Source organism: Arachis ipaensis, chromosome B5 (genome assembly GCF_059453495.1).
Source record: "Arachis ipaensis isolate K30076 ecotype BB chromosome B5, ASM5945349v1, whole genome shotgun sequence".
Lineage (NCBI taxonomy): Eukaryota > Viridiplantae > Streptophyta > Magnoliopsida > Fabales > Fabaceae > Arachis > Arachis ipaensis.
This window is the reverse complement of record NC_142440.1, coordinates 132,985,190-133,057,278: the sequence shown is the minus strand read 5'-3', so window position 1 is coordinate 133,057,278 and position 72,089 is coordinate 132,985,190. Positions and strand designations below refer to the sequence as shown.

At 35.4% G+C, this 72,089-nt stretch overlaps 3 protein-coding genes, 1 non-coding gene and 2 pseudogenes across 5 annotated transcripts in view; 2 read left to right on the top strand and 4 right to left on the bottom strand.

Moving 5' to 3' along the window:
* Positions 1-257, bottom strand: part of LOC107641015 (uncharacterized) — a 1,821-nt gene extending 1,564 nt beyond the window's left edge. Inside the window, exon 1 of the mRNA XM_016344524.2 lies at positions 1-257. This exon is cut by the window's left edge and continues 1,564 nt beyond it. Coding sequence (XP_016200010.2) covers positions 1-257 — 257 coding nt within the window.
* Positions 258-30,598: 30,341 nt separating this feature from the next.
* LOC148565836 (small nucleolar RNA R71) lies at positions 30,599-30,706 on the top strand. Its single transcript, XR_015885154.1, has one exon. It is a non-coding gene; the product is annotated as a small nucleolar RNA R71 (small nucleolar RNA).
* A 15,019-nt stretch (positions 30,707-45,725) lies between these two features.
* Positions 45,726-46,851, top strand: LOC107642038 (uncharacterized). The gene is made up of 3 exons (XM_016345368.3): positions 45,726-45,879; positions 46,002-46,054; positions 46,465-46,851. Exons 1-3 carry the CDS (start codon positions 45,792-45,794, stop codon positions 46,630-46,632), a joined length of 309 nt encoding a protein of 102 aa, XP_016200854.2. The 5' UTR covers positions 45,726-45,791; the 3' UTR covers positions 46,633-46,851.
* A 5,710-nt stretch (positions 46,852-52,561) lies between these two features.
* On the bottom strand, positions 52,562-61,718 carry LOC107643993 (ribonucleases P/MRP protein subunit POP1-like; annotated as a pseudogene). The gene is made up of 9 exons (XR_015883652.1): positions 61,582-61,718; positions 57,465-57,921; positions 57,198-57,294; positions 55,389-55,507; positions 54,817-55,312; positions 54,496-54,604; positions 53,826-54,380; positions 53,516-53,683; positions 52,562-52,938 (listed from the first exon to the last, which is right to left on the bottom strand). The product of XR_015883652.1 is annotated as a ribonucleases P/MRP protein subunit POP1-like (transcript).
* On the bottom strand, positions 60,403-61,712 carry LOC107643994 (dolichyl-diphosphooligosaccharide--protein glycosyltransferase subunit 4C). Its single transcript, XM_016347758.3, has 2 exons — positions 61,582-61,712; positions 60,403-60,709 (listed from the first exon to the last, which is right to left on the bottom strand). The coding sequence occupies exon 2, from the start codon at positions 60,707-60,709 to the stop codon at positions 60,596-60,598; it is 114 nt and encodes a 37-aa protein (XP_016203244.1). The 5' UTR covers positions 61,582-61,712; the 3' UTR covers positions 60,403-60,595.
* Positions 61,719-64,729: 3,011 nt separating the features above from the next.
* Positions 64,730-71,013, bottom strand: LOC148565835 (uncharacterized; annotated as a pseudogene).
* Positions 71,014-72,089: the final 1,076 nt, after the last annotated feature.

The window sequence follows — 72,089 nt, the reverse complement described above, 5'->3', positions numbered from 1 at the left end:
GCCATACACGTGTGCGGACCGTTGTACCTCCTAACCTCCCATGTGCTCTTCCTTTTCCGCATGACTATCCGAATCAACCACGTGCACCCGTTACCAAACTCCTTGCATCTCCCTTGGTATTTAAGGTTGTCGGACTCCATAACCTTGTACTCAACTCCACGCCGAATACTGTAATCCTTCACACTCAACACGGCTTCCTCTTTACTCTGGAAGGATTGGCCAATCTGAAATTCAAACATAGATGTCCCATCATGCATCCCCTGCCCATCGAATGTTGCATCAGCATTCTGCTGTTGGCCGATGGCTTCCAAGTTCAAAGAAGAGAGGTGGGGGGTACTCCTGTGTTGCAGGACCGGAACATCCATGGGCTGAACGTCCACCTCTTGGAATATCATCATCACTGTCCCCACCAATATCGACAGGCTCTTCATCTGAATCATCGTCAAACAGTGCATTCTCAACCCGATCCGGTCCGGCATCGCATTCAAAATCAGGAACAACAGGACCAACATATGCATGAACAGCCCCAGCACGTTCGGGCTCCGGGTTCGGAACTGCCACTGCTACCACAGGCATCGATGTTGAGGCACCACCGGCTGGGGTCGACTGAGGATTAGGGGCCGATTCCCCTGAGCTATCCACACCATCTTCCAACTTCGCAAACAGCTCAGTTACCCTCACCTCCAGAAAACTACGCCTGCAATGAAACAAGACCTGCAAGTCTTCATCCGACCCGATCACGAAGGTCTCATATCTCACACCAGTTGAGACAACATCAATGGGAATCTTGTAAAATAATTTTTTTACCCACTTCGTCCCACACACACCGAACTTCCGTAATATGCTTTGCTTAATCTCCGCCAACGTATTCGAAGATCGGATAAAAACACTAAGCGGTTCTCTATCTGTGAATTTTACACCATGCCTTTTGCTCTTTTGAATTTTTCCAGAGCAGTGAACCAGAGCCACAAAATTATCCTCCCCCTCCATTTGTGAATAACACTCTACTTCTCCACATTTGGCCCCTCTATGGTTTATATAGGCAGCCCCATTCAGCCCCACACACGTAAACCGCTACTGGCTGTAGCGGTTTACACACACGCACACACACACGTAAACCGCTACTGGCAGTAGCGGTTTACACTCACACACACACACGTAAACCGCTACTGCCAGTAGCGGTTTACACTCACACAAACTCACACATAAACCGCATCAGGTAGTAGCGGTTTATGCACACCTATAAACCGCTACTGCCAGTAGCGGTTTACATAAAATAGTGAAACAATGCATTTGCGTATTGAAAACTGAAACAATGTATTTGCGTAATATTGGGGATCAAACAATTTACATGCGTAAATTGCCCAAAATTGTATGAAAAAATATTTTTTTAGGGAAGATTATTAAAAAATATATAAAAATAACCTATTTATATAAATCTCATCTTAATGGCTTCGGTAAAGAGGTAGTTTTCTTTTTTTTAAAAAAATGTAATTGACATAATTAAGATGGTAAAAAAGGCGTGATATTGGAAGTTAAACAAGCTAAGTAAGTTACATAGAGACGGATTCAGATAGGGATAATTTGTTAAGACTTGAATTTGTTGGTCAAAGATTTGGTCACCCTCTTTGAAGGAGGAGTAACAATAGTCTTTTAAAAATATGAGTAAGTATTTAAATTAGTCTCTAAAAATTTTAAAAGTGAATATTTTAATCTCAAAAAAATTTAATATATAGATCAATTTTTAGCATTTTTTTCCGTCAAATATAACAGTTCTCAGTCTATTTTTTAACATAATTCACTAAGAAAAATGCTCAATTAGCAAATAAACTCGCACATGTGGCAATTAACCTAATCCAAGAATTTTCGTCACTTAATCCAACGCAAAATCCGGTCGAACTTTTTCAACAATAATTGTGCCAATATTGAGCACATTTCTGGTAGTGTGAAGTAGTTGGGTTATGTTAAAAATAGAGAAACAAAAAATAACATAAAAAAATTGTAAAATTTGTTAAAATAAGGTGTAGGCGGGATATATTGTCGGCTACTGGTGCCCCTCACTTAAGAAGGGTCCCCAAATCCTTGTGTGTGTGTGCACGTGCTTGCGTGCGCGCATGCGTGCATTTGTGTGTGTATATTACAAGAAAAACATTAACTACTATCGGATTTATTGATAGAAAAATGAAAATAAACCACCTGTAATAAGATTATTGTTGAATTTTTTGTTGAATTAAAGCTGATAGTATAAACTTTGCCAGTAAAAATTTAGTGTCGAATTATTCAATACGCCGATAACTTGCGGTAGATTTAGCAGCAAAATTTTATGGTTCAGTGACATGCATCATTTACCTTTCTTATTGAAGAAGCAAGGAAAATATTGTAGTCACATGAGGGAGGGGCTTAACCAGCATTATTTGGGAATAAACATTTGAATATTAGTCATTTAGACCTAAAAAAAAAAGAGAATTAATATGACTAGTGTCTATCTTGCCTCATTATCTCTAAGCCGCAACCACAATTACGAATGCACATATATAGGTATTGGTCTAATTAAATTCATCAAATTCTTCCATATATTCTTTAATTTCGTGTAATATAAAGTGATCGATAATTCACCTTATTTAGAACTAAATTGATCTTCTTCTAATTCGGCAATTCTGAACAAGTTTTTTTCATAAAATCTATGCTTCAAGTCCTTCCATAACTTGTAGGCATTATTGCACCAAAGAACACTTTGCAAAATCTCTGGACTCAATGAGCCATGTAGCCATGAGAAAACAAATATATTGCATCGATCCCACATTTTGAATGTGACATCATTCTTCTCTAATTTGATTAATGTGTCATCTATGAATCTAAGTTTGTTCCTTGATTATAGGAAGATCCACACGTATTTGGACCTATAAAGATCATTTAGTGTTGTCAACAATGTTTCTATGAGAGAAATTCTAAGTATCTAACTAATAAGATGAAGGAAAAAATAACACGACTTAGGCTGTCTTTGGTTTTGAGAATAAGATAAGACAAGACAGTGAGAACAAGACATAAAAAACAGAGATACAAAAATTAGTGTTCTTAAATTTTGTTTGGTGATAAAATAAAACAAATTATGAAAATCCAATTTATTCTCATTTTTTTATTTAAAAATTTGAAAAAAATATAATAATAAAAAATTAACAAGAATAGTGAAAAGAAAAATAAAACATAAGTGGTGTCTTTTGTTAGTGTCTTTGTGTCTTTCTAGTCAGAATGAACACAAAATATACTAATTTAGTATCTTTAGACACAATATCTCTATCTATATCTCATCTATCAAATATGATTTTGTGTTTCTGTGTTTCTATCTCAATGTCCCGTACTTATAAACAAACGTAGCTAAGTGACAACCAAATTGACTTAGTCATTGATTGGCCTAAGAAAGCTACTCACACAAAATCCATGTGAATGACACACTTCTTATCGTGAAAGAGCTTACATGTTTTATTGTCAGGGATAAATAAAAAAATAAAACAAAAATTTGTAGAATTTTGTAAAAAAATAAAACACAAATTTATAAAGGTGGATACAGAAATTTATAAAGTTAAACACAAAATAATTACATATATAAAATAAAAAGTACATAAACTTTTGATAGTCAAGCACAATATTTTTGCTACACAAAGACAGAAAAAGGAGGAAAAAATATAGAATTTGTGTTATTGCCTATATATTTCTCTTTTTTCGTTCAAAAGTTTTTTGTGTTTTTATTTTATTTATACTACAACAAAAGCAGCACTTAGCGGCAGTTTCTGGAGCCGTTTAGCGGCGATTTAATGAAACACCAAAAGATGGGGTGTGGGTAAACGGATAGCAGCGGTTTTAGCTAACCGCTAGAATAACCGCCGCTAAACCTCTATCAATTTTGCGGCGGTTGTTTTGCAGCGGTTCTAAACCGCCGCCAAATTTTAGTATTTCTGTTCATAGTTATTAGAATCAGACCGGACCGTCCGGTGGTCCAACTGACTCAATCATTAAACCCGCACTTCCACCAATAGACCCATAACGTGTGGATCACTATAGAATATCAACTATGTAAAGCCTTCCACAAATGAAGAAGGTAGGGCTTGAACCTGGAAGAAAGAAAAGCTTTAACAGTGTCATGTTACCACCAAGCCAAATGTCTCTTCAATGTATATAGCGCTAATAATTATATATATCATATGAACACAATTGATTGCAACACAATTTTTTGTTGTATACTTTATATCTGATCATAGTTATTATAGGCACCTTATATATTGGGTAAAATGCACAATTAAATCAAATGGAGGACCAAATTACACAATTCTACCAAATTGAAAAATATTACCAGGATATCCCAAAAGCACATTCTTATGTAATTCGAATCAGTCTCATTCGAATTAGACAAACCAACACTAATTCGAATTAGTAGTACTGCTTGTAATTCGAATTTGTCCAATTTGAATTATGCTTGCATGTAGTCTTAGGGTAGTTCAAATCAAGGGTGATTCGAATTATGTACGCTAAGACGTCCCTAGTAATTCAAATGTGTTTGCTTCGAATTAATTTTGGACCATAGTAGATCGAATTAATTTACATCTATTTATATATGATCCAAGCGTATATAAAGAGTACAATAAAGAGTACATTTAATAATATCCATAATGAATTCAATAAAGAGTACATTTAATCATAGATAAAAAAAATAATAATTATAAATATTTTTTATAAATTATTAAAAATCAAATATTTTCTAAAAATATTTATTAAGATTTAGAATTTAGTCTTTAATATTTAAAATTAGTTAAATATTTGCCAAAAATATTATATTTTGTTGGTTAGTTAGCATTATTGAATCTATTAACCACGATAATATGCAAATGATTGGTTTTCATATAAAAATATTTTTATTCAATTTAGTATTTAATTTTGATAAAACATTAATTAATTTTAAATTTAGTTATTATGAATTCTATTATCTAAGAATACAAGTTAAGATTGTTATTAAAAAAAATTAAATTTTTTATTTTAATAAATGTTCAACAAATTATTAAAATAAAAAAATTATAATTTAAAATTATAATTTTGGTAAAATTATAAAATTTTGAATTTTTAATGACTTGTAGAAAATATTTTTAATTATTATTTTTAATATTTTATAGAAAATATTTATAATTATTATTTTTAGAAAATATTTGATTTTTAATTAGTTCAGAGTATGATTTTATTTTCTTCTTTTATATCCATGTTTGAATGCAAATTTAAATGCCAATAAAGTAAATAAGAAAATCTTATTGGTAAATTTGTTCACATGAGTTAACATATATAGCTTATTTAACTTGTGAATTTTTTTTACGTAAAACGAATGTAGAAAAAGTGTTACGAGTTTAAGTAACAATGATTTAAACATATGTAGCTTAACATAGTAGTGTTTACTTAACTAGATTATACCCAGATAGTTATTACTAAAGAAAACATTGCAATATGTGGTAATACGCATTTTGCGGCGATTTAAACAAAACCGCCGCAAAATGTAAAACAATAACTCACCCGACGGTACATATAGCGGCAATTTTTTAAAAGACGCCGCTAAATGCAAGCCTGATTGAAATATAGCGGCGGTTCGAGAAAATCGCCGCTAAATATTGTCCTATTGCAGCGCCAACTAATAACCGCCGCTATATGTGCCGCAAGTTGCTATTTTGTGGTGGTTTTATAAAATCGCCGCAAAATTTCCGCCGCTATCTGCTGGAATTGTTATAGTATATTTATTTATTTTTTGTTCTTGTTCTTTTTTGAAAGGAAAAAACAAAAAAGAGAAATAGAAAAAAAATAATGATATAAAAGAAGAGGAAGAAGGAAGAAAAGAAGAAAAAAAGAAAGAAGAGGAGAATGGAAAAAAAAACAACGCAAACAAAGAAAGAAAAGATGTAGAAGAAAAATGTGAATCGATGCGTGTGCATAAAATAGAATTTGATTGAAATAAACGTAGAAGAACAACACATAATAAAAAAACATGTGCGTAAAATAAAATTTAATTGAAATTAATTATAAAAAAACCTTTGATCGTCTAATATTTATGTATATTAAATTCAAAAAATGTTAAGAGATTAATTTTTTTTATTAATATTAATTAATATTTTGGAGTAAAATCTTATTTTTATGTTATTAATATTTAACATTTAGAATTTAAAATTTAAAATTTAAAATTAATAAAAAATAATAAATTTTGTTAGTCTTATAATATTATTGATTAAATTCACTTTAAATATGATTATTAATGATTTTAATTCGATCAGATATCGTTGGACACCTTTCAAAGTATTAAAATCTTTGAAATATATTATGAAGTTTTGACTTTTATATAAAATAAAACATAGTTAATAACTTAAAAAGGTATTTATAGCTTATATTTTGTAGGGCTGCACACGGATCAGATTGGATATAGCCTAAAATTTTATCCGATTCGTACTGCACTTATCGGATCGGATCGGATACGATATCCGCATTTTTTTAGGTCATATCCGATCCGATCCGCATACTTGCGGATCGGATCGAATATCGGGTATATCCGCATAATTCAAAAAAAACTATTTTAAGATTTTATTTGACTATTTTTACAAAAAATATCCATAAAATTCATTTTTCACCCTGTTTAAGCCTATTTACTCCTAAAATATTATCAATAAAAGTTCTCTTGAATAAAAAAAAAATAATAATAACACAAGATTTAAGTTTAATTATTCTAAGTTCAAGTACAACATAAAAAATTAAAAACAAAATATCATAAAATTCATAAAACAACACACTAAAATTCATATCACATTAGGATTTACTTTATTAAACTATGCTATTTATATGAGACGTGCGAATATGCGAATTTACGGATCGGATCCGCGGATATCACTGCTAAATCCGCAATCCAATCTTACCATAGTGCGGATCGGATCTGATCCGATCCGATGGCTCTGCGGATTGGATAATATCCACAAAATTTGGATTGGATACAGATAATTATCGTGAATATGCGGATATTATCCGATCCATGTATAACCTTAATATTTTGTATTTCTTTAGCCCTCTTACATTTCGTTCTTTCACCGCAACCGCAATAATCATGTTTCTTTTCCAAGCCAATGCCTACCACTTACATGATCTATGCTAAGTTATTGGAAGATCTTTCAAGATTCAGTTATGGAAAGCGCCAGATTCATACCCCCGCCGGAAAAAAATTAGTGGGCTTGCCATCAATCAACAAAAGAAGGTCAACATCTAACTAATCAATTGCCTTAATTTCATAGTCAGCACCCCTAACCATTGGAACCAGAGCTTATCCATACATAATTTTTTTTGGTAACTATCCATACATCAATTATCACTTGAAATTTCTCTGATGTTTGTTTGTTTGTTTTTTTTTTTTTTTTAAAGGTTCTAAAGATTCCAACAATGAATGCTACTTATGCAAGAAAGTTGTGTTACGCAAGTACAAGAGTGGAAATTTAGTTATTTTTATAGGGAGTGGATAGTTGATAATGGTTTGACGATATTAAATAATTTAACAGTTATGAATTATTAATTTTATATAAAAGATAATTGTATTGGAACTTTCACTAAATACAAAAGTTGTAGATTGCATTTTTTTTAAGGAAATATTAAGTTTTATTTTAATATATCTTGTCTATAAGATAATGTTTGTTCTGAGGTATTAAAACTGAGACTCAGTATTATATTTATCAATAATGCTCCACATCCATATAAAAAACCTAACTAAATCATTCAAGCACTTTTTTGTTAACGCGCCTCTCCCTTTCCCCCAAGTTACGTGAAATACACGTGCGCCTCCTCTTCCTCCTATATATTAACGTAACAGAATTACGTAAACCTCTTCTTTAACGTTAACGATTTGGATATGCAATCTCTGCTGCTCATTGTTCTTCTTCTTTTTTCTTCTCTTCTGCTCGTTGTTCTTCTCTGCTGCTCATCATTCTTCTTCCTATTCTTCTTCATTTTCTTCTTCGATTTGTGGATTTATCTTCTTCGTTTTCAGATTTCAATATTCTATCAAAACAATGAATGATTCAACTTCAAATCAGTTGAATGAGAGCGATTTGGATTATTCTTCTGAAATGAATCAAGTGGACGAGGTTTGGATTATTTTTTAATCGAATTGAATGGAATACAATTGCTAAATTGAATTGAATTGAATTGAATGTACGCAGGAGTTCTGAATTGAATTGAATTTGATTGAATTAATAATATCTAAATTGTAGACACAGGTGTTTTGAATTTGAATTTATATAATGGATAATATTCCGTTCATTTAGCACTATACAGTTGATTCACCTTAACAACGTCCTGGGTTCATTTTGCAGAAAAAGCTGTTTGAATTTGATTTTATATAATGGATAATATTTCGTTCATTTAGTACTATACAATTGTTTCACCATAATGACGTGTTCGGTTCATTATGCAGAAAGCTATTTTGAATTTGATTTTATATAATGGATAATATTTCGTTCATTTAGTACTATATAATTGTTTCACCTTAATAATATGTTTGGTTCATTCTACAGACTAGGTGTGTTGTGGATGAACATACAATTTTTCCCAAAATGGTTTTATTAGTAAAAGAAAATAAAATAAAATAATAAAAACGCGAGAAATGTAATTTTATTGGTAACACAACAACAAGGCGTTAAGGAGTAAGTATAGTGAAAGCTGAATATAAACTAATTACAACAGAAATAAAATTACAAAGTAAAGACACAAAACAAACGTATGCATGTTAAAGCCGCTAAAAATAAAATCCTCAAACTTATGCAGTTGTTGCTAATATTAATAATATGCAAATATTGTACAATTTCTTCTGAATTTCATTAGCTCAGCAACACATCTCGCAGATCCAGTAGTAGCAGACAGCAAAAAAGTTGCATCAATCATAATAGTTGCATATGAAATTAACTATTTTTTTATTTTTTATTTTTTTTTTTGCAATTTCATTACAACATAGACTTTATTCGAATAAAAGGCGATAAATATATTTAATGCATACATATGCTTACGTTATAGCGCGGCTTCTCCTTCTTTGTCACCATTGTCTTATTCATTTTTACTGTAAGGACAAAAAAATTTGGTCAATAATTCACTCAATACATTGACAAGCACAAGCATGCACATTTTAATCAAGTGAATCAAAACGAGCAACTCCACTGAACCAAATAACATTCATGTGCTAAATAAAATGTGATAAACATTTAATCATCAATAAAAATATTTCTGCATGCACAAGGACTCAACTGAATACACTAACAATCAAGTGAATCAAAATGAGCAACTCCACTAAACCGAACAACATTCATGTGTTGAATAAAACATGATAAACATTCAATCATCAAGAAAAATATTTCTGCATCCAAAAGAACTCAATTGAACACACTAACAATCAAGTGAATCAAAATGACCAACTCCACTGAACCGAACTCCATTCATGTTTTGAATAAAACGTGATAAACATTCAATCAGCAAAAAAAATATTTCTACATCCAAAAGAACTCTACTGAACACACTAACAATCAAGTGAATCAAAATGACCAATACCAATGAACCGATCAATATATCACAAAAAGAAAATAACAACACATTTTCTATTCGTATGCCCTAGTTACGCAATAAAAATGGATTCAGAATAAGCCGATCTACTAAATGAAGCAACTCAATTCACTAAACCTTAAATCGAACTAGGAGAAATGCGAGTCTTGAGAGAAATTAAATGAATATAATAACGACAGTTTTTCTCATACCTTGCGGAGTCTCTGTTCTTGTTTTTGTTTGTTTTTTCTTCTTCCTTTCGAAAGCTTGACGCGATTCTGGAGTAAGAGCAATTTTCGCAGAGAACACGATGGAGTTTTGAGAGATTTTGAGAGAGATTTAAACTTCTCCAATGGCAGTTTCGAGGTTGAAGAAGGAACGTTGTTTCATAATGAAGGGAGCGAATGAATGTTAAACGTTTTGGGGATTTGTGCGCGTGAATACATGCTCATTTTATGGGATTGGATTTTTTTGGTGTTAGGCCAGTTTGGATGGACTTGGATGAAAAATTATATGGATGTGTAGCCCAACTGTATATTTATTAGCCTAAGATTTTTTTAGAGACAGAAAATAAAATTTAACTAATAATTTTTTTTTCAAAAATACCCTTATTCCAAATTTAGAATTTCAAGTTTACCTTTTGTGTCTAATTAGGGACTCTTTAGTTCTTCTCACCTGCTTCTCTTCTCCAACGCAGGGCCACCATTGAAGAGAACTTGCTATCACTCGCTGTCCTATTGCCACTGCAAGGACCACCACCTCCTTGTTGTCGTCATAGCCACTGTGACCAAAGTTAATCGTGGTCGCATCTTCGTCTTCTAGCCACTGTGTTTGCATTTGTTGATAAGTTGTTTTTTCAATTCACTTTCTCCTCTTCCATTTTGCTTTTCTTCTCTTCTCTTTTCTGCTCGCTTTTGTTGTCGTTAATGGAATATCTTCTCTTCAGGTTTATGGGTGCTTTTTTTTTCTCATACTCTATATTTGTATGAAGCTTGTATTCTCTGAATTTTTTTGTTTTTGTTGCTAAATTTTTTGTACATGAAGTTGTATAGATTTGTATTTACAGAATTTGTCTTCTCTATTGGCGTTTTTGTTGTCGTTAATTCTTACTATCAATGTGGTTAATTTCTTGCATTAAGATTGTCTTCTTTGTATTCAATTTTTTATGATTAATTCTATATACCAATGTGTTATTCATTATAAATTTGTTATAACTTTAATTTGTTATCAATTTGTTACAACCAAGTAAGATGTAGTGATAAACACTAGTCATGGATAGGGAGAGAGACATGGAGAAAGAGAGAGAAGGATAGAGGCCAACAGTGACAGAAAGTAAGAGAGATTGGCAGAGAGCAATGGAGAACGCGAGAGATAGGATGAGAGTAGGGGTGTGCATGGCTCGGCCCCGAACACTTTAGGGGCTATTTTGGTTTGATTTCACCGGGTCTAGGGTCGGGTAAGAGTCTCAAAAATAGACCCGGTCATTATTGTGGGTCAGGTCCGGGCCATGACTCGGGTCACCCGAAGTCGGCCCGGTGGCCCGGTCATCATACACAATTAATATTTTGTGTTATTAGTGATGAATGATGGCTATTCTTATGTGAAATTTAAGTATTGTAAACCTTAATATTTTATGTTATTAGTTATTATAGGACTATAAGTTAATGTTTTATGTTTAAAATGCATAAGATTTTAGACTAATGTATAATATTGTATTATTTATATTGATTTAAATATTTCGTGTTATTAGACAATATTAGTATTGATTATGGTTATGCTTTAATTTTAGAGAAGAGTTGGTTCTTGTTATATTTTTCTAAGTGAATTTTACCATGTCAAATAATGGTTGGAGTCTTGGAAATTTGGATATTTTCACATGCTAGCTTATAAGAAGGTATCAAGGTAATATAGTGTTAACGGCCCGGTTTTTACCCGGTATAATCGTGGCCCGAAAGTGTATAGGTTTCATCGGGTCTAGGGTCGGGTTTGGGTCTAATAAATAGGCCCGGTATATATTTCGAGTCGGATCTGGATCACATCAAACCCGGTTTCACCCGCCCATGCACACCCTAGATGAGAGTACTGTATTTGTATAAACGAATAAATAATGAAAAGACTTCCTTGCCCGAGACAAACTTGACGCCGAGAAGGGGAGTGATGCCAGCGAAATGGGGTTGTCTGACTTTGGAGCTCTGGAATTGACAAATGAGAAAGGAAATGGGGATGGCAACAATATAGGGTTAGGATTTTCTTTGTGTTTTTTCATTTCAAATAGTAAGGATAATTTAGTTATTTTATTTATTTTAGTCTCTGTTTTTATTTTGAACTAAATAAAATATTGAGACATAATTCAATTTTGTACATCACACACCAAACACAATACAGTGATTTAATTAAATTTTAATCTTTCAGTTTCTATCTTTTAATTTTTATCTTTTAGTTTGAATCTCTCTTTTAAATGTAGCCTAATTGACTAGTTCTTTTAATACTTGTAACATAGTCTTAAAAAAATTTTAAAAATAAGTAATGATCTAATTTAATTTTTGTCATTTTTACAAAGAATAACGTGACCTCTTATAAAAAAAAAAAGAACACTTTAGTTTTTCAATATTATTATTTTGAGATAATATGAACTTCCGTTAAAAAATTTGTTAAACAGTAATGAAAACTAATTTTTTGAGAGAGGTAGTATTTATAATTTGTGAATTTTTTAAATTCCCACGAACTAAACTATTAATTAACTTATTTTTAAAAATTTCTTTATCGATAGTGTTTAAGTAGAGAAGAATAATTATTAAAAATGATATCGGATTTAAAGAAGAAAAGATAATGTCAGTCTAAATATCTTTTAAAAGAGAAAAATATTATCACATAAGAAATGTGAGAAGGAAATGATAATATTGATGGTGTTAGTATTAATGATAGTAGAAAAGATAATGATAATAATAAAATATAATTATATAATAAAAATAGTAAAAATAGAAATTATAATAATGAAGATGAGTAATGTAGTGATAATAATGATGGCAGTTGGTCATGTGTTTAAACCCTTTCTTATATATTATAAATAAAAACTTCACATAATTAACTTTTATTATTAATTATTTAATAAATCTTTAACGAAAGATTCATATTTTCTCAAAATAATGTGTAGAATCAAAAAATTTTTTATTAGTAAATGATCATGTTCTCTATCATAAAAATGAACATAATACCACTCTCATATTGGGTTTTTATTTTTATCCTTTAAAAATCATTAGCGAAAAATACTCCATGTCTCTTTCAAGTTTAATTTCAAATTTTTCTATTATAATACCATTTTTTTCAAAAGATTAAGTTTACAGGAGAATGTAATATAATGAGGGAAGTTTTATGGTGCTGAAATTCAAATTTATCATCACCTACTGAAGTAAGGTGTCATTCTCTTTGTGTTACGCGTGTCTTATAAAAGTACCTATTCCAATAAAATAATCACAGTTGATCTCAGTATAAATATAAGCGGGACCCACAGAAGATAGTATTTGTCCTTCGATATACTTAGCGATAAACTTAAAATTAGCCATAAACACATTAATGATTCATTAAAAGAAATATATTTGATAATGCTTTATATTATTTTAGTTTATCTCTTTATGGACCTGACTTTGGATTATGATGAAACTTTCATGCAATTTAAAAATGGACTGTGTACAGTAAAATTGTTAATCAATTTAGCTTGGATTTGAGCAATAAATAAATAATAGACCTCTATTACTAATAGGAAAAAAAAGAGTTTATGGCCAGTAAAAAAAATCCAAAGAAAAAAGTTTATGACTAAGAAATTTTTTTGATCATGTCATAAACTCATAATACTTAAACAAAAATGTTGCCTTCCTTAAAAAATTAAATTAGAAGTTACACTAAATATCTGGTTATAGGGAAATATATATACTCACACATGTATCATGGTTTAGTATATCACTATCATTTTTATTAATTGTGTTTTGTAAAAGTTACATCTTTTACTTTCAAATAACACAAAAAAAAATTTGAATGAATCATTAGTATACTTATGTCGATGTTGATTTTTTTGTGACTTTATGTCGATGTTGATTATTTCTCTTACTCTTAAATATATTTTTGATATAAAATCGTCAAAGTTTCTTAATTCAAAATATAAAAATGGATTTTGGGGATAATATTTCTATCTATTTATAAAATAAATTCGACATAATTAGTTAAAATTTATAATCAAATTGGTTCGATATTATTAGAGAATAGTATAGATTTAATGTTAACATGATAAATAAGATTGATTTATATAATAACTAATTAGACTAATTATTTTTATAATTTTAAAGATAAAAATTATTTATATATGTTCTTTTAAAATAAACTATTTTGACTATAAATCTGGTAATTAAATTAAATTACATCACTGTCTTTTGAAAAATGATAAAACAAAAATATTGACTAAAAAATAAAAGGTCAAAAGATTAATTATAAGAACAATTGCATAATGATAACCTAGCTACTATATACATTTCACTGTATTAATAGATACTCACACTTGGATACCTAATAAGTGATGCTTCTAATAGTGACCTTTAGTGTATTGTGATATGTGGAGTTTAAGATTGTTCATAATTTTATTAATAATAACAAAACATGAGAAATATTTTTTTTCTTATGGTGTTTGATATAGAATTTTAAAATTTGATATTTAATTAATAAAAAAGTTTAAATAGTTAATATTTAATTTAAAATATAGAAATAAATAAATTTTAAATATTATAAAAGAAAATTCAATATCAAATAATAGACACTAGAAAATTGATTTTTTTTTATTATTTGGTCTTGTAATTTAATATGTGTTTATGATCCGTTTTAAGTTTATAGCTAAGTAATTTGAGGGACAAATACTGTGATTTGTGGATCCCGATTCTAATTGTATTGGAATCAGCTGTGACAACTGCAATGAGACCGTCACTTCCATGGAACACGCGTAACCATAAAAAAGAAGTCACGTTACTTCATTAGGTGAAGATAAAATTGAGTTTCAGCACCATAGAATCTCCCAATATAATGATTATATCGTTATACAAAAATACTATTTATAAAAATTAATTATTGTTTTGTCCGGTCCAGTTGGTCTAATGCTTCGGTCCAGCCGGCAGACTCGACAGGTACGCAAAATCCGAGCCAGAAGAAAATCCGAGACACCTCCTCTCCTTCCACGAGGTATGTGATAGCTGGAGAAGGAAGTTTTTTGGAAGGTGGGTCTGCTCCCGTGGGATCCATCCTAAGTGCAGACTATATAAGGGGAGGGCCCTACGCCTCCCCCAAGGTACATCAGCTAACCCTCACCTTTTCTGCCACCTTGTATAGATTCTGACTTGAGCGTCGGAGTCCTTTTTGCAGGTGCTCCCCCTCTCATCACTCCATCAACCCGGGAGGTTATGAAGCTCCTTTCCTCTCCCTCCAACGCTTGCCCGAGAGGTCCAGTCACGCACGAGCAACCCGCATCCAGGTCCCATAATTGTATACCCAGCATCTCCGACCCGTTCAGGAACCAACCGACTAACCGAACATTGGCGCCGTTTGTGGGGACCTGGCCTGAATGGATTTTCTATTGGGCCCAGTGGAAGGACAAGAGGGAGGCGAGTCGCGCGTAGAGGAGAACGCTCACCGAACCAGTAGGGTGGCCTCCTTGGCTTCTTCCCGTGAATGCACGAGATCCCCCTCTCGCGGGGATGAGCTTCCCTCCCGTTCCAGGGAAAGGCGCCCTTTCGGAGGAACGGAAAGCGACAGCGCAAGGATAATGTAGGAGTTTCACCACAGGGTGCAAAACCTTGAGAGGGAGCTGGCGACCAGGGAGCGCTACCAGCCGGACTCGAGTCAACCTCGTTCCCGGTCTCCCCAAAGAAGAGGGGAAGTCCGAGGAAGAAGCCCCCGGAGGAACCACGCCAGACGGACACCGGGATCCCGGTCCCCACCGACCCGCGCGGAGTTGGAGGCCCAAGGGAAAAGCAGGAAAATACCGAGGAGACGACAAGACCTTATAATCTACACCCAGCCCTTGGCGACACACGCTGAGGAGGAAGACCGAGAAGAGAGCAAGGAGAGACCAAGGAGGTGACGAAACCCCAAAATCATGAGAGCAACCCCTTTTCACCACTCCATTCTCGAGGTCTGGCTTCCAAAACATTTTGACAAGTCAACGGACATGAGATACGACGGAACCCAGGACCCCCAGGAACACCTAACGGCCTTTGAGGCCAGGATGAACCTGGAGGGTGTGGGCGACGAGGTGAGATGTCACACTTTTCCTGTGACTCTGGCAGGACCGGCAATCCGGTGGTTCAATGCTCTCCCTCAAGGGTCTGTGACGACTTTTGCGGACATAACCTGTGGTTTTCTAGCATAATTTACCACGCGCATTGCCAAAGCCAAGCGCCCGATCAACCTTCTAGGGGTGACCCAAAGAAGCGGAGAACTGACCAGGAGGTATCTTGATAGGTTCAATGACAAATGCCTAGAGATTGACGGCCTGACCGATTCAGTGGCCATCCTGTGTCTGACAAGGCTGCGAAGGTGTTAAGGAGGGAGGCAGCCAAGTATGTAATAGTACAGGGCCAGCTATTTAAGAGAAGACTGAGCCAACCCCTGTTGAAGTGCCTACGCCCCGATCAAATGGACTACGTGTTAAGGGAAGTCTGATGAGTCCATATTTGATGAGATATTTTGGCTTGATTTGAATGGATTTAATCACATAAACTCACACTTAAGCACCAATATAGCATACTTTTGTGTTATCTCCCCAATTTGGACCTAAATATGAAAACATGCATTTTTTAGTGATTTTTAATTCCACTTTCATGCCATTCGATGCCGTGATATGTTTTGAGTGATTTCAGGTCATTTAGGCAAGAATGGGTTGGTAAAAGTGGAAGAAAGCATGTACAAGAGAGAACACATGAAGAAAACAAGGAAAAACACACACAGTCAAGTGTGCGTACGCACAAGCAAGCGTGCGTACGCACAAGAAGGAATTAGCATGTGTGCATGCGCACAACCCTCTGTATGTACGCACAGATGAACATTCAGCAAAGTGTGCGTACGCACACACCTGTGCGTACGCACAGGTCCCTGCACATGGTTTCAATAATGAAACACGTGATCCGTGATTTTTGGGGGGCTCTTGGCCCAATTTTGAGTGTGCTGAAGCCAAATTGAAGGGAGTATCAACACATATGAAGGCATTAATTAGTATTAGGTTTTGTTTTAGTTTTTCCTTAGTAGAAAGCATCCTTAGGAGTAGGAGTACTGTAGATAGCAAATGCTCTCCTAGGGTTTTGAATGTAGCATTTTATAGCAAGTTTGATCTTGGATTTTGCTTCTTTAATTGTAAGTACTCTTAATTTTCTCTTTAATTATAGCATCTTTGTTTTCATTTTTCCTTTTAGTTCAAGCACTTTGTTAACATTTGCAATTTTGAGTTCTTGAAGTTTTGCTTGATGAATTTAGTATTTTATGCTTTCTTTATGTTTGATTAAATGTCAATTGTTGATATTGTGAATAGTTTGGATATAGTTTCCATTTTCCTATGTTTTGGTTTTATGACCACTAAGTGTTTGTAAAAATGCCACTTGATAATTCTGAGTAGATTTTCACACCTTGGCTTGGGGGTTTGAGTTCCTAGAATACTAGAGTCATGATGTCCGACATTTAGTGGTAATTCTTGGGTAGTTAGTTGACTCTTGTTTCCATTGAAGCTAACTTTTTACCAATTAATTTGGTAAGTTAGCTAGGACTTATGGATTAAGGTCAATTATGCTTGCTTGACCTACTCCTCGATGTTAGGGGTTAACTAGGCGAGATTGACTCATCATAATTACCATAGTTGTGGTTATGGCGGTGATAGGATTCCTTGGGATTTTCATTTCCAAGTCAAGGTTTTCTATGCATTAATAGCATTTTCACTAAGTTTTGACCTTGCTTCCCTTTTGACTTGCATTTATATCAATTTTGATCATTTCTTAGTTCTTTTATTTCTTACTTCTTTTAATCTTTCATTTCTTGATTTCAAAACCCCTTTGTCCTCACAACCGAAAGTGTAACACTTCAATTGCATTCCTAGGGAGAACGACCCGAGATTTCATTACTCTCGGTTTATATGTTTTGTATTTGAAAGATCTAAACTTTGATTGTGGGAGTTAGTTGTTGATTTGGCCTATACTTGCAACGAGACTCTATTTTGTGAAATTCTAGATCAACACTAATTCTCTCTATCAAAGTCCATGAGGGGTGTTGCAGCCACCATATCGAGGGAAAAGCTTTGGCCCGGAAGCTCGTAAGGGCCGGTTACTTTTGGCCCTTGATGATGTCGGACTCCCAAGAATTCGTCAAGAGATGCAATAACTGCCAGGAGAACGCTAACTTTCATAAGACCTCGGCAACCGAGTTAAGTTTGCTAATGGCCTCCCGACCTTTCAGCCAATGGGGCATTGACCTTCTGGGACCTTTCCCGGTAGGCCCTGAACAGGTTAAATACCTTATCGTGGCCATTGATTACTACACAAAGTGGGTCGAAGCGGAGCCACTGGCCAGCATTTCATCAGCAAATTGCCATAAGTTCATGTGGAGACAGGTAATTTTCAGATTCAGAATCCCAGAGTCCATGATATTGGACAATGGGACGCAGTTCATGGACAAGAAGTTTAGGGAGTTTCTTACGGGCCTAGGGATAAAATAGAGGTTCTCGTCAATGGAGAATCCACAGAGCAATGGCCAAGTTGAAGCCATAAATAAAGTCATCCTCCAAGGACTCAAGAAATGACTCGACCAGAAGAAGGGGGTGTGGGCAGACGAACTCGCGTCAGTCCTATGGTCCTATAGAACAACACATCAATCCTCCACCGAGAAAACTCCTTCCTGACTTACCTACGGGGTTGACGCAGTGATCTCCGTAGAGGTCTGGGAGCCGAGTCCACGGCTACTCCTGGGTGCAGTCGAGGAAGCTGTAGAAAAGGACCTGGTCAACGAAACCAGGGAAATGGTGCACTTGTCGGAGACGGAACTAAAGCAAAGAATAGCCCTTCGTTACAACGCCAGAGTGCTAAGGAGGAGTTTTGAGCCAAATGACCTAGTCCTACGACGCAACGACATAGGCCTCCCAACCTCCGGGGAAGGGAAGCTGGCGGCTAATTGAGAAGGCCCATACAGAGTAAGAAAGGTGGTCGGCAACAGGGCTTACAAGTTGGAACGTCTAGACGGGAAAGAGGTACCCCGAACATGGAACGTGGCAAATTTGACAAGGTTCTACCCTAAGAATCCAGGACGACCACCCGTTTTCCTGACTCAGTAACACCCGCTTTACTTTGTGTTGAATTATTTTGTTAACTTTTGTCATTGCTTAACATGTTTCAATTTTTTATTTTATTCTACTGTTATCTCTATTTTTATCTTTATTTGGCTTGTCAACTAACCAATTCGGCGCGATCATAGCCTCACGGGACTGATCACCCCGGGAGCCAATAACACCATGAGCACTACACTAAGCGGCTACAAAAGTAAAAGCCACAATTCGAACTTTTTAATATGAAAGCCACGAATTGGCTTCGCTAATTACCAATGTCAAAACGAAACGGTAAATAGTTTGCTAATTAACAACGTCAAAATGAAACGGTAAATAGTTCGCTAATTGCCAATGTCAAAACAAAATGGTAAATTGTTAGTCAATTACCAATGTCGAACAAAACAATAAACATGTTTACTGGTACACGAAATTGTAATCCTTAACAACGGCACCAAAAAAACTTGGTGCTCGGAACGTAATTCACACACTTTGTCACAACTTCGCACAACTAACCAGCAAGTGCACTGGGTCGTCCAAGTAATAAACCTTACGTGAGTAAGGGTCGATCCCACGGAGATTGTCGGCTTGAAGCAAGCTATGGTCACCTTGTAAATCTCAGTCAGGCGGATTCAAATGGTTATGGAGTTTTAATAATTAAAAGATAAATAAAACATAAAATAGGATAGAGATGCTTATGTAATTCATTGGTGAGAATTTCAGATAAGCGTATAGAGATGCTTTCGTTCCTCCTGAACCTCTGCTTTCCTGCTTTCTTTATCCAATCATTCCTACTCATTTCCATGGCAAGCTTATGCAGGGCATCACCGTTGTCAATGGCTACATCCCGTCCTCTCAGTGAAAATGGTCCAAAATGCGATGTAACCGCACGACTATTCATCTGTCGGTTCTTGATCATACTAGAATAGGATTCAGTCATCCTTTTGCGTCTGTCACTACGCCCAGCACTCGTGAGTTTGAAGCTCGTCACAGCCATCCCTTCCCAGATCCTACTCAGAATACCACAGACAAGGTTTAGACTTTCCAGATCTCAAGAATGGCCGCCAATAATTCTAGCCTATACCACGAAGACTCTGATCTCATGGAATGGAAGGCTCAGTTGTCAGGCGAGGCAACCATGCGTCATGAACCAGGAGGCTAAGAGATATGCACTTAAGCGATTGCAAGTAGAACAGAGGTGGTTGTCAGGCACGCGTTCATGGGTGGGAATGGTGATAAGTGTCACGGATCATCACCTTCCTCAGGTTGAAGAACAAGTGTATATCTTAGATAAGAAATAGGATTGAATTGAATAGAAAAACAATAGTACTTCGCATTAATTCATGAGGAACAACAGAGCTCCACACCTTAATCTATGGTGTGTAGAAACTCTACCGTTGAAAATACATAAGTGATAATGGTCCAGGCATGGCCGAATGGCCAGCCCCCATAAAGGTCTAAGATAGCATAAAACTTATCAAAGATGTTTCAAAAAATCTAAATACAATAGTAAAAAGTCCTATTTATATTAAACTAGTTACTAGGGTTTACAGAAATGAGTAAATGATGCAGAAATCCACTTTCGGGGCCCACTTGGTGTGTGCTTGGGCTGAGCATTGAAGCTTTCACGTGTAGAGGCTTCTCTTGGAGTTGAACGCCAGTTTGTAACATGTTTCTGGCGTTTAACTCCACTTTGCAACCTGTTTCTGGCGTTTAACTCCAGAATAGGGCAGAAAGCTGGCGTTGAATACCAGTTTGCGTTGTCTAAACTCGGGCAAAGTATGAACTATTATATATTGATGGAAAGCCCTGGATGTCTACTTTCCAAAGCAATTGAGAGCGCACCATTTGGAGTTTTGTAGCTCCAGAAAATCCACTTTGAGTGCAGGGAGGTCAGAATCCAATAGCATCTGCAGTCCTTCTTCAACCTCTAAATCTGATTTTTGCTCAAGTCCCTCAATTTCAGCCAGAAAATATCTGAAATCACAGAAAAGCACACAAACTTATAGTAAAGTCCAGAAATGTGATTTTTATTTAAAAACTAATAAAAATATATTAAAAACTAACTAAATCATACTAAAAACTATGTAAAAATAATGCTAAAAAGCGTATAAATTATCCGCTCATCACAACACCAAACTTAAATTGTTGCTTGTTCCCAAGCAACTGAAAATTAAATAGGATAAAAAGAAGAGAATATACTATAAATTTCAAAATATCAATGAAACTTAGCTCCAATCAGATGAGCGGGACTAGTAGCTTTTTGCCTCTTGAATAGTTTTGGCATCTCATTTTATCCCTTGAAGTTCAGAATGATTGGCATCTATGAGAACTCAGAATTCAGATAGTGTTATTGATTCTTCTAGTTCAGTATGTTGATTCTGGAATACAGCTACTTTATGAGTCTTGGCCGTGGCCCTAAGCACTTTGTTTTCCAGTATTACCACCGGATACATAAATGCACAGATACATAACTCGGTGAACCTTTTCAGATTGTGACTCAGCTTTGCTAAAGTCCCCAATTAGAGGTGTCTAGGGTTCTTAAGCACACTCTTTTTTTTTTTGCTTTGGACCTCGACTTTAACCGCTCAGTCTCAAGTTTTCACTTGACACCTTCACGCCATAAGCACATGGTTAGGAACAGCTTGGTTTAGCCGCTTAGACCAAGATTTTATTCCTTTAGGCCCTCCTATCTGTAATACCCGGTCTAACTGAAATTAATTAAATAATAAGTTAAATAGGAGCGAATATGGTTGGAAGATTTGGCAATTGGAATTTGATGATTTAAATATGATATTTGGATTCAGTGAATTTTTCCGAGTCGGAAGACATAGTTTTCTGCGTAAAAGCGCGCAGTGAAATTTTGACCGGCAGTACCGGTTGAGACCTGTCTGGTACTGCAGCTGAGAAAATTGATTATGAGTAAGTAGGATTAAGAAATGAGGAATTATAATTAGGAGAGGTAGAAATATTTGAAGTGCGATTTAGAGCGCTAATCTTAAAGGTTTTGGTCCAAAATTGGGCCAACGGACAAAAATAAGTGAACCGGGCCTAAGTGGGCCCAAGACCCAACATATATAAATATTAGTTATGAGCATTTCAGCTCATTTTGCCCTAAAGAAGGGGTGTTGGGCGCTGAAATTGGGAAGAGAGAAGAGAAGAGAGAAAACCTAACTCTCTTTGATCTTCAAACCACCATAACTTGAGCTACGGAGCTCCGATTGACAAGCCGTTTGCGGCCACGTGTCGCTCTTCTCATCCTCTACAATTCTATCTAAGTTTGGTGGTGAGTATTCCATTCATCTCTGCCCAGTTTTCGAAATTCCTCACTGTTACATATTTTTGGGTAGTTAGTGTTGAAATCTTATGATTTTGGGTGTTTAGGGATACTCCAACATGGATTCTAAGTGGGTTCTATCCCTACTTCATATGGGCTGAGGTAAGAAGTGCTCAAACCCTTGTAATTTGTCATTTTTATGAGCCCTAAGTTGATGTATGTATGTGATATTGGTTATGTTAGTGTATTTGGTGATGTTGGTGCACAATTGGGAGATTGGTATTACTTGAGGAGCTTTGGTAAGGCTTGGAGCTAAGGTTGGTGAAGAATTCCAAAGAAGAGGCTCAATTGGTTTGGCTACAAGAGGTACGGTTTAAGTTTCATTTAAGTACCATGTGTTGTGATGAGAATTCCTAGGCTAGATGCCCCTAGGATTAAGTTTGGATTATGTAAATGGTTGGTGCTAATATGCATAGTTGATATGTAACGTGAATTAATGATTGGGTTGAGAATTGTGTGACCTTGTATGCTTGGTGTATTGAGAATTTGATGTACTGGTTAATGAGTATTGATTTTGTGGTTTATGCATTTAAATTGTGAAAATTGGGCCGGAGGCCGTGAATTTTGGGCCGGAGGCCAGAAAGAGGTAAGAAAGGTAAGTCGATGTGTGCATTGTATGATGGCACAAGTGATTGAATGAATTTCAGATAATGAATATATGAATGATTAGGTTGGTTATTGAATAATAAGGTTTGAGAAGTTGAAGTGTGGAATTTGGTAATTTTGGGTGAATTTATGTAGATGAGGTATGTTTGGTTCGGTTGAGATATATTATGTGATCATATATGTGATTATGATTATTGATGCCTTGATGGTATGATGATGCATTAGAGATATGTATGTTGTGATATATACTTGGGGAATGATTAAGGTTGATTTGTGGGTGAAATTACGTGATAGTGAGTATGATATTGATTATGTATAATGATGGTTGATTGGAAATGGTATTATTGGAAATTGAGATGAGGAAGGATGTATGACATGATATTGTGTTTGTCCTTTAGCCATTTGATTGAGAAGTGTTAAAATGGTTGGATGTGGTTTTGGGAATTTTTGGTAAAGTGTCAATGTGTGAGTTGAGGATGGCTTGATGTGAATTTTGGTACATTTTGATTGATTTCAAAAAGGGTTGAAATTGGCATGTTTTGGTTGATTTTGAAAAGAGTTGAAAATTGCTTGTTTTGAAAATGGCACCTTGTGGTTTTGTATGAAAACATAGTTTTTGGGCACACTTTGACGGGACATAACTTGGACTACGAATCTCTGTTTTGTGCTAAATCTGTTTAGAAATGAAATTGGATCCGGGACGTCCATGCCGTTTGAAGAACGGGTGAAAAATGATTTAAAATGAGAAATTTATGTCCGTCGGAAGATTGGGGGTTGAATCTGTAAATTCTGCAGCTTTTAACTTAGAAAATTTTTAGCAGAATGACCCTCCACGCGTAGGCGCACTTGGCGCATACGCGTCGTTTTTCAAAAAGGCACCATCCACGCGTGCGCGTGGTGTGCGCGTGCGCGTCGATGCGCTACACCCAATGCCCAGCTATTTTCCAGAGAGTTGTGCCAGTTTTGTGCATGGGCGCAAGAGCACCCACGTGTACGCGTGGCTGACGCTTGCGCGCCGTTTGGATATTTTTCAACCCGCGCGTTCGCGCGTATGACATTTGCGCGTCGATGAGTTTTTGGCCATCCGCGCGTGCGCGTGGAGTGCGCGTACGCGTGGCCCTGTTTTCATGCCAAAGATGGTTTTTGAATTTTTAAAGCCAAATCTCATACTTCTAAGCCTCCAATCTCATCCCTTAGGTATTAAATCATTATGATATGCCTAGCAATGAGGAAGGAACTAGGGGATGTGGTAACTTGCAAGTGAAGCAAGGGAAAAGGTTATGATCAATGATGATCAGATATGATTATATGAGATATGGAAGGTGACGGTGGAAGTACCGTGTAAGCCATGAGCCGAAAGGCTATAATTATTGATAAATAGCCGGTTCTTGATTGAACCATGGGCCGGATGGCTGAGTTATTGCCGGGTTACGGCAAGGCCATTATTGTTTATGGCTGAGTATAAATGCCTATATGATTAATAAATGAATGTGTTACATGGATAACAATGAAAAAGGTTGAAATGTGATGTGTGACCCCGGGTAGTAGGCAGTGGCGTTGTCCACTTGCTCCGGGTATGAGACGGGAAAGGATGTTTATGATAAATGAGTTTAATTATGGAGTCTTGAACACATGTGTATTTGTGATACCTGGGTAGTAGTAAGGTGGTGGTTCCTCCCGCTTGCTCCAGGTTAATGTTTGAGATTTGATAACAGTGATGATTGCTTCTAAACTGAACGAATGTATGTTTTGAGATCCTGGGTAGTAGCAAGGGTTGTGGTTCGTCTCACTTGCTCCAGGACAGAGATTGAGACCCTGGGTAGTAGCAAGGGTTGTGGTTCGTCCCACTTGCTCCAGGTCAGAGATTGTGACGCCTGGGTAGTAGCGGCAGTAGTGGTGAATCCACTCGCTCCAGGTTGAGCTTGTAAACACCCGCCTGGGTAGTAGCCGCAGTAGTGGTTATTCCACTGGCTCTGGGTTGAGCGGGTAGTAGCAAGGGGATTGTAGCTCAAACCTACTTGCTCCGCAATGGGTGTTTCTGTCCAATGGTTAGCTACCAGGACATGTCTGGTTGGCTATATAACCGACAGATGATATCATCAGCCATAGGGCAGGCATTCATCATTTGCATATGTTTGAATTGTTTGGGTTTGCCATTTGTTTTGGATTTCTACATCATATATGCCATGTTACCTGACTATATGCTACTTGTTCTACTTGTACCATATTTGTGTATTACTTGCCTGTATTGCTTGTGTTTGTACAACTGAGAGGCCCCTCATACTGGTGTCAGTGGGTGTGAGGGCTGTTCTTGATGGGATGAATTGATGATGCGATTGCATGATGATGATGATTATTGAATGAGATAACTGGAGCTTCCTGGGTAGACACAGTGATGTGGTTTCACTAGCTCCAGGCGAGTGTATGATGTATTGATATAGAATTGCTGAGGCAGAACAACTGGTGATGATTTTGCTTATAATTCTGAGTCTGATTTGTGGAAGAGTCAGCGAGTTGGGAAACATGTGAAACATGAATTGAATTTAGCACTCCCTTATGATAGTTGCCTATTCATGGATTAGCGAGAACCTAGGATGAATAATTGGTGAAGAAGTTTAGGATGCTTAGTGAGTTTTTATTGCAGTACATTGAATTTATTTGGCACTTTTACCGTACTGGGAACCCATGGGCCCGGGGTTCTCATTCCGTATATATCTCTTGTTTTTCAGATACAGGTCCAGGTGCTCAGAAGTGAGCTGTGGTTCGTCTGAGAGACGGCGAAGATATTTATTTTCTCTACTTTGTGTTTTGCTTAGAATCTCTCCACCTTTGTTTTGAAAAGATTATATTATGTATTGAACTCTTTTGGAACTTGCCTATAGAGGCTCTTATGTTTCCTTTGGGAGAGATTAGGATACACTGTTGTCATCTACTTTCATACTGTACCCTAGCCGGCCTAAACTTCGCGGGTCGCGACTAGTGGCTATTTACTTATGCTATAAATATCTATCTGTTATCTATCTCTTAATCTCCTTTATGCCTTGTCCATATATCGCGTTCGGCTTAGCAGTTTAACTTTGCGTTGTCAAAACGTGAGTGATACGTCTTCGCGATTTTATTTCTACTCTTTTCAGGCTTCTCGATTAATACTCCTTTCGAAAATTACCTATATTTATATATTAAAAATCCACCTGAGAGTCGTACCACCGTAATATCATTGACTTATGACTCGAGCATAAGGATTTGAATATTAGGGTGTTACATAATATTACGGTGGTTAAAGTCAAATGATATTACGGTGATAAGCATAAGGATTTGAATATTAGGGTGTTACATAATATCATTTGACTTTAACTTTTTTTGCTTTGGACCTCGACTTTAACCGCTCAGTCTCAAGTTTTCACTTGACACCTTCACGCCATAAGCACATGGTTAGGGACAGCTTGGTTTAGCCGCTTAGACCAAGATTTTATTCCTTTTGGCCCTCCTATCCACTGATGCTCAAAGCCTTGGATCCTTTTTATTACCCTTGCATTTTGGTTTTAAGGGCTATTGGCTTTTTCTGCTTGCTTTTTCTTTTTCTTTCTCTCTTTTTTTTCGCCATTTTTTTTTTGCAAGCTTTTTATTCACTGCTTTTTCTTGCTTCAAGAATCAATTTTATGATTTTTCAGATTATCAAATAACATTTCTCATTTTTCATCATTCTTTCAAGAGCCAACATATTTAACATTCATAAACAACAATTTCAAAAGACATATGCACTGTTCAAGCATTCATTCAGAAAACAAAAAGTATTGTCACCACATCAAAATAATTAAACTAGTTTCAAGGATGAATTCAAAACCATGTACTTCTTGTTCTTTTGTAATTAAAACAGTTTTCATTTAAGAGAGGTGATGGAGTCATAGGACATTCATAGCTTTAAGACATAGACACTTAAACACTAATGATCATATAGTAAAGATACAAACATAAATAAAACATAAAGCATAATAAACGAAAAACAGGAAATTAAGAACAAGGAGATTAAGGAACGGGTCCACCTTAGTGAGGGTGGCGTCTTCCTCTTCTTGAAGAACCAATGGTGCTTTTGAGCTCCTCTATGTCTCTTTCTTGTCTTTCTTGCTCCTCCCTCATAGCTCTTTGATTTTCTCTAATCTCATGGAGGAGGATGGAGTGCTCTTGGTGCTCCATTCTTAGTTGTCCCATGTTGGAGCTTAATTCTCCTAGGAAAGTGTTGATTTTCTCCCAATAGTTTTGTAGAGGGAAGTGCATCCCTTGAGGTATCTTAGGGATTTCATGGTGAGGAATTTCCTCATGCTCTTGTTGAAGTCCATGATCTCTTGTTTGCTCCATCCTTTTCTTAGTGATGGGCTTATCCTCTTCAATGAGGATGTCTCCCTCTATGTCAATTTCAGCCGAATTGCAAAGGTGGCAAATGAGGTGAGGAAAGGCTAACCTTGCCAAAGTGGAGGACTTGTCAGCCACCTTGTAGAGCTCTTGAGGTATAATCTCATGAACTTCTACTTCCTCCCCAATCATGATACTATGGATCATGATCGCCCGGTCTATAGTAACTTCAGACCAGTTGCTAGTAGGAATGATTGAGCGTTGAATAAACTCCAACCATCCTCTAGCTACAGGCTTAAGGTCCAGTCTTCTCAATTGAACCAGCTTGCCTCTTGAGTCAACCTTTCATTGAGCTCCTTCTACACATATGTCCATGAGGACTTGGTCCAACCTTTGATTAAAGTTGACCCTTCTAGTGTAGGAGCGTGCGTTTTCTTCCATCATTGGCAAGTTGAACGCCAGCCTTACATTTTTCGGACTGAAATCTAAGTATTTCCCCCAAACCATGGTGAGCCAATGCTTTGGATTTGGGTTCACACTTTGATCATGGTTCCTAGTGATCCATGCGTTTGCATAGAACTCTTGAACCATTAAGATCCCGACTTGTTGAATGGGGTTGGTGAGAACTTCCCAACCTCTTCTTCGGATCTCATGTCGGATCTCCGAATACTCATTCTTTTTGAGCTTGAAAGGAACATCAGGGATCACTTTCTTCTTGGCCACAAATTCATAGAAGTGGTCTTGATGGACCTTTGAGATGAATCTCTCCATCTCCCATGACTCAGAGGTAGAAGCAATTCCCTTCCCTTTCCTCTTTCTTGAGGATTCTCTGGCCTTAGGTGCCATTGATGGTTATGGAAAAACAAAAAGCAATGCTTTTTACCACACCAAACTTAAAATATTTTCTCGTCCCCGAGCAAAAGAATAAGGAAAGAAAGAGAAGAAGAAGAAGAATGGAGGAGAGGGAGAGAGGTGTGTATTCGGCCAAGGGGGAGAAGAAAGGGTTGTGTTGTGTGAAAATGAGGAAGGAATGAGGGGTTTATATAGGGGTGGGGGGAGGTTTAGGGTTCGGCCATTAGGGTTGGGTTTGGGAGGGAAAAGAGTTTGAATTTTGGAGGTAGGTGGGGTTTATGGGGAAGAGTGATTGAGGCGATTGGTGAAGGGTATTTGGGGAAGAGAGTTATGAAAAGGTGTGAAGAGGAGAGAAGAAGTGGTGGGGATCCTGTGGGGTCCACAGATCCAGTGGGGGCAAGGACTTAACATCCCTGCTCCAATTAGGCGTGTAAAACGCCCTTGCTGTGCAATCCTGGCGTTTAACACCAGACTGCTGCTTGTTTCTGGCGTTAAACGCCCAAATGTAGCCTGTTTCTGGCGTTTAACGCCAGGTAGATGCTTGTTTCTGGCGTTAAACGCCAGCTTGGTGCTTGTTTCTGGCGTTAAACGCCAGACAGATGCTTGTTTCTGGCGTTTAAACGCCAGAATGTTCCTCCTCTAGGGTGTGCTATTTTTAATGCTGTTTTTCATTCTATTTTTTATTTTTCAGTAGTTTTTGTGACTCCACATGATCATCAACCTAATAAAACACAAAATAACAAAAAGAAAATAAAATAGATATGATTAAATAACATTGGGTTGCCTCCCAACAAGCGCTTCTTTAATGTCAATAGCTTGACAGTGAGCTCTCATGGAGCCTCACGGATAATCAGAGCAAGGTTGGAACCTCCCAACACCAAACTTAGAATTTGAATGTGGGGGTTCAACACCAAACTTAGAGTTTGGTTGTGGCCTCCCAACACCAAACTTAGAATTTGACTGTGGGGGCTTTGGTTGACTCTGCAGTGAGAGAAGCTTTTCATGCTTCCTCTCCATGGTTACAGAAGGAGATCCTTGAGTTTTAAACACAAGGTTGTCCTCATTCAGTTGGAGAACCAACTCTCCTCTGTCCACATCAATCACAGCTCTTGCTGTGGCTAGGAAGGGTCTTCCAAGGATGATGGATTCATCCTCATCCTTCCCAGTGTCTAGGATTATGAAATCAGCAGGGATGTAAAGGCCTTCAACCTTTACTAACACGTCCTCTACTTGTCCATAAGCCTGTTTTCTTGAGTTGTCTGCCATCTCTAAAGAGATTCTGGCAGCTTGCACCTCAAAGATCCCAAGTTTCTCTATTACAGAGAGTGGCATTAAGTTTATTCCTGACCCCAGGTCACACAGAGCCTTCTCAAAGGTCATGGTGCCTATGTTATAGGATATTAAGAATTTACCAAGATCCTGTTTCTTTTGAGGTAATTTCTGCCTATCCAATGCATTTAGTTCATTCGTGAGCAAGGGAGGTTCATCTTCCCAAGTCTCATTACCAAATAATTTGGCATTCAGCTTCATGATTGCACCAAGGTATTGAGCAACTTACTCTTCAACAATGTCTTCATCTTCTTCAGAAGATGAATAGTCATCAGAGCTCATGAATGGTAAAAGGAGGTTCAATGGAATCTCTATGGTCTCTAGATGAGCCTCAGATTCCTCTGGTTCCTCAAAGAGAAACTCCTTATTGGTCACTGAGCGTCCCAGGAGGTCTTCCTCACTAGGATTCACGCCCTCCTCCTCCTCTTTGGGTTCGGCCACACCATGTAGGGCTATGGCCTTGTACTCTCTTTTTGGATTTTCTTCTGTATTGCTTGGGAGAGTACTAGGAGGGGTTTCAGTGACCCTTTTACTCAGTGGCCCACTTGTGCCTCCAAATTCCTAATGGAGGACCTTGTTTCATTCATGAAACTTAAAGTGGCCTTAGATAGATCAGAGACTATATTTGCTAAGCTAGATGGATTCTGCTCAGAATTCTCTGTCTGTTGCTGAGTGGATGATGGAAAAGGCTTGCTATTGCTAAACCTGTTTCTTCCACCATTATTAAAGCCTTGTTGAGGCTTTTGTTGATCCTTCCATGAGAAATTTGGGTGATTTCTCCATGAGGGATTATAGGTATTTCCATAGGGTTCCCCCATGTAATTCACCTCTACTATTGCAGGGTTCTCAGGATCATATGCTTCTTCTTCAGAAGATGCCTCTTGAGTACTGTTGGATGCAGCTTGCATTCCATTCAGACTCTGAGAAATCATATTGACTTGCTGAGTCAATATTTTGTTCTGAGCCAATATGGCATTCAGAGCATCAATTTCAAGAACTCCCTTCCTCTGAGGCGTCCCATTACTCACAGGATTCCTTTCAGAAGTGTACATGAACTGGTTATTTGCAACCATGTCAATGAGTTCCTGAGCTTCTGCCGGCGTTTTCTTTAGGTGAATAGATCCACCTACAGAGTGGTCCAATGACATCTTTGATAATTCAGACAGACCATCATAGAATATATCCAGGATGGTCCATTCTGAAAGCATGTCAGAAGGACACTTCTTGGTCAGTTCCTTGTATCTCTCCCAAGCTTCATAGAGGGATTCACCTTCTTTCTGTTTGAAGGTTTGAACATCCACTCTAAGCTTGCTAAGCTTTTGAGGAGGAAAGAACTTGGCTAAGAAAGCCGTGACCAGCTTATCCCAAGAGTTCAGGCTATCTTTAGGTAGAGAGTCCAACAATATTCTAGCTCTGTCTCTTACAGCAAATGGGAAAAGCATGAGCCTGTAGACTTCGGAATCAACCCCATTGGTCTTAACAGTATCACAGATCTGCAAGAATTCAGTTAAGAACTGAAAAGGATCTTCTAACGGAAGTCCATGAAACTTGTAGTTCTGTTGCATCAAAGAAACTAATTGAGGTTTAAGCTCAAAATTGTTTGCTCCAATAGCAGGGATTGAGATGCTTCTTCCATGTAAGTTGGAATTTGGTGCAGTAAAGTTACCAAGCATCTTTCTTTCATTGTTATTATTTTCGGCCATGTCTCCTTCTTTTTCAAAAATTTCTGTCAGATTTTCTCCAGAGAGTTGTGCTTTAGCTTCCCTTAGCTTCCTCTTCAGAGTCCTTTCAGGTTCCGGATCAGCTTCAACAAGAATGTTCTTATCCTTGCTCCTGCTCATGTGAAAAATAAAAGAACACAAAAGAAAGTATGGAATCCTCTATGTCATAGTATAGAGATTCCTTATGTAAGTATAAGAAGAGAAGAATAGAGGAAGGAAAAGATAAGAATCCAAACACAGGGGAGAGGAATGGGTTTGAATTCTTGAGTGAAAGAGGGGTGTTAGTAAATGAATAAATAAACAGAAGGGGATGAGAGATGAGAGAATTCGAAAATTAAACAAAATTAAAATAAAAGTATTTTTGTTTTTAATTTAAAATTAAAGTTGAAATTCAAAAATAAAAAAACAAAAATTGAAATTAAATTAAAATTTAATTCAATTAGTTAATTAAAAAAGAATTTTGAAAAAGAGAAAGGTGATTTTCGAAAATCAGAGAGAGAATTAGTTAGGTAGTTTTGAAAAAGATATGATTGAAATAGTAAACTTTTAAAATCAAACAAAAAGTCAAGTAGTTAATTGAAAAAGATTTGAAAATCAATTTTTGAAAAGATAAGAAGTTAGAAAAGATTTTGAAATTGATTTTGAAAAAGATGTGATTGAAACTTATTTTGAAAAAGATTTGAAAAAGAAATTTAAAAAGATTTGATTTTGAAAATTAAAGTTGATTACTTGACTATCAAGAAACTAAAAAGATATTATTCTAGAGTTTAAAGATTGAACCTTTCTTAATAGGCAAGTAACAAACTTTAAAATTTTTGAATCAATCACATTAATTGTTAATAAAGAATTTGAAAATATGAAACAAAATAAGAAAAAGATTTTTGAAAATCAATTTTTAAAGTTTTCAAAAATAAAATAAAAAAATGAAAATGATTTGATTTTTGAAAAAGATTTGAAAAAGATAGAATTTTTAAATTGAAAATTTGATTTGACTCATAAGAAACAATTAAATTTAAAAACTTTTTGACTGAATCAAACCAAATTTTCAAAAATTTATGAGAGAATAAAGGAAAGATATTTTTTTATTTTTGAATTTTTAATGAAGAAAGAGAAAAACATCAAAAAGACTCAATACATGAAAATTTTGGATCAAAACAAATGATGCATGCAAGAACACTATGAATGTTAAGATGAACACCAAAAACACTTTGAATGTCAAGATGAACACCAAAAACTTATTTTTGAAAATTTTCAAGAAAAGAAAACATGCAAGACACCAAACTTAGAAATTTTTAATTTTTAGACACTATGAATGCAAGAATGCATATGAAAAACAAGAAAAGACACAAAACATAAAAATGCAAAGATCAAACAAAGCAAATCATCAAGAACAACTTGAAGATTATGAAGAACACCATGCATGAGTTTTCGAAAATTTTAATGAAATTAAAAAGATGCAATTGACACCAAACTTAAAAATTGACACAAGACTCAAACAAGAAACATAAAATATTTTTGGTTTTATGATTTTATTAAAATTTTTGGTATTTTTCGAAAATTATTTTGAAAAGGAAAATAAGGATTTCAAAATTTTTAATATGAATTTCAGGAATCTTGCAATGTTAGTCTAAAGCTCCAATCCAGGAATTAGACATGGCTTACTAGCCAACCAAGCTTTCAGTGAAAGCTCCGGTCCAAAACACTAGACATGGCCAATGGCCAACCAAGCTTTAGCATACAAATCAGGCATACAACAGCTGATACTTCATCCAACTTCATTCTATACTGATAGGTGGAAGCCCCAGTCCAAATGAATTAGACATGGCTTTACAGCCAGCCAGGCTTCAACATGCTTCATGAAACTCTAGAATTCATTCTTAAAAATTCTGAAGAACATAGAATAATTTATTATTTTTTTTTTTTGAAAATTTTTTGAAAATAAAAAGAATAAAAACAAAAACTTAAAATTAAAACAAAATTACCTAATCTGAGCAACAAGATGAACCGTCAGTTGTCCAAACTCAAACAATCCCCGACAACGGGGCCAAAAACTTGGTGCACGAAATTGTGATCCTTAACAACGGCGCCAAAAAAACTTGGTGCTCGGAACGTAATTCACACACTTTGTCACAACTTCGCACAACTAACCAGCAAGTGCACTGGGTCGTCCAAGTAATAAACCTTACGTGAGTAAGGGTCGATCCCACGGAGATTGTCGGCTTGAAGCAAGCTATGGTCACCTTGTAAATCTCAGTCAGGCGGATTCAAATGGTTATGGAGTTTTAATAATTAAAAGATAAATAAAACGTAAAATAGGATAGAGATGCTTATGTAATTCATTGGTGAGAATTTCAGATAAGCGTATAGAGATGCTTTCGTTCCTCCTGAACCTCTGCTTTCCTGCTGTCTTCATCCAATCATTCCTACTCCTTTCCATGGCAAGCTTATGCAGGGCATCACCGTTGTCAATGGCTACATCCCATCCTCTCAGTGAAAATGGTCCAAAATGTGCTGTCACCGCACGGCTATTCATCTGTCGGTTCTCGATCATACTGGAATAGAATTCAGTCATCCTTTTGCGTGTGTCACTACGCCCAGCACTCGCGAGTTTGAAGCTCGTCACAGCCATCCCTTCCCAAATCCTACTCGGAATACCACAGACAAGGTTTAGACTTTCCGGATCTCAAGAATGGCCGCCAATAATTCTAGCCTATACCACGAAGACTCTGATCTCATGGAATGGAAGGCTCGGTTGTCAGGCGACGCAACCATGCGTCATGAACCAGGAGGCTAAGAGATATGCACTTAAGCGATTGCAAGTAGAACGGAGGTAGTTGTCAGGCACGCGTTCATGGGTGGGAATGGTGATGAGTGTCACGGATCATCACATTCCTCAGGTTGAAGAACAAGTGTATATCTTAGATAAGAAATAGGATTGAATTGAATAGAAAAACAATAGTACTTCGCATTAATCCATGAGGAACAGCAGAGCTCCACACCTTAATCTATGGTGTGTAGAAACTCTACCGTTGAAAATACATAAGTGATAATGGTCCAGGCATGGCCGAATGGCCAGCCCCATAAAGGTCTAAGATAGCATAAAATTGATCAAAGATGTTTCAAAAAATCTAAATACAATAGTAAAAAGTCCTATTTATATCAAACTAGTTACTAGGGTTTACAGAAATGAGTAAATGATGCAAAAATCCACTTCCGGGGCCCACTTGGTGTGTGCTTGGGCTGAGCATTGAAGCTTTCACGTGTAGAGGCTTCTCTTGGAGTTGAACGCCAGTTTGTAATCTGTTTCTGGCGTTTAACTTCAGAATAGGGCAGAAAGCTGGCATTGAACGCCAGTTTTTATCATCTAAACTCGAACAAAGTATGAACTATTATATATTTCTGGAAAGCCCTGGATGTCTACTTTCCAACGCAATTGAGAGCGCACCATTTAAAGTTCTGTAGCTCCAGAAAATCCACTTTGAGTGCAGGGAGGTCAGAATCCAACAGCATCTGCAGTCCTTCTTCAACCTCTGAATCTGATTTTTGCTCAAGTCCCTCAATTTCAGCCAGAAAATACCTGAAATCACAGAAAAGCACACAAACTCATAGTAAAGTCCAGAAATATGATTTTTATTTAAAAACTAATAAAAATATATTAAAAACTAACTAAATCATACTAAAAACTATGTAAAAATAATGCCAAAAAGCGTATAAATTATCCGCTCATCATTTACACAAACTACCAAAGAGTTCAAAACAAAACATTACAAAGTAAATATACATCACTTCTTCGGGATGTCAACAATCTGCCCATCCCGAATAGTTTTGAAAGATCCAATTGCAGAGGTGTCGAAGTTGGGAGAAAGCAGCTTGACCTGGGCCTTGATCGCTTCTCGGTCCCGGAGATCACCTCGCGTGCATTTCTCACTGTCTCCTTATTCTTCTTCTTCAAACCGGAAACCTCTCCCTTTAGCACCGCGACCTCATCCTTGGCATCCTTCGCCGACTTCACGGCCTCCTCAAACTTGGCCTCCAAGGCTGCAATCTTAGCCTGGGTCGTAGCGGTTTCGCCACGAGCAGAGTTGAGCTGACTCTCCAATGTCATCTCCCGGTCGGTAAGGCGGGCCACCGCTTTATCGGAAGTTTTTAACTTCCCCTCCGATTCGGCCAATTTCTCCTTCAAGATCCCGACTGCGGACCTCAAGCTCTCGACCTCTCGCAAGGAGTGACAGTACTTCCCGTCCAGCTCCCCGGCTTGGGTCAGGATAAGCTCTGCCCTCCTTGCGATGGTCGCAACTTTCAGCATACACCAGTAGATCCACCTAGCATGGGCGCCAAGATCCCCATCATGGAAGAACTCATCAGTGCCCGGCATAAGCTGTGAGTCGATAAAACCCCCAGCATCAAAATTTTTCTCCATAACAGTGAGTGACCCTTCAGGGCTGGAGGTCGGCTTCAGCTTGCGGGGGTTCTCGATTATCGCCACATCGGGACCTGCTCCGGTCGGCTCTACCTCAGGAGGAACCACGCCGCTGCTACTCGGGGCGGCCATTGCGCTGGGGCCGGTAGGTCCCGGAGGGAGAGGTGGAGCTGATTGCACTTCGGCAGTAGGCGAGGACGGGTTCTCGGCAGTATGGGTCGCGGAGCTATCCTCACTATGCCCGGGAAGAAACTGGGCCATTAAATCTTCAAGTCCGGTGTGCTCGGCGGCCATATCCACTGCAGTGCACACAACAACTCGTTAGCTCGTTAAAAAAAAGGGGGAGAGGGCAACACTAGCACCAGCTGAGGTCTCACCTACATAGCTCCTACCCATCTCTTGGTCACCCATTAAAAGATGTGGGTTGATATTATTTTTATTAAATATGTCCAACAACATGTCAGCTATGTTCTTATCCCACTGGGTCAGGCCTTTGTACGTTAGTTTTGTAAAAGTATTGGACCCAGTCCCGAAGCTCCAATAGGTCGGAATCCGCCGCTCCCCCTCCAAGGTCAACTGGAAAGGGTGCTGGCCTTCGGCAGGCCGTACCTTAAAGAACTTATCTTTGAAGCCATGAAACGAATCTTTGAACACCCCGAAGATTCGCCTACCCTGGGCAGTCCGGAAGGACATAAACCCCTTCTTGTGCCTTCCCTCTTTGGAAGGGTTCATCAAAACAAAGAGCCATAAAAATACTTCTACAGAGGCCAGCAACTCCAGATACTCACAAACCATCTCAAAGCACCAGATGGCGGCCCAACTATTCGGATGCAGCTATGATGGTGCCACGTCGCATCGGTTTAGAAGTGTCATTTGGAAAGGGAAAAGGGGATTCGAATCCCCAGGACGGTAAACATTGCCTTATACATCCAAATCCAGTCGGTAACTCGGGGGGTGTCCAAGTTAAGGTGACATATTCGTTCGTAGTCCGTGGGAACGAACACTTCGTAGTGTTCTTCCTTGAGACCTCCCCCGCATAATTGGTCGGTGTGGTGGAACTCTGTGAGCTCCTCTAGGGTTATTTAGGAAGATGTATCCTTCACGTCTGAGGTGACTCAGGCGTATCTGATGTGCGGAAAACGATCCGACACAAAACTCACCGGCAAGTGCACCGGGTCGCATCAAGTAATAAAAACTCACGGGAGTGAGGTCGATCCCACAGGGATTGAAGGATTGAGCAATTTTAGTTTAGTGGTTGATTTAGTCAAGCGAATCAAGATTTGGTTGAGTGAATTGTGATTTGCAGAATTTAAATTGCATGGGAAGTAAAGGGAATGGGTAAATTGCATGAAAGTAAAGAGAACTGAAAAGTAAAGTGCTGAATCTTAAAGAACAAGAAATTAAATGGTAGAAACTTAGAACGCAAGAAATGTAAATTGCAGAATCTTAAAGTGCAAGAAATGTAAATGGCTTGAATTGTAAAGGGAATTAGGAATTGGATTTGCAGAAATTAAACAAGGAAAAGTAAAATTCAACAAGCAGAGGAGCAGAAGATAACTTGGATTGAACCGGATCTAAAAACAGAATTGTAAATGAGCATGAAAAGCATTAAACAGAGGATGTAAAATTGGAATGTAGATCTCAGGACCCAAGAGACTAGATAACCAAGTCTAGATCTCAATGCCTTCCTAGATCCAACAAGAACAATTGCAAAGGAAATGTAAATTGCAAAGAAAGTAAATGAAGAAGCAATTAACCGAAACTGAAATTCAATTAAGCAGAGAATTAAACAAGATCCCAAGGTGAGATTGAAACAGATTTCCTTCAATTCTCCAACCCAAGATCCAAGACAATTGTAATTGAAATTGAAAGCAAGAAAACTAAGAGGAAGGGAATTCAATTCTCCTTCCCCGGGACTTCGAAATTAAAATTCACTCAATACCAAAAGCTCTCTGAAAACTTTCTATGAAAACTCAAAGGGAAAGCTCTCTGAAAAACTTAAATCCTATGCTATTTATACACTTTCTTCAAATGGTCTTCAAGCCTTCAATTGGGCCTTTGCTCTTGATGGAATTGGGTTGATAGAGGCCTTGGTTGATTGCTCTTGGAGTTTGGAGAAGAACCGAAGTGAACCGGGTTTGGAATCATGAAAGCTTGAGTAAAAGTTTGAGTAAAAGTTTGAGGCAAACTTTTACTCAAACTTTTCACATCAGCCACCCTATTTTGCTGCTACCAACGTTTAGGCAAAAGTTTGGGGTCAAACTTTTACTCAAACGTTGGCCTCCCCTTGCACACTCATAGCGCCAACGTTTGCCAAAAAGTTAGAGGCTAACGTTGGCGCAAACTTTTGCTCTCCAGGGTGTGTTGTTCATGCGCCAACGTTTGCCAAAAAGTTTGAGGCAAATGTTGGCGCAAACTTTTGCTCTCCAGGGTGTTGATTTGTGATGCCAAAAGTTTGCCAAAAAGTTTGAGGCAAACTTTTGCTCAAGCTTTTTGCCCAAAAGTTTGCACAAAAGTTTGAGGCAAACTTTTGCTCCAGCTTTTTGCCCAAAAGTTTGCCCAAAAGTTTGAGGCAAACTTTTGGTCCAGCTTTTTGCTCCCTGGTTCATTTTCACTTATTCCAAAAGTTTGAGCTAAAGTTTGAGGCAAACTTTTGCTCAAACTTTTTGTCCTCTCTTCCTCCTAGCCATTCCTTCTTGCTTCAACCTTTCTCCAAGCTTTCTTCACCTATCATTAATCAACCAAACACATCAAAGCTATGCTCAAAATCATGAGATATTCATTCTTTCATAATATGTGACAATTATAGCATAAAACCTCATGAAATTGCATTAATTCATACATGGTTGATTAAATCAAAGGAAACATGAAAATCTACCCAATTGGCTTGCTTATGGCTCAAGAAAGTGCATAATTCAATTGAAAACAAAAGAAAAAGGCTAGTGAAACTAGGCTAAGATGACTTGTCATCAGTATCGGTCAACACGGAGCCTCGGAAGGGAAAGTTGCATCATACCTACAGTGGGGGCACCACTCAAAGTCAGACTAGTAGGTCGGGAAGCCGAAAAAACTGGAACTAACACTATATAACAGTGAGCCTATCTACAGTTAAACAAAGGCTAAAAACCAGAAATTTAAATAGCAACCCCCTCTAAAGCCTAACTAACAGCAGAATGATTCAAACAACACACATGCATAGCCTAAAAGCTACAAAAACATAAGGGGATCACAACAATAGAAATAATAATAGCAATTATTCATTAAAAAAGGGGATGCTTACCAGGAAGATTGCTGTCAAGAAAAATTGGAAAAATACGAGGGAATGCAGTTGCAGTTGAACTGAAGCGGATCAAGGCAGTGGAACCCAGAAAGCAGGAGAGGAAAAATGAGAAGGAATATTGCAGGAGGGATGCAGAAAGGAGAAGATGGAACGTGAACGTGGGGGAAAGAAAATGAACACTGAAGAATAACTGCCACTACAAGGAAGCGCAAAAATCAGGGGGTAGAAATGACTTTTCCACCAAGCTTTCAAATCAACCATAATAACATTAAAGGACAGGCGCAGAAAACGAGGCGACGAATGGCACTACCTCGAAACGATGAAACCCACTCGCGCGTAAAGGGCACGCCCCTATCACGAGCGGCCGACCCCGCGAGGATCCGACCAAAGAAAGAATAGAACGCGCCAACAACGGCGCTTACGACCATAGTTGGCGCGTTGGGGGCACTGTTTCAGCTCAACCCAGTTGGTCTAATGCTCCGGCCGACCCGACGGGTACGCAAAACCCGAGCCGGGAGAAAATCCGAGACACCTCCTCCCCTCCCACGAGGTACATGACAGTTGGGAAAAGAAGTTTCCTGGAAGGTGGGTCTGCTCCCGTGGGACCCACTCTAAGTGCAGACTATATAAGGGGAGGGCCCTACGCCTTTCCCAAGGTATGTCAACTAACCCTCACCTTTTCTACCACCTTGTACGGATTCTGACTTGAGCATTGGAGTCCTTTTTACAGGTGGCTCCCCCTCTCATCACTCCATCAACCCGGGAGATCATGAAGCTCCTTTCCTCTCCCTCCAACGCTTACCCGAGAGATCCAATCATGCACAAACAACCCGCATCCAGATCCCATAATTGTACACCCAACATTTCCGACCCGTTCAGGAATCAACCGACTAACCGAACAATTATTAATATATATATATATATATATATATATATATATATTTTAATTTATTTTAAATATATATTTATTTTTTAATATATATTTTATACTAATAACTAATTTTAATAATTAATTTTAGTATATATAAAACATAATTCATCTTTATATTCCCTGTTCAAGCTTTAACTAATTGATATGGTGTGATACGTAGAGAGACGGCCTTTCATATTTATGGAAAAGGCCAAGAATGGCTTTATCTAACCATGAGTTCTAAGTTTATATAAGGTACTATATATTTCCCAATTTTTTAATTACTGAATTTTAGGTTATAATAATAAGTATAATTATAAAGAGAAATAAAGAGGATATTAGTCAATAAATTAACTGAAAAGTTATAAAAATAAGTCAAATGTTTTCTCCATAAAAATTTTAAAATCCCTACAATCTTTAGTTACAGAACGATGAATAAAGCTATTCGATACTATTATACTTTCCATCCAATTTTTTTATTTTTATGAATTTGTCAAAAGATAAATTTATCTAAACAAGCCTATATTTAAGTGCAATAATTTTTTATTCGACTAAACGAAGAAAATAGATTTGAGAAGGAGGGAGTAGGAATGTCAATGGGGCAGGGCGGGGGCGGGGGCGGAGGATGTCTCCTTACTCCCCATCTTCATCCCCGTCCTCAGATTTGCTCCTCATCCTCGCCCACATTCCCCGCCGTGGGGAATATTGCTCCCCATCCCCATTTCCCACAGGGTCCCATTTTCCGCACGAACCCCATTCCCCATCTACATAATAGTTCTAACTAATTATTAATTTCCATATGAATAGAGCTGCAAGTATCTATCTTATACAAAAACTGCAAGATTTTATACAAAAAGTCTAAATGATACGATGGCGACTTCTTTCGAAATAACGCAATGGGGGGATGCAACGACGAGGCAAAGGACAAAGCAGTGGACGAGGTGGGAGACGCGGCAACAGAGAGGAGAATGGACACGACGGCAGAGTTACGAAAAGGAACACCGCAAATAGAAATTACAACACGGTAAGGATGATGGCACGGTGAGGTGTGACGATACGGTGAGAAGGGTGACGAGGGGGTGGCTGCAGAGAGGTTAGATGGAGTATGGACAGCCTTAGGGATCTCTGAATTAAAGAAGGGTTATGCAAATAAAGATTATGAGTTTTGGGTTTCTCTATATATGTGTGTGTGAGAAATGACTAAAAAACATATATGAGAAATAAACTATTAAAAATAATTCAACAAATTCATAAATTTCGAGGAATAGCGGGGACGGGGCGGGGATCCCCGCTCGGATCCCCGCGCCTACTTCGGAGGAATTTTGTCCCTCATCCCTATCCCCGTGAAAAAAATTTCCCACAATCGAATCCTCATTCAAGACAGTCCCCACAAGGATCTCCGCTTTCGGAAAATTTTGCCATCCCTAAGATAGAGCACCTTTTTTTTCCCAATCATTACATTCATAGACTACCAAAAGAAATGAGGTGAGCCCATAAGAACACAACAGCGCTTTAAGTGCAAATTTAATTTAGCAACTAAATTCACAAAATATAAAAACCTTTTTTTGTCATACTCCTGTTAACCTTAACAACTCTTACTCCATCGTGGATAAGTGAGTATCTTTGTTGCTAAATATTTTGTTGTTTGAGTAAAGTATTGTTTTTGTCCCTAACATTTGGAGTAAATTCTAAAGTTGTTTCTAACATTTCAATTGTCCTATTTAAGTCCCTAATGTTTTAAAATTGACTCAATGTTGTCCTGCCGTTAGGGATCCGTTAACAGAATTGACGGCGGGACAAAATTGAGACGATTTTGAAACGTTAAAAACTTAAATAGGATGAAAACGTTGGGGATAAAAACGATACATAGAAATAAATTTTAGTTTTATCCTTTAATAATATCAATTTTTTATTGTACATAGTATTCAATTATTTTTTAATTACATCTAAGTAAATTACACTTAATCACATTACTTTCATTCTAAATAAATTTATTTTTTTATAATTTTACACTTAAAGTTATAAGTTAATATAAAAATATAAAAAAAAATTAGAATGAAAGTAGTGTGATTAAGTGTAATTTACTTAGATGTGATTAAAAAATAATTGAATATTATATACAGTAAAAAATTAATATTATTAAAGGATAAAATTAAATTTTATTTCTATGTATCGTTTTTGCCCCCAATGTTTTCGTTCTATTTAAGTCTCTAACATTTCAAAATTGTCTCAATTTTATCAAGCCATCAATTCTGTTAACGGATCCCTAACGGCAGGACAACATTGAACCAATTTTGAAACGTTAGGGACTTAAATAGGACAATTGAAACGTTATGGACAACTTTGAGACTTACCCCAAACGTTGGGGACAAAAATAATACTTTACTCTTGTTGTTTTTAGAGTTCTAAAGACTAAGGATGTACATGAGTCGAGTGAAGTCGGGTTGATCTTGATCCAGACCTGATCCTAAATAATGACCGGGTTTATTTTTGAGACCTTACTCGACTCTAGGTCCGGTAAAATCTTACTATTTTTAGGTTACACTAAAACCGGGTCTAAGCCTGTGAAATGCAAATCTTGATAAACGTTATGTCAAAATATTATGATGTACTTATTTATAAAGAAGAAAAAACACATACTTATTATCGAGAAGTTGATATCCATATTTGAACTTGAATTTGTTCATAAATTCTAATTTCATTTTTCTTTGATCTATTTTCTAATTCAACAAGTATGATTAAAAGTAAAACAATAAACTTATAATTAATATAACACAATATTGAAATTAACTTAAGACATATATACCTTTTTTAGTCCTCTTAGAGTGTACATAGATCGGATGAAAGCCAGATTCGTCTTAACCCAGACTCAACCCTAAATAATGACCGGGTCTATTTTTGAGACATTTACCCGACCCTAGACCCGATGAAATCACACCAAATTAACCTCCAAATTGTTTGAGCCGGACCGAGTCTTTGGGTCGAAACGGGTCATATACACCCCTACCAGAGTCAGATACCACACAATGGCATAAAATGAAGGACACCATACCTCTTTATAAGACTACGAACACCATATATTCATCCAAGATTGAAAGCATAATCGGGTTTGCTTTGACTCAGACCCGATCCTAAATAATGACCGGGTCTTTTTGAGATCTTTATCCAACTCTAAACCCGGTAAAATCATGCCAAATTAATCTCTAAAATGTTCGAGACCGGATCGAATCTTTGAATCAAAACTGGTCATATACACCCCTACTAAAAACACCACACAATGGGCATAAAATGAAGAGCACCATACCTTTTTATAAAATTTCAGACACCATATATTCATCCAAAATTAAAAATATTAGACTACATTTTCAGGTCATGACCACAAATTTTTTTTTTTTTTATAGTGCTACTCCCCACAAACTCCACGCTATAGGACAAGAGAAGAATAGGTGATAAACGATTTTCGAGGCAGCTCCACAAAATAGTATACACAGGTTTCCATCTCCTTCGAAAATAGGCCACACTTGCTAAGTTTTTTCCCGTGTTTAATTTTTTCTGTAAAACAAACTAAACTAGTATTTCTACTTGCGGTAAAACTAAGTTTTTCCACACCTAATTTATAATATTGGGCATGTGTTACTCTTTGGCTCTCACAATACTCCTTTGTATTGTTTTTATGAGGGACATTGCTGAAAACTCTCCAAAACCTTCATATATTCACTTTATTTCATCTTCGTGTTGGTACAAATTCTAACTCTTTTAAGATGGACAACATCTCCTCTAAGCTCTCCTCTTCCCACACCTTTATGTAGCATTTATTTTGAAGTATTAAGGCAGAGATTGAGAAACTGAGATTCACTATCATGTTTGTTGGTTCAGAGACTGATACTAAAATTTCTGTTTCTATTCCTAAAATTTCAGTATTTCAGTACCTCCAAAAAATGAGGATACAAGGGACTGAAATTTTTAGAAACAGAGATTGAAATTTTAACATTTTATACCTAAAATACCCTCATTTTAATTAATTAATTCTAATTTTACCTTTTGTACAAATTAAATTAGAGTTTTATTCTTATTTTAATTTATGTCTCTCACTTTGTACCAAACAAAATATTAAAATTTATTTCTATCTCTATCTCTTAGTCTCTGTCTTTCAATTTCAGTCTTTTAGTTTCAGTTTTTTAATCTCCGTCTCTCCATCAAATACTATCTTAGTATCGGCTCTAATTCAGACTCTATCTCTACTCGAACTTATTCCATATCCCACAATTACTAATAGTGTAATCTTTTTGTGTGGATGAAGCATAAAGTTTTAAAAACATATCCTTTAATTTACTTTCTTTAACCTATGTGCTAGGCTAGAAATTGTGCTCTCATTTTATTACCTATTATGATTTCTTTTCCTTGCTGAAATTGGGATAGCATTGCCTCCTATGTTGGTAGTAAATGACCAAATACTCCTGTTGGAAACTCGGTTTTGATCCATTAGTGGCTGAAAGGAGGGAGTACCATTTTATAACCTATATGAATCATATGATTTGTATATTTTTTTTCCACCTAAGAGGCCAGGACAATGAGCTTAATTAAAGTGTCCACATTTTGTTTTCAAAAAATAGAAATAGACCTTTATGTGACACCTGATGACAACGCACGTGAATTCTAGTGGCTTCTTCTTCGTGTCGCAAAGTAATAATGAGGTGTTTTTCTTCTTTCTCTTTCTCTCTTATTTTTTTTTAACTTATTATATATAAAGTAAGGAGATGTTTTAATTTGTCATAACTCTTCTGCATGCATCCAAAAATCACCATAGGTTATATAGATATATACATAATTAATTTTAAATATTTGCAGCGATATTTCAGGACCAAAAGAAAGCTGAATTAGATCAATCATCATGTGGCAAAGGCACAAGCCACAAGGTGAAATGATGTGAGGCAAGCTCTAAACAACATCACAAAGATCTTTGAAACGTTTTTTTATAAAATAGCAGAAATTTAAGTAAAAATATTTAAAACACCTTTAAATAAAAATGTTTAATTTCATCTATTAGATATATTATCATATATTAAAAAATATTATTATATTCTTAAAATTCTTATTTGTTTTTGAATTTTTTAAATAAAATTTATTAAGAAATTGAGATTTTAAAAAAATATTATTTTATATAAATTTAATAAATTTAGTGTCATTTGAATTAATATAATTATTTCTTCTCTTAAATATTTAATTTTATTCATAATTTATATTTTTATTATTAATCTATGTTTTTTAGAATACGTTTTTAACTATAGCCAAATAAACAACTTAAAAAAAAAGTTTTTTTTTGCTATTTTTATATGAGTGGTGCCCTTATAAAATACCTTAAGAGTCCTTATCTTTGGTGTCAATTTTATTTAATAAATATAAACTTTATTTAAAAATATTTCATCATATTTTTATAGTTTTAAAAATTGAATCGAAATTATTGGTTCGATCTAGTTAGCCAAAAAATAACTATAAGATCCGTCCAATTTAAAGTAAGAATTAGTTTTTTTTTGGTGACTAAAGTAAGAATTAGTTGACAACGAATCAGTCAAAAAAAAAAAATCGGTAAAAAATCGGTTAGTTAATTGTATCGGTATAATTTTTTAACGAAGAATTAATTTAAAGTAATAAATAACCATAAATTAACTTTTTAAAATAATATATTTTATATATAAATAATTCTTTTATTATATTTGATTCAAATCTAATTAAACCTAACTTAAATGAGTTAAATCTTTAAATATGTAACTCCATGAATTTAATGGGTTGTTCGAATTTCATAATCTTGATTATTTTACATTTTATATGCAAGTATAACATTTTTCAAATGAGCAATAGATTGAAAAGTTGAGGTTGACTTGGAGCAATATAATTATGATATATACAAGTACGAATGGCTTGTGATGTAAAATAATAAAATATTCAAATTAAAATTATTATGCTTTTTTTTTTTGGAGATTTCTATATAAACCAGCATCATCACATGGGTAAGTATCACCTTCCTTAGCTCTCATTTCATTTTCATCTCTCTCTCTCTCTAAGAATGATTCACAAAGCTTCACTCCTTCAATTGTTCATCACCCTTCTGCTTTTATCATATGTTCTTTCATCTTCGGCTGTACCAACCACTAGTAAGAACACACACCTTAATTATTCTAAACTGTTCTATCTCTATCTTGTCATGTTTTTATTCAATTCCTTTTCTTTTCAAATTATTATTTTGTTAATGGAATATTGCTTTAAAATTTTGCAGGAAGTCTTTCTCCAACGAGTGAAAAATCCTCAATCCAAACTTCACTAGAAGAGGTAATTATAAATCTCGGACCCATATGAACAAAAATTAATTTCATTCTAAATTTTCAACAATTATATATTACTAGTCTAACTCGGAGTTTCCTCTATTTAAAAGATGCACTATATATTTTGGATTATTGGATTATATTATGGTTCATGTCCTCTATATATGCATGCAACACAGGGCTCTAATTAAATTGTAGTTGTGACCAGTTTAGTAGTTAATTTCTTACATATCTAATTTGAGTCTGGAGTCACCAAAGAAATGTTTTTATATACATGGGAATTTTACATTATTTAGTGTAAAATTCTGAAAATGTAAAAATATTCTGGTAACCACATCACATGTTCGCTCTGATGAGTAATTATTTCTAACTTTATTATCTTTAAATCTAACATAGTTAATCTGTTTCTATGCATAGTTTCAAGTTCAGGGTACTACTCCAGAATCAAGAAATAGTGAATCAGAGATGTTTGATTTGGCACAAGAGTTCATGACAGTTGAAGGAAGAATGGATTTGGAAAGCAATGACTACCCTGGAACAGGAGCAAACAGAAACCATGACCCAAAGACACCAGGAAGAGGTTAATTAATTATTAATGCTACCTAATAAAAATTTGTACAGCTATTAAATAAAAGTAAAAAACTTGGCATGGTAATTTTGTATACTATTTTCTGTTGAATTAGAATATTCTTATTTCTTCTCCAATTAAATGTTTTGTACTCGTGTGCTTGTCTGTAGTGGTGGAGTTGCTAAGAATTTTGAGATAAGCTACTTTTCTTATGTTAAATAAGTTGTCGCGGTTAAGCTTTATTTTATTTTATTTTATTTTCCATTGGTTAAATCCTTAAAATTGGGTTCAAGCATAATTATGACCATGAATTGCTATTTTGGAACTTGTTAGATTTTTTTTCTTTAAAATATCCTTCAATTCAATATATCAATTATTAATCTGTTATAGATCACAATTTTATTTAAAAATTTATTATTAATTAATTAATTATTATATATATAAAATAAAATTCAAACTTGCCGTCCTTATTTAAAGAAACTAATAATGAACTAACTTAAATTTGTTAGCTTGTTAGATGTTTAAATATACAAATTAAAGATTTATTTAGACTAAAAATTTTATAAAATTAATGAATTACAGTTTAAATAACATAGTCTTTTTATCAAAGATAAAAATAAATTTATAAAAAAAATTATTTATTTTTATTTATGATTAAAAGTGATGTGGGTTTGGCACTAATGGGTCCCCCACTAAGAATAGGGCATACCTCATATTTTCAATGAGCGATTATTCTAGTAAAAATATAACAACGATATTTTCACTAATGGGTCCCACTAACATTACCGTTTTTAATCTAAAAATGGTAACAAAAAAAATTAATAAAAAATAATCATAATTTATTTTATTTAATATTTATTAATTATTATGATAATTAATAAATACTAAATAAGGTAAGTTTTGATTTTTTTTTTAACCTTACCATTAATCTTAATATAACAAATTAATAAATATTTAATAATGAGCCTCTATCAGTTAGGCTATATAATTTTGAATATTGTTATATGAGGAGTGCTACACATACAAGTCATTTTTGTTTACAAGTCTTATAAGTTGAGCCTAACACGCACGTTATAGAAGAAGAAGTTGGGCCTAACACGCGCGTTACAGAAGAAGAAGAAGAAAAAGAAGCATGAATATAAATGACTTGTATGATTTGTATGGAAAAGCGTTCTCTCTTTGCCTTCGATCTCCTTCTGTTTTTTTCGATTTTCATGATTTCTGAAATCAAGCTTTGAAATTGTTTTGAAGATGATGGAACTTCAGAAATACACCCGAACGATTACAAAAATACACCCAAACGATTATAGAAATACATCCAAAGGATTATAGAAATACACCCAAACAGTTACAGAAATAAACCAAACGATTACAGAAATACACTCAAAGGATTTAAGAAATACACCCAAAGGATTTAAGAAATACACCCAATATAGGGAAAGACAGTATATTTCTTCTTGAAATCAATACACCCAAAGAATTATAGAAATACACCCAAAGGATTACAAAAATACACCCAAAGAATTTAAGAAATACACCCAAAATTCGTTGAAGTACACCTTATGCATAATTCAGAACTCTTTCTCTTTTTCCTCCTCATCTTCTGCTGCTGCTTCTTCTTCTTAAAAAACGATTTCAGAGCTTGATGTCAAAAAACAATGGAAACCGAGAATAACGAAGAAAGAAAACAAAGAGAAAAGCACGTAAATGAAGAAGAAGAACAGGAAGAGGAAGAAGAACGTGTAGCAAGAAGAAGAAGAAGGAGAAAGAGAAGGCAAGAAACGTACCTTGAATAATGTTTCTTCGTTTTTTCTGGTGATTTTGATGAAGGAAAAAGAGAAAACGAAAAGAGGAGAAGAAATTTCAATAAAAAAAAGAGGGAGGAAGAGAAGAAGAAGAAGAGGCACACAAAAAAAAACGTAAAACGGCGTGTTTATAAATGACTTGTATGACTTGTATGGAAAATCATTTGTATGTGGAGAATTACTCATGCTATATATACAAGTTTTTTTGGTATACAAGTCATATAAATCACTTACATAATGTGCGTAAAATCACGTTTCTTTTAGTATCCCACGTTCTTTCTCTTCATCCTCTTCCTTCTTCTTCTCCTTCATCTTTGTGTTTTTCTTTTTTTTTTTTTCACGTGTTTCATCTTCATCGTTGTTTTTTTATTATTGTTGTTGTTGTTGCATTTTTTTCTCCTCCTTTTTCGATTGATTTTGTAGTATTATGAATTTTTTTTCTTTATTTGATTTTTCTTCCCAAAAAAAAATTATGAGAATATGAAATAAGAAGATGAAGAAGAAGCAGCAGAAGATGAAAAAGAGGAAGAGTTTTAAATTATGTAGAACTTATCAGCACACATACACTGAAAATTCTTAAACAATACACTCGAATATCTTCGTGTTACACCCAAATATCTGTGTTACACTCAAATTTGCTGCAAATACAGGAAAATATTTCCTCTAATGCTGCATTTTTTTTCTTTCTTTTTTTCCTTATTTCTTTCTTTCTTTTAGTTGAATAAATATAAGTTTATCCTCTTTCAAATAATTTTGCAGCATTATGTGTTTCTTCTCTTTTGTTTGACTTTTTTGTTTTTATTCTTGTTAAGAGAGTAAAATAAGAAGAAACTTGAGAAGGTAAAAGAAAAAGAAAAAGATGAATAAGAAAAAAAGAAGAATAAGATGATGATGATGAAAAAAAGAAGAAGAAGAAGTAACAGAAGATGAGGATGTGGAAGAAGAAGAGTTTTGAATTACGCAGAACTTATCAGCACACATACACCGAAAATTCTTAAACAATACACTCGAATATTTTCGTGTTACACCCAAATATCTTCGTGTTACACCCAAATTTACTGTAAATACAAAAAAATATTTCCTCTAATGCTGCACTTTTTTTCTTCTTCTTCTTTTTCTTATTTCTTTCTTTATTTTAGTTGAATGAATGTAAGTTCATCCTCTTCCAAATAATTTTATACCATTATGTATTTCTTCTTTTTTTTTTAATTCTTGTTAAATGAGTAAAATAAGAGAAAACTTGAGAAGATAAAACAAGAAAAAAAAATGAATAAGAAAAAAAAAGATGATGATGATAATGATGATGATGATGATGATGAAAAAAAAGAAGAAGTAGCAAAAGATGAGGAGGAGAGAGAAGAGTTTTGAATTATACAGAACTTATCAGCACATATACACCGAAAATTCTTAAACAATACGCTCAAATATCTTCGTTTTACACCCAAATATCTTCGTGTTACACCCAAATTTGCTGCAAATATAGAAAAATGTTTCCTCTAATGCAGAACTTTTACATTACATTCAATTCGAACCATCAATGATGAAACATTATTCACCTACAGAATCATAAACTACTAACGAACAAATTAACTAGAATTGAAGCATACTTCAGCCACTTGATTGGATTCAAAATAATAATCAATTTCGTTCTAGTTCAATTGACAATCTGAACTTGAATTATTCATTATTTTTAACAACGAGATAACTGATGATAGAGGAGAAGGAGGAAAAGGAAGGAGAAAAAAGAAGGAGGAGAAGAAATTCCAATGAAAAAAGAAAGAGGAAGAGGAAGCGAAGGAGAAGGTGGTGTTGGTGATGACGATAACGAAAGAGAAAAATAATGAAAAAGAAGAACGTGTAGTAGTGGCACGAAGAAGAACGTCCACACCTAAATACAAATGAGTAATAAAAACCTGTATAAAAAATTACTAATATGCAAACTGTATAGTTTTTGTCCCTTAGTTTACAAAAAGGGTAAGGAAAAGATAAAGTAATTAAAATCTTTTGTTGTTTTTCTTTTTTTTTTTTTTTTTCTCTTGTTTGAGGTATATTCTTAGAATCTTAGTCTCAAGCTAGTCATTTTTTTCAATAAATAAATTAAAAATAAATAATATTTCTAAACCAAAATATAACAATTTTACTTTTCAAAATTCACTTTTTTTTATATAAAAAATCGAAGAGAATATGAAAACAAAACACGAAGAGAATATGAAATTAAAGTCAAAACATACAAGAGTTTGAATTGAAAAGAGGAATTTCTGGCAAGAATTAGGAGAAATTGTAAACTTTTTTTGGTTTTTCTTTTAAATTTTTTTAACCCTTTTTTCCTAACTTTTTTTAGTCGGAACAAATATAAAAATTGAGTAATTTGAAAAAAGAATTGCAAAATAAAACTTTTTTTTATAATTTATAGAATAAATTTTATTATGATTGACTTATTTTGTTATCAGAATTAATGTAAAAGATATAATTAATGTTAACTATAATACAATTCAATTTCTCCAATAACCATTAAACAAGTAATAGAAGGTAACTAACTCCTTATTTACAAAGAGAAAAATTAAAAAAAAAAAAAAAGCGCACACACACATATAATAAAGTAGGCCTACTCGATTTTTCATCGGAAAAAGTGAATTTCAAAAATAAAATTATTATATTTTATTTTAGAAATAATATTTATTTCTAATTTATTTATAAAAAAAATGACTAGCGTGAGAGACAGATTCTAAGAACATACCTCAGACAAGAGGGGAAAAAACAGAAAACAACTCCAAAAATTTAGTTACTCTTTTTTTTTTTTCATGGTATCTTTAAATTGGACAGGATAAAGATTAATCTTTCCCATCTCATGAGGGACAACTATACCGCCCAATTGATAGGGGCCCATTATTAAGGTAACGTTTGATGAAAAGACAGAGACAGAAAGACTAAGATTGAGAGACAGAGACTAAGAGACAGAGATTAAAATAAATTTTAGTATTCTGTTTGGTACAAAATGGGAGACAAAAATTAAAACAAGAATAAAATTCTAATTTAATTTGTACAAATGATAAAATTGAAATTAATTAATTGAAATAAAGGTATTTTAGGTATAAAATGTTATTAAAGTTTCAGTCTCTATTTCTAAAAATTTAGTCCCCTGTGTCCCTACTTTTTGGAAGTAATAAGGTAGCGTTTGTTTTGAGGTACTGAGACAGAGACTGAGAGACTGAGATTCAATATCGTGTTTGTTAGTTCAGATATTGGTATTAAAATTTCTGTCTCTGTCTCTAAAATTTCAGTATTTCAGTACCTCCAAAAAGTAGGGACATAGGGGACTGAAATTTTTAGAGATGGAGACTGAAACTTTAATAATATTTTATACCTAAAATATTTTCATTTCAATTAATTAATTCCAATTTTACTTTTTGTGCAAATTAAATTAGAGTTTCATTCTTATTTCAATTCCTGTCTCCCATTTTGCACCAAACAGAATACTGAGATTTATTTCAATCCCTGTCTCTTAGTCTCTGTCTCTCAGTTTCAGTCTTTCCGTCTCTGTCTCTCCACCAAACGCTACCTAAAATACTGAAATTTTGGAGACAGAGACAAAAATTTTAGTACCAATTTCTAAACCAACAAATATGATACTGAATCTCAATTTCTGTCTCAGTACCTCAAAACAAACGCTACCTAAGTATTCATTAATTTGTTGATTAATTAGCAAAACAACAATCTCTTATCGTATGCATAAATAGTATAAAGTAACCCGTCCCTCCTGCATTAAAGCTTCAAAAGATGCAGAAAGTATCCATTCCTAGGACACTTGTCTTAACCAACCGCTCCCAACATCAATTTAATAATTTATACATGTAGATTTAATAGACCTTCTACACCAGAAAATTTACCTAATACTAGTCTAATACATGTCTATCATAAATTTTTCTGTAATCAAACTCTCATATCAACGTATTACATCAAATATTAACGTTAAACACCCTTAAAAAATGACAGAGAGGGGAATAATGGAAAAAAAGTAGTAGAAAATAGAGTGGTAGTGGGATAGAGATTGAGATAAGATAAAATTAAAATTTGAAGGTAGATTAAATTAAAAAAGGTAGTTTAAAAATTTAAATAAGTTTTCAAAATTTGAATAGTTTGGTTAAGTAAAACTCATCTTCTATGATATAATTTGAGTTTCTTTTTTCATACTCGTTCGTAGGTAAAATTGTAGTTTACTTTTTCTATTCATATCATATCACCAACAATCCTCAATACTTCAAAAGGGCTCAAATGTAGAGAAGTTATATTCTTCGATGTTGCATAAGCTAACTGACAGTTTACATGAACTTAGTGTCATTCTCCTGATACTCCAGTACAACAGAGGCAAGAGCAAGTCGATATGCCACAGATCTTAAATTCCTGACAAGCACGTAAATATCGTTCTTCCTCCGCTTAGCCGGCATCTCTTTCCATTGGTCCTCTCTTAAATTAGCAAGTAAAACTGCCTCACAAAATCCCCCTGCTACTAGCCTCTTGCTGCAATGACATAGAACCCAGTAAGCAGCTTTATTCTATACTCAAGAATATTAGGCCCCATTTGATAACTGTCTCATAAATACAGCGACATTCGGAAACAAAAATTATTTGAAGGAGAAGTCGAGAAGAAAACAAAATGTAGGTCATTGGACAGAGTCTGCCCAGTTTTCTGTCCACTCGAAATTTGGGATAAAATAGGGACAGAAACTTCTACTTCGTCTTTAAACACTTACCAAACACAATCATAAGTTAGGGTATGTATTGATGGTAAGAGTGGAATGCAATGGAGCCAAAGGAATAATTGTTTAAATTCCACTCCATTGTTTGCATAAAACATCATTCCATCATAAACCGCCGGAATTGGGAAGAACCGCAAATGAAGCTTTTAATGGAATAGGATGGAATCGATTCCATTACTAACCTTTCCATTCCATCATAACATTATTAATCCAAACCATGGCAGCCCATCAAATTCTTTTTGGCTCCATTCCATTCCCCTTAATAACAAGGATCCAAACATAGCCTTAAGAGAATAATAGGATGGAGACTACAGTGGAGAAAGATAAGATTACAGAACCTTCCTTGTACGGCAGCTGATGTGACAAAGCCGATAGGCCACCGATGATACTCTCTGGCATTGGAATCATCTGGTACATGCATTTCCCATCTTTTGGAGGAATGCTCCTCTTTGAAGTATGATTCTAAAGCAGATTGTGGCAGTTGAAATCCTTCACTTTTCTCAATGCTGCAACATATATCAGATAACGATACTATTTCCTATGATAAAACCTATAGTCATATACTACTATTCCCCAACAAGATACATTTGCTTATCAAATTCACAACAAAAATTACATATTAAAATAGGAATGCACAATGTTAATTACCATGAAGTCAATAAATATGTATCAGATGGGTGTGGTGCACAAATAACTGCTCCCTCTTCAAAAAGGCCTTTCTTGAAAGAGCGAAGATGAACTCTTAGGAAACATAACCTATGGTCAGAAATAACAGAGTTTTGGCAGCTCGGATTAATATTTACTTCACCCTTTATAAACTTTGTGATTTTCTCATCTCCATCCGCAGCATATGGAAACAATGACAATTGGCCACCTTTGGTTTCATTAAGGAAATTAGTCAGCACAGAACCTGTCCTTGCCACAGTTCCATCAAACAAGCTATTCTCAGAGTCAATCTTTTTTGGCAATGAATTCAGATCAGTTAAATCTTCCAATGTTGAAACATCAGTAGTTTCTACTGCATTAATTTTTCTGTTGAGAGTACTATGAATAATACCCCATGGAGGCAAGATGGGAACTCTCAGGCCTTTTGGATGGAGGATGTAACTTGGCTTTTTTATCAAATGCAGCAGCTTTAGCTGACATGAAGCATGAGTATGCCTTACAATCTGGGAAATCAGAAAGGAAAGCTGGCAATCCCATCTGCATAAAGAAAAAGTTTTCATGAAAAATCTAATAACTAATACCAAAAAAGGCGTTTTTTTAAGAAAAAAATCCCCAATATTTTTTTGCATGTCTTGAAGGGTGTAACTATTACTTCATGTGCAATCCAATGCATCTCTTGCAAACCGATTGCATGTGCTCCATAGGAGATGAGTGGAATCCAGAAGGCCTTAACCCAACTTAAGGGAAGTATGATAGAACACCTAGAAGATAACCAGATACAGTTAGTATTTATTAGTGTGTTGCCACTGACATTTAATTTATGATACCTTTTTATTTTTCGCCTAGTTATATATCTTAAAGCAGGTAATCACAAATATCAGGTAAGAGTTTAGAGAATACTGGTAATACCTGATAGTTGACAAGAAGCATCAGAATGCATAATCACAAGTCAAAAAAGGACTAAAGAAGTTACCCTCTAAATAATTCCTTCCTATGATGTTTTACAAGCAAGATAGGGCAAGATCTTGAGCATTGCTCCTCTGTCAAAGAGTTTGCCTCCCTGGAATCTACATCATCCAGGCAGTAATGTGTCAAACGTTTGTGGTGTTTCTCATTACAAATCACACTCTCTGCCAATGGGGTCCTCAACCGTCTAGATTTAGCATACCAGAGATCATTATTATGATACTGCTTGTTTTCTAATTTGGACCATGTGGATGAAGCCAATTCACTAGTCTTCTCCAACTCTTCATGAATACTTTCTTGTGCGCCGTTAACTACCTCAGCAGAACTTGGCTCCACTGATGAAATGGTTCGTTTCCCACACAATTGTCGAGGATCCTTAACATTAAGTGACAAAATTGCAACAGAAGAAAACTTATCCTTATTGTATGATATGGATGAACCTGTCTTCTGAGAAGCTGTCTTGTGTAGGCACATGTTCCCATAGACAATGATTATCTGAAATACTGAAAAGCCAGAATGTATAAAAAACCAGTCGAGATCATTCATGAATTAAATCGACGAAATTAAACAATAACTAACCTTGTAACAGGATGCAACATCTTTTGAAGAATTTGAATCGCTCCTGATCCGATTACCTCCAACTTTGCAAGTTCACCCTTAAGTGAAAAGCAATTAATTGAGATGCCTGTCTTTTCCATCTGAACAATAATAAACAGCAAAACACACAATCTAAACAACGAGAAATTAAACAGCAAAACACAATCTGAACAACAAGAAATTACAAGTCAGCTTAAATACCAATTTGCAAAGTTCTGCGACATCATGAGCAAAATCAAAACCTTGGTAAAGAACATATAACAAACTTAGTGTGTCAATCGACGAGAATTTTCATCTATATAACACTATTTTAAAATATTTCACACTAAGAGCCAATCAGACAGAATAATCATAAATTTTAAAATCTCGGACAAAAATATCCATACTGAATGACAATATATATTTGTAAAAGCATAGCTTTCCAATCTCTCAAAATGTCTAAGGGGGTAAGTCCTCTATAAAGATCATGAGCTTACATCAAATAGATGCTACGCATCCAATCCCATACAAAATGTTTGTCAGAAAATCTATCATTAAAAAATGCGTTATTATGCTCCAACCAAATAGTCCAAACAGTGGCGTAAATTGCACAGCTCCATATAAAATTTTTACTCTTTTCTAGTACCAAGCCCAACAAATCTAGTCAATAGAAATTTATCAAGAGTTATAGGGCACAGCCAACATTCCTTAGATGCTAAACAAACTGTTCCATAAGAAAACAGGCATTGGGCAATGCAAAAACAGAGGTGAATTTGTCTGAATTTGCCCCACATATCAAGGGAGAGAGCCTTATCTGGCCTTCGAACCTACAAGATGTTAAGCACAGCTGTCCATATAAAAGATTTGACCTTAGAAGGCGCTTTGGATTTTCAAATAAGTTTATCCAGGTAGAAGGAAGTTGTATTGGCAGAACGAGTAAGAAATTGGAAGAAAGATTTACAACTAAGACTAACAGAGTTTTCAATAGACCAAATCCTTTTATCAGGGATAGGTGACAAAGAAAAACCATCAGAACTCAGAAGTTCCACGGATTCCCTATCATTAAGGCTACGAAAGAAATGGAAGTCCCAAGAGAAAGTGGAGCCTTGTGTAATGTAAAAGGATTGAATAGGAGAATTATGCATGGAAGACAGAAGATAAAGAATGACCATATTTGACCATGAAAAACTACCAACACATGTATCTTAGAGCTTAACTAAGTCCAAATTTTGTCTATGCCCCAACTATGCTCATAATGGGAATAAGGTGTCAAGGACATTAACAAGAAGGAAATTGAATAGGAAACAAGGGAACAAAAAATGAAAAATAAAGGGAAAAATAATTGGCCCAACGTACATGGCTCCCACCTGATGGGGACGTATGCATCTGGAAAGGCTGTTTCTAGAATGTGAAAAGTGTGACCTCCACTTTACAAAGCAACAACCTACTGCTGTGCGTGTCTCGCCCTCTTAAAAGGTATTAGTGTTTGTTCTATTAGACAACAATGATCGCATTTTTATAACTTCGTTCAAATAATAGTTGTACCCGTACGGAACTCTTCTGTTTCTCAGTATGATCTCTATCATCATCTCTATTCCCTTTATCCATTCTCCTATCATACCTAGGTCTATGAATTTCTCTATCAATTCCATTACCCTTACCCATGAGGTTCCAACATTTGATCCTTAATTTGCCTAGGAGTTTTTCCCGGGCATCCTCCAAAATAATGGGATTATACATCCCAACTCTATCCCTTGGAAATAAAAAGGTAGCACCAAAGAAAGGAAAAAGTGAGATGGAAAAGTAAATTACTTTGTCTGTCCAGCATGGATTTACCAAATTGACCACCAATGTCAATTTCCGAGATAAAATTGGTCCATTAGTGTCTTTTGTCAACATCAAATTAGTCCTAACAAAGAATGATTTGATGTCAAACATGACATTAACAGACAGCTTTTTAAGAACTAAACTTGTATTCTGAAAAAAAAAATGTTTGCTTAAAAGTGAAAGACACAAATATAACAGGAAATGAACAAGCTTCCAAGTTCCAACATTGGAGCATCATCATAAATGACCTACCTACCTTGAAGTGCTAGAGGAAGGTAATAACCCCAGAGTTTTGTCATGGTAAACTGCTTAGTGTGCCAAACATGAGTTCTGAGCCTCTTGATTCCATCGCCAGAAGTAGAAAACCCACTATCAAAGTTCATCTTAAGTTCATATCTCCGGCGCATGCGCCGACTTGGAAGCTTCTTTATCTCATCCTTTCCTAAAAAGTAATTCAACACCACAAGTTTTATTATGTACTGTTCCCAGCTTTTGCCTCTTTCTTCTTGTCCCAGCTTTGCTATTAAAAGAACTCGTTCGTCTTCTCTTGTTTCTTTGACTCCTATAATCACCCTTTATTCTGTCAGCTATAACAGATTGAAGACTCTCAAGCTCATAGGCTCTAGATTCTGCAAACTTCTGCACATTGATTTTGCGAGTTGCCATATCTGCAGAAAATTTAGGTCCTTCAGTTCCTTCAGTAACCATCCTAACAAAATAAGTAGGAAAAAAGATATCACTTCATGATGAAATTGGTATTAAAGACTCTTTAGAAAACAAACAAACAAACAAATAAATAAAAAGTGCAACAATGTGTGTACCTTGGGAACAAGAGTAAAACAGTGAAAGGTTTAAAAAATGAAAAACAGCAACAGTGGTCGCAAGCGGTGGCAGGAGCATCAGGGATGCTCGTTTGGGCTATAGAACAAGAAGGGAAGAAAAGGAAAAAGGGGTTTAGACTTTAGATATATGGTCCCATAAAAACATTTACAAAATGAACCGGTGCTCTATGTCTTGATATTCACCAAACAGTCCCAAAACTGTTTAGATTCATGTTGCCTACGACCCTAATTTTTCCAGTTATCTAAAAATAATGTTCTATTTCTTTTGATTAACAAAAATTCACTTTTATTATTGTATTCGAGGTTCAAAGAACTGGACCATGCATCAGACCAGTCAAATTAAGGGATCCAATGGTGTGCATGGGTTGGGTGAAACCAAGTTTGCTTTAATCCGGACCACAGTTACATGAATTCACCAATTAGGTGACGCACCGCGTACCAATTCACAACTCATATTTACCGAAATGCCACAAGTATACTTTTCACAAAATATGTTACAAGTGGTGTACGGTGTACCACATAGGCATACCCGTTCTCATACCAGAATGTATGCACTATGATCCAGACCCAGCCCTAAATTTTGACTGGACCAATTTTTTAGACTCTTACCAAAAGCCGAACAAATCTCATCCTTTTCGGATCACAATAAGACCAGGTCTAGATCGGGTTTATATCGGGTCTAGAAGATGATGCCTAAACTAAAAAAAAAAATTAAGATGGCAAAATCCCAAGCATTTAATCCTACGCCAAAGTCTGGAACCTTGAAATCTCCAACAGCAACTATTCCATAACATGGGAAAATTCACCTAGAAAACATATAGCAAGTAGATGCCAAAGGTCGGAATTAAAGCATAATAGTCACTAATTATATAAGTCTAAAATTAAAGCATAATGACCATTAATTTGTGGTGCAATAGAACTAGTAGGCAGTCAAGAACAATAAAGAACAAAATTGGTAACCAACACAACAATAAAGAACAATCATAGCAGAACCATAATCAAGACAAGATCATAAACTATGTAAACAGTTAAACATTACTGAGCACTAGTAAGCAGTAAGAAGTACAAATTATTTGCACACAATAAGCAATGAAGCATAATAAATAAATCAATAAATAAATCAATAACAGAGAAATCAATATCTCTAAAAAATATCTTCTTGAGCACATATAATCAACCATTAAGATATATTCAATATTTCTTTTCAGTTAAGATCAAAAAATAAAAAAATACAGAGGGCCTACCTGCAGGCAGGGCAGCGTCAAGAGCAAGAGGGGATACCAGTGAGAGAGCAGCAAGAGAGAGCAATGGAACCCCGGCAGGGAGACAACAACAGAACTTAGGAGGCGGAGATGCGAAGCTGCGATGGAGCTATGAAGTAGTCGAGCAGCGAAGAAGATAACTCAAATGAGAAGCTGGAAAGTTGGTGGAGGCCGGAGGAGAGCTGCCAATGAAGTAAGAAAGAAGGGGAAGAAGGACGGCTGGCATGCTGTGACAAACCCTACCGCCCTACCAGACTACTTAATTGTTCTCAACCAGGCCGGCCCGATTCAGTCAGCCGGTTCTGGTGTAAGAATCACAGTTTATTAGATAATTTTTTAATTTAAAGTTGATTTTAAAATGTTTACACTGTCCGGTGGTCTAATTTAATCTGGTGAAAATTTAAAGGTTCCATTAGAGAGATAATAGATAAATTTTATCTTTGGTCAATTATTTGGAGTTTAAAGATATGATTTTAAGCTAATAATCTAGAGCTTTGATCTAAATTCTAATTAGGTAAAATTGCTCCCCACCTTAAGGGCCACACATTATCTAAGCATCATTTCGGCCTAATCAAATCTTAAACCAAAAAAAAATAAATAATCTAGCTAGACCACTTAATTGAGTTAAGATCAAGGTTTTGAAAACTGGACTGGTTATCAAACCGTTTTAGTTATTGGTTCACTGGTCCAACCAGTTCAACCGTAGTCTAACCGGAAAAATTATTTTATAATAAAATAATAAATAAATTATAAATAAATACTCTAAAACATAATTATAGTCTAATATAAACTTTAAACTACATCAACCAAAATCTAATATAACCTTTGATCTCATCAATTATTAACAATTTATCATTCATTAGTCATTATATCACTATTGAACTCATTAAGATAGTCACAAAATACAAAAAAAAAAACATTGAATTAACCAAACCAATAAGAAAAAACGATCATCTACTCATCTAGTTAATTGAGTTAATTCAATTCATCTATTCCTTCATTGGATTAAAAACAATACAAAAAGCACAAAATGTAGTGACATTTAGAGTACTAGCAGTGAGCAGAGAAGAACGAGCACGGCAGCAGTGAGAAGAGCTAATCAATAATCATTCAAAGTGGTTTCTGAACAAAATATTCATCTAGTGCCAACGAAGTCTTTGATAAGATACAGTAGTAAACTCACATCAAATGCTCAAAATGAAGTTCCTTTCTATATCAACTTAACTTCCATTAGAAAAATAGTAAGTCTACAACATGAAAATCACAACCACACAGTACCCTAGTTTCTTTCATACTTTGGATCAGCCATAACAAAATGGTAAGCTATCACCAGTACAAAGATGAAGATGCCAAGGAAATTGGCAAAGAAACCCAGATCTTGATCATCAATCATCTGTAGCAGGAAGCAAAATTAAATTCATGTCATTACCATGGTTTTGGGCATCAAAATAGATTTCTTGTTCTTTTCCAACTGAAAGCATGCACAATTTGAACTGTGAATCTCATATACTGAACATTGAATTAAGGATTAATTTAATTAATATTTATTCCTAAAACATGATCATATGGAGCAACATCCATATATCAGAATTTAGAAATTAGAATCTTCTAACCTAAATCAGACAAAATTATAACAAAATCAGAAAACAAATAATCATTTAACAAAACACAAAACAGCAGCAGCACAGCAGAACCAGAGCTAATCAATAATCAAATAATCATTTAACAAAAACACGGCAGCAGATGATAAAAGGTTGCGTTCAGGAGCTTGCAAAGAGAGAAATCATGCATAGAGAAGAAGCAGAGAGCTATGAACGCAGAGAGAGAAATTGCTCTCTTGTATTCACATTTCTATAATGATGAATCTCACTTCTCTAACTAGTTACATGTAGGTTTATATATACAGTGTCTTGTGACTACAAATATCCAAAAGGCTTAAATTAATCTCTAACAGTGCCATGCTGGCATTCTCCTAACAAACTCCAAAACTATCTAACTAACATGTACATCATGCTGATTCCTAACTAACTGTGTATCGGAAACCATCATGAGCTTGACTCCCTTCTATCAGCAGCACAGCAGAGCCAGAAATCAAATAATCATTCAACAAAAAATCAAAAACACAACACAGCAGCACAGCAAAGCCAGAGCTAATCAATAATCAAATAATCATTCAACAAAAACACAAAACCCCTGTAATCATTCAATGATTTCAGAACAGAGAATAAAAAGAAAAACGAAGAAGAAGTGAGCACTGCCACTGACCTTCGAGAGGGGTTGAGCGCGACGGAGAGCAGGACGACGAAGAGCGGTTGCACGCGACGGGACAACGGAGAGCGGTTGAGAGCGACGAGACGACGGCGACGAGACGACGCCGAGCAGGACGAAGACGATGGACGCCGAGCGAGGAAGAAGAGAGCGAACAGGGGTTGGACTTGGAGAACGCCGACAGGACGAAAAGAGAAGCCTCAGACAACCACGGACGGCGGCAGTGGCTCACTCCGTTTGGCGGTGGTGGAGGGTAGCCAGGGTTTTCACTTTTTCTTTCTTTGATTAGTGAATACTGTATAACGAAGGAAGGAAAAGAACGAAAGAGGGATGGGGGGAGGCACAGCACAGAGCACACACGCGTTCGTTTTTTTTTTTTTTTTTTGGGTTAGAATTTAACCGAAATTCAGCCAAACGGCCGGTTCCGGTTCTGATCCAACCGGGCGGTTCAGCAGTTTGCATCTGATTTTCTGATGAACGGTGATGAATAGAGAACCAAACCGTTTGCACTGCCAATTCGCATTTAGACCGGTTCAATCGATCAGTTTAAAACCATGGTTAAGATTAAAGCTTGGATTCGACTTGGTTGAACTAAAATTTGAAAAATAAAAATTATGAATTATGACTAAGAATGTCAAAACGGGTGGTATCTATTGGGCCAATTTGCTAAAAAAGACAAACTAATTTAAGATTTTTAGTCTGTCAAATCAAAGAAAAAAATTTTCAAACAACGTGAATTAAAATCTCTTTTTTTAAAAAAAAAAAAAAAGAAAGAGTGGTGCATATTAATAGAATATTATACAAAAATTGAAAATTATAATTTCTAAACACTTATTTTTTTATTTTTTATTTTACTATTTTATTTTTCTTTCATTATTTTGTTTGCACTCTCATGTATAGGGTGTTTAAAATCGATCCAATCCGAACAAAATTGAACAACCGAATTGAAAAAATCGATAACCGAACAAACCAAAAATCGAAAAAATGAAATTTTATAGTTTTTTATTCGGTTCAGTTTGATTTTTGGTTCTAACACAAAAAATTTGAACCAAACCGAACCAATAGATTAAATACATATAACTTAATTTTACAAAAATACCTCCACTTACCCTAATCCTAATACACGACTACTTGGGAGTTGAAACTCATTTTGCCCCCTAAAATTTGGATTCGGCCTTAATTTCGACCCCAAATTTTTAGTTTCCCAATTAACACCCCCCAAATATTTGATCGTGCCTCACGTTTGTCCCTGTAGTTATCTCCATTAATGGATAGCTTATGTGGCACGTTAAGTTGATACGGTGTGCATCTACGTAGCACCCAGCTTGCCAGAATGAATGTGTGATCAGTGAATGATGTGGCAAAAAGTTGTTTTCACTTAATTTGACTTCTACGTAAATGTTAAAACCCTAATTTGCATGGACTCATATTAAGTAAAAACAACTTTTACCACATCATTCACTCATCACACATCCATTCTGGCAAGCTGGGTGCTACGTAGACGCACACCGTGTCAACTTAACGTGTCACATCAGCTTTCCATTAACGGAGATAACTATAGGGATAAACGTGAGGCATGATCCAATATTTGGGGTATTAATTTGGTAACTAAAAATTTGGGGGTTGAAATTGAGGCCAGCTCCAAATTTCAGGGGTCAAAATGGGTTTCAACTCACATGACTACACTCACTTTGTGTCTCTCTCTCTCACTCACTTACGCCGCACACTGCCTCACTCATGCTCATTGAGGCTGCACTCTCCTCACTGAGTCACAGACCCACACCTCTACTTCTTTTTGCCGTCGCCGTCCACCAACCACCGTTGTTCTCAGTCTCTCAGCGCCGTCATTCTTAATCTCTCTGCATCGCTCAATGCTGTCAATGTCACTGTCAGAACCCGAGAATTTGAGCGACTGAGCGAGTCCCTCTTCCCGCACCCTCGTAGTCACTGACGCACCCTTGTATCTCCGTTTCTAGTCCCATTGTTTCCGTCGTCTCACCATCCAGCGTCTCTGTCGTCCTCCCTACATCTGGAAACTGTAATGGAGTTTATTTTACTAAACTTTTAATTATTTGATTTTTTGTTATGATTTTTTGCTTATTTACTCTAATTCTTTTTTTTTATTTTTGGTTCTATTCTGATTTTTTCTCATGAGCTTTTGTCTAGGATTTTGAAGCTGATTAATTCTTGATTCTGATTATATGTTTTATTCTGATTTTTTTATTATAATTTTTTTATGATTATTTGTTTTGGGTTCTTATTTTTTATTTAGGGTTTTGATTTTTTTTTCTGTTCTGATATTTGATTTTAGTACCCTATAAATGATTTAATGATTAGAATAGGATATGTTTTCAAATCAATTTAAAAACTAAACAAACTAAACTGAACCAAACCGAATTTAATTGGTTTAGTTTGGTTCGGTTCAGATGGTTTTAATAAAAAACTGAACCAAATTGAAGCCCACTATTAATATAAAATTGGATCGGATGACTTTTTCTTAAAAAATCAAATTAAACCGTACTGCAAACACCCCCTACTCATGTATATACTCCAAATTCTATGACTTGTTTCTTAAAGAAGTAAATTACTATTTGTATCTATGAACAGGAATGGATCCTCTCAATTGTTAAAAAAATTGAGAGTGTAAAGTGTGATCTCTAACCATTTATTGTTCTCTCTCTCATATTTATTCTTGGTCCCACTTATAAAATTAATGGTAAAAGATTACACTTTACTCCCTCAATTGTTAAAAAAATTGAGAGGATCCATTCTCCCTATAAACAAGATTGTCAAACTCGCGAGTCTAGGTAAACTCATGGAACTGACCTAGACTCAACTCATAGACTCGTACGAGTTTACCTGTTATAATTTATATATATATATATATATATATATATATATATATATATATATATATATTTACTCAAATATATGTATTAAAACTTAACAATTTTAACATCAAAATACATAATAAATTAACATAATACTACAATTATAACAAGTACTTTAGAACACACATTCAAATACTTTACAAGTATGCATCTAGTTCAACATAAAATACACAATCACACAATCAAAGCTTCATATAACACAACTGAAAAAAAAATAACAAAGCAACAATTAAATGTTTTAATAAACTAAAAGTCTAAAACTGAAATCCTCCAATATTTTCATCTTCCATAGCATCAACATCATCATCTTCATAAAAAATATTATTTCTTTCAAGTTCAGGTTTGACACGGCCAACAGAATCATCATCATTCACATGTTTGTGTTCTTCTTCCATTAAATTTTGTTGTGGATCCCCAATAAACTCATTCTCATCTCCCTCACCCATGTTAAATTCATTACTATTCATACTTGTAATAGCAAATTCATTACTATTTGAATCATAATCAGTATTGTCATTTGTTGGCAGGTGAGAATGCTTAACGCTTTCAATAAGATTCTCATTAACATCTTCAGTTATCCACTAATCATCAGAATGTACTGTCTCAAATTCAAGTTTCGGAGTTTTTTTTTTAATTTACTTGCCCTTTAACTTCAAGTTATACATTACATACATTAGGTCATTCATTTTCTTTTGATGCAACCGATTTCTTCTGTATAAACCTAAAAATATATAATACCAATAGTTAATAAATATACAAAAATCAAAATTAAAATAAATGAAGAATAGTTCTAGGAATTACCATTTCAAATGCACTCCAATTATGCTCACAACCAGATGAACTACAAGTTAAGCTTAGAATTCAAATAACAAACTTCTTTAGTTCTGGATTACTATCTCCATAAAAGTCCACCACTCAGCAGGCAGCATAGTCTTCCTACTATTCTTTGCAGTTTCATTTCAAGGAAGCCTCTAATATAATGAAACCGGAAGTTGTAGACCAATCTTTTTCCTTTCTTCCTGGTTAGGAACTAATTTTTTCAAACAAGAATATAGACCAATCTTAATGTCAACATCATCAACCATGAAATTAGGTTCATAGTGATAATGAAGATTAAGATAATACGTAGCAGCATATAGTGGCCTATGCAGTTGGCTTTTCCACCTCCTATCAATAATTTTTCATATAGGTTCATAACTAAAAATAACAATGCAAATGGATAAGAATAAAAAAATCAAATAAATAACTGAATATAATAAAAAATATGGTAACATGATACATTGATAATCAAATATTAAAAAAGTCAATTAGTCAAGATTACCTTTTTTTTTAACACAACCAAAGTTTGTTTTAATTGTTTCTTTGGCTTTTCTCATGTCTTCAAATATAAAATTCATGGCTGATTTTTCATCTGAATCTACCAAGCGAAGGACTGTTGTAACGGCCTATATTTTTGAAAATCTAAAACAAAAATGGTTCTAATTTATTTTATTAATTTGGGCTCCTTATTTTTACAAACTAACTTATTAAGAATAATTAAATTAATTTTTTATAAATATTCTGAATTCAAAATTTATTTTTTAAAAAAAAAAAGAGAAAAGATGATTAATTTGATTATTGTAGTTTTAAATTCAAAATAAATATTTGATTATATTAGTATGTTGATAGATATATTTTTATATGTTCCTAAAATAATATTTGGTATCATAATTACATTTTTAAATCATTTTAATCTTAAAATTTTGTAAAAACTCTTATACTACTAGTATATATTTTTATTATTAAATTTCTTATTTTTATATACATCCCTATTGTTTAACACGTATAATTCTCCTCTCTCACCTTCACACACGTACACAGACACTAATCTCACTCTCATCCTTACCTTAACTCTAACCTACCCCCTTCCCTTACCCACACCCACACCTCAATGAAGAAAGAAAGCAGAGGGAAAGAAACGAGAGATGGGGATCGAGAGAGGGGGAGGGATGGCGCCGCGGGATTTGCTGCCGCGCCACTGCGTTCAGCTTGCCGTCATGCCTCACCGCCATCGCCGTCGTTGACAGGAGCTTCAGGGGAGAGAGAGAGAGAGAGAGAGAGAGAGAGAGAGAGAGAGAGAGAGAGAGAGAGAGAGAGAGAGAGAGAGAGAGAGAGAGAGAGAAGGTTGCGCCGCGCAGCCGTCGGAGCCATCGTCGCGCCAGTCAATGCCGCTGCCGATGATGGAACCGTCGCCGAAGCCCGTGTCACCATCGTTCTTGTCAGCTCGTGAGAGAGAAGCACGATGGAGCTCCTCCGTTTCTGCTGCCCTGGTTCGCCGAGAGAGAAACTCGTGGATGGAGGAAGGCCGACGGAGAAAAGAATGCCATTGAAAGAGGGAAGATGCCGTTGTCGTGCTTCATGGTCGCAATAATAGAGCCCGCGTTACCGTCACCCATGGCTGCCACTCTTACCGCCACTCTATTTGGTTCTGTTTTGAGCTGCGCCGCCGTCTGGGTGGTCACTAACAACAGCTGTCAGAGCCACCAACGCCACTGTTACTCCTCAAATGACGCCTCTCTTCCATTAAGGTTTGCTATCTCAGCCGCTTTGAAGCTACCACCAATTCTGTTGAGGGTTTCTGCCGTGAATGCCACCACCACCAGTACCATCCTTCTTGTCTTGGTCTCAATTCTCACGGCCATTTTGCTCCTCCTGTTTTTTTGCTGGGGCTATCTTGAGTGTTGATGATTGTGTCGCTATGGAATTGCTAAAGTTGCTGCTGCCATGGATTAAAAAGAAAGGGGATTATTGCGTTTAAATTCTGCGATTTCGACTAACTGAGGTAGAGAGTTCGTTTTAAAATTAAGAGTTTTTAATTTAAGAATGCCAAGAAGCTTATTGAGTAATTACAAATAATTTATAAATGCTTTGTATGACCAATTAATGAGAATTGATGAAGCTGGAAATTGTTAGTGAATGTGAGTATGTTTGAATATGCTGAAATTGATTTTTGGTATGTTTGATGGTGCTGTAAAGAATTGGGTGATTAGATGAGCTATATGTGTATTTGTTAATTGTGATTCTGTTAGTGATGATGATATTGTTGCAATTGCTACTGGTTGTATTGTGATTGTGAATGAAGATAAATTTGGTGTTGCTTGTTGAATTGGAAATATGAATCAAGTTTTATAAATTGAGTTTGAATTGAGGCTGTGATTGATGCTGGGATCTCTGGTGATGTTGATGTCTTGATTTGGTTGTTGACTTGAGAAATTATGAAAGTGAGGGAGCCTGTAAGGGTGGTAAAGTCAAATTGTAAAGGGAGGTTCTGTCCGAGTTCTTGTAAAAATATACGAAAAAGTGATTTTGATTTGAAAATCTGACTTATAAGCTTATTTTAAGAAATGATTCTATGGTTGGAAAAGAATGTGGTTTACATATTTACACATATTGAGAGAAGGGTGTTGTATTGAAAAGTTTGATTTATACATCTAAAGTAAAGAATGACTTGGGCTTGAAACCGTTGGAAAGAGTTTGAGAAAACGTTGATTTGATTTATTGGTAACGAATTGAGAGTTTTAAATGATTTTGATATTGAACCTGGTTAACTTTTAGATTTATAAATGATTTGACATTGGATTTAGTTTGTTTGATTTATCAGAAATGAACTTTGGAAATCGAAAATGGTTTGGTAGGGACCTTTGAAGGGTGATAAAGCCCGAATTTTAGAGAAAATACTGTAGAAATTTTTATAAAACTCCAAGGCTTTGTTTAAAACATTATTTAAAAGAAAATTTGGTTTAATAATAATATTATTTGGTTTTCGAATTATTAAGAAAAGTATTATATTTTAAGTTTAATCCATTGAGAAAAGATTTTTTTTCTAAGTTATAATTTGAGTTCAGTTTTATTAAGAAAATGAATTTGGATTGATTAAACGTTAAAAAAGTTTGGGTAATAACGTTTTGATGCTAAGACTGATGAATGACTAAAAGTAAAACCTATATGGTGATGTGGAGGTATGAGTGATTACATGGTGATGCGGAGGTAAGATTGATTATTTGGTGATGCGGAAGTATGACAAAAAGAAAGAAAATGAGAAACGATGATTAAGAAAGTTAAGTGAGAAACTGTGAATGATGAACAAATGATTGAAAACTGATGATTATTTACCTGCTAAAAACAAGCAGAGATATGGTGGTGAGTCTACTGAGATTTGCTTTCTAGAGATACATCAGCCAATCCGAGGGATGGTCACACCTGTAACACAGAGGTTGCTTACAAAGGTTATCCATACATACATTGGCTAGAGAGAGCCTCACCTATAAGACCGAAGTTGCTTACAAAGGTTATGGTTACAGACATTGGCTCAAGAGAGTCGCACCTGTAAGACAGAGATTGTTTACAGAGGTTATGGCACTAGAAGCCAAACTCAGACAAAGGTTGCTGAGTTAAGTCAGGAGCGGGTCGAAACCAACAAGCTCATTACCTGCACTAGGGATAGAAATGCATCATAACTGTTTGCGCATATTTTCTATGAATTCTATTTTCTGTGATTGTGTATGTGTTGTGTTTGTTTCTCTTTATGTTCTTTAGTTTTTATGTTTGTTGCGTGTATCGGTTGCTACTGCTAACTAGGATTTACTTAAATGATTTAACTTACTGAGAACTAAGTAAAGTCTTTAAAGTGAGTTTTAAAGAATTCTAAAGGTAATTATTTTAAAGTTAAAAAATAATTATTTGCAATTTTCTTTTTTACTCTCATGGCATTCACTGTCCCTACTGAGAACTTGCGATGACAAAGTTCACACCCCCTACAGATTTCTTTTGTTCAGTGACAAGTTCAGGAATCCTTGGCACGAGGCCGTGACCGAACTACGGAGCTTAATATATACATGTATTTGTACTTTCTGTATTTGGTTTAGTTTTAGATTTTATTTTTCACTCGTCATTTATTGTTTTGGAAACTTCAGAGGGGTAGGACTTGTATTTGAGGATCTTTGAATAAGTCTATATATATAAAGCTACGTAAATATATACTTTTGTGGTTAAGTGATTTAAAATAAAGTCTCCTTTCGATTTCTTGATTAAAATTTCAGTTCGTATTCGCGAAAGCTCAATATTAAATAAAGATAATATAAAATAAAAAGGTTTAGAGGTAAGTGACGCCTGGGCTTTTAGTACGATCATGAGGTGCTAAAAATTAGGGTGTTTCAACTGTAATGAGATGAGCAGCAGCCTTAAGGCATATGACAATATTCTTCCATAGCCTACTATCCAAGGCCATGTTTTGGACTCTTATTCCTTCTGGAATTGATACAACCTTAGTTGTCTTCCAAACATCAGAAGTAAACATAGTCATCAATGGTCCTTTATTATCATGAAGACAAGTGAGAGTCAAATAGGCAGTGGCAAATCTTGTGGCACCTGACCGAATCAAGTCCTTTCCTTTTGTAAAATTCCTCAACATGCTAATGAGCATACTCTTAGAGTAGATAAAGTGGTGATTTTTCTTTTCCTTTTTGGTGGTTATTTCATGCACTTTTAACTTCTTTTCAAAATTCTCTAATATCAAATCAATGTAATGCGCAGCACACGGTATCCAATACAAACTTTTCTAGTCTCCATTAATTTTTCTCCAGCAGCCTTATAATTAGCAGCATTGTCTGTAACAACTTAGACCACATTCTCTTCACCAACAAATTTTACAGTATCTTCTAACATTTTGAGAACTTTATCTGTTATTTTTGATATGTCAGAGGTGTCCAATTAATAAAGAAAAACTATTCCTTTAGGGCTGTTCACCAAGTTACAAATACTACGCCTTTTTTTATCTATCCATCCATTTGACATGATTGAAGAACCAGTTCTCTTCCACTCTGCCTTAAAATCTGTAAGCATTTCATCAACATTGGTCACTACTTTCTTTAACTGAGTTTCTCTCAACTCATGGTAAGAATGGAGTTTGTAGCCAATTCCATATCTCCCAACAATTTCACAAAACTTTAAAAACTCAGGATTCTTAATAACATTGAAAGGAATGGCACTTGTATAGAAAAATATAGCAATTGTTGATCACATTGTTCCTTTAGATCCTTCTTCATCATTTGATTTATTGTTGATTGAACTTGAACCCGTTTCCTTTTGTGACAAAGTTGCGCATATCTTTCCCCTTTTGTTGAGAATTGTCCTTTTCACTTTCCTTTTCTGTATGCTTAGGATAATGCTCATCCTCACCAAATCTTCTCTTTTTTAATGATACTTCTTTAGCCTCCACACAGATTTTCAACATCACAGCCTTAACTTCTTCAAGTACTAAAGCACAAGGCTCTGAATCCTCTTTAGTACCGGCAAGATGATGCTTAAACCTATAAATTCCTTCGCTTATAGTCTTTGAGCAATAATTATACTTCACTTTTTTACCATTGCCTTGAACATCAATCCCATGTTTCCATCCTATATCACTTCTATTTCTAGTTGCATTTTTTCTCTTAGAAATAGTAGGTCTAGGAATACTAGGAATTGAAGACCCTGTTCCTGAAGCAATATTCTCAAACATTTTATATTTTTGTCCTTAAATCAATAAATCAACAAAGTACAAATTAAATAATTAAGCAAAATTATCCACTTATCCTTGTTAACAAAGTTAATAAATTCAGATTTCAGAATTTTAGACATTCAGATTCAATAACAACTAACTAACATTATCAAGTAAGAAGTAACAACTACAAATTTAGATTTAGGATATAAAAACTACTTTACAAGTGAGCTGTAGTTATGGACACTTATAAGTTAAAGTTGACAGACTGCACAATATAAAGAAAATAAAAACTTTAATTGCATAGCATTGTGCTGAGCAATAGAAAAGGACGGAATGGAGACAACACCTAAACATCAAGACTGAAAACCACAAATACCACAATGTATAATGCATTCCTAGAAAATTAAAGCAGTAAATACTAGCACCTGAAAATTTGAAGGTAAAGCTTAATTATTTGGCATTAAATAGAAGAACAAAGAAATATGAATAAGTAAACAAGATCTACTCTTGAATACGGGAAAGAAATCTATAGAAGAAATTCAGATTTAATAATAACTGTTCTTGGGTGAATAACCTGGATATAAGTTGGTCCCTGACATTCGATGCCGAGTTGTTGTCCTCAACGCCGAGCTATAGGTTTCGAAGGTCCGAGCTCTTCGTCCAGAAATATATCACATGGTGGAGAGAACAAAGGGGGAGTATACCTACAAAAGGCACTCTGATGCTTAAGTTAGTATTGTGAATTCAATATATCTGAAAAATGTGAGATGTCATACCTTTATAGGTGAAAAGAACATATCAGTTATATTTCTGGCAATTGTTAATATTGAAGAGTGATTTTGATTAGGTCGGGGAGTTACGATATATCGTCGGGCGGTTTATCCCGAATTCATACCGTTTTGCCGAGTTATAATTCATTAAGCCGAGTTGTAAGTATGATGCCAAGTTATGATGTTTGGATTGTAATAGCCATATCATAGCCCCCAAGCTTATCCTGAGGATATTTTTAATGAAGCAGGTTGAGCTTTTGATGAACTATAACTCGGTGAGTAAGGTAGTTATGGAGCCCCTAAATTAACATACTTTATTAAAAA

Coding starts and splice junctions, on each gene's coding strand:
- LOC107642038 (XM_016345368.3), top strand. CDS start 45,792: ATGATTCACAAAGCTTCACTCCTTCAATTGTTCATCACCCTTCTGCTT. Junction 45,880..46,001: donor TTCGGCTGTACCAACCACTA/GTAAGAACACAC, acceptor AAAATTTTGCAG/GAAGTCTTTCTCCAACGAGT. Junction 46,055..46,464: donor TCCAAACTTCACTAGAAGAG/GTAATTATAAAT, acceptor TTCTATGCATAG/TTTCAAGTTCAGGGTACTAC.
- LOC107643994 (XM_016347758.3), bottom strand. CDS start 60,709: ATGATTGATGATCAAGATCTGGGTTTCTTTGCCAATTTCCTTGGCATC.